The 72,089-nt window shown below is 36.7% G+C and overlaps 1 protein-coding gene, 1 long non-coding RNA gene and 1 pseudogene across 2 annotated transcripts; 2 read left to right on the forward strand and 1 right to left on the reverse strand.

The window, feature by feature from the left end:
• The first annotated feature begins 19,757 nt into the window (after nucleotides 1-19,757).
• LOC143304392 (carcinine transporter-like) lies at nucleotides 19,758-21,391 on the forward strand. Its single transcript, XM_076626851.1, has 2 exons — nucleotides 19,758-20,101; nucleotides 20,387-21,391. The coding sequence occupies exons 1-2, from the start codon at nucleotides 19,884-19,886 to the stop codon at nucleotides 20,565-20,567; spliced, it is 399 nt and encodes a 132-aa protein (XP_076482966.1). The 5' UTR covers nucleotides 19,758-19,883; the 3' UTR covers nucleotides 20,568-21,391.
• Nucleotides 21,392-26,725: 5,334 nt separating this feature from the next.
• Nucleotides 26,726-38,079, forward strand: LOC117162905 (carcinine transporter-like; annotated as a pseudogene).
• On the reverse strand, nucleotides 32,733-36,355 carry LOC143304389 (uncharacterized). The gene is made up of 4 exons (XR_013061076.1): nucleotides 36,108-36,355; nucleotides 33,985-35,374; nucleotides 33,663-33,767; nucleotides 32,733-32,857 (listed from the first exon to the last, which is right to left on the reverse strand). It is a non-coding gene; the product is annotated as an uncharacterized LOC143304389 (long non-coding RNA).
• Nucleotides 38,080-72,089: the final 34,010 nt, after the last annotated feature.

A 72,089-nucleotide genomic window follows, 5' to 3' on the forward strand; every position in this document is an offset into this window, starting at 1 on the left:
CAACACCCTAACCTTGCAACCTAGAGCCTAATATAGCCATAACGAAACAATCGCAAGTATCCAAACCGATAGCAATCGTACGTCGATCGGAGGATCGTGTGTACTGAGACACTCGACCGGAGTCTTGTTTCGGTGGCGTCGTTGTGATGACGAGCAGTCTTGCTAGAGAGCTGATCGGTGAAGGAAGTCGAGTGCCTTACGAGCAGGGAGTGGTGCACGTGTGAGTTAGAGCAAGGGAAGCTGTCCTCCCGTTGGTCACGGATTCGTTATCAAGCCTGAGGCCCTCGTCACTAGTGTAACTATCGACAATAAAGGTACTCCGCGCGCGACCGGACGATGGAGAACTTCAACGCAGAACCGCTACCTCCCGCGAGCCCTCCCCGGGAGGGCGCCTCGAGCTCGGACTCGGAGATTCAGACTCGACATATATATTATTATATATATTATATATACTATTATATCTATATAATATATGTATTTATATCTAAAAATATACGTACAAATATATCTATTTAAAAAAATAAAGTTGACCGTCATATATCGCCAATAATATCGCGTGCGTATAAAGAAACTAATTACATTTAATTCCTTTTTTACATTTATTTACTTTTTATTATTATTTTTTTCACAACTAATTACATTTAATTATTACATTTACATACATTTAACTATTATTACATACATTTACATACATTTAATTATTATTTTTTTCATAATTATATCTCGTTTGAAATATTTTTCGACATAATTAATTGTTTCAAAAACACATATTCCAGCTTTCTAAATGTTCAATGTCCACAGTCTGTTCATTACACGAGTTAATTGCATCATTTTTCTCGATAAGTTGACAGAGCAAGGAAAATGAGCGACGAACATACCTACAAACTAATCTACTTCAATGCCCGTGGTCGTGCCGAACATATACGGTACATATTTGCATATACTGGCATCGAGTATACCGACGAGAGGATCCCCGAAGAACTCTGGCCTGAATACAAGGATTGTAAGCGTGAAGAATCGATTTTTACTTTCATCGTTCAACTCTCAGGTATCTACCATTTACTCAAACTTTTCTGTATATAAAACTTTCGTTTCACGTGCAGGCTAAACTTACTTAAAGTAAAATTTCATACGGAATAAAGTCGAACTTTTCATTAAGTTTTGCTTCCGTAATATCGTGTTTATCGAATACCAACTTAATTCACTTACGATTCTCGAATTTTTGTGATGCAATCTTTATTGTTTTCAATGAATCGAAGCATTTCGAATATTTTGAGAAAACCGTAAATAGGTGACTTAAAATAGGAATACAAAAATACTTCTACGTTTCTCGTTAATTTAAAAACTTTTTAGGACTTGTCGGAAAAAAAGGATAAAAAATTGAAATCAGTTCGGAAATGAACAAGAACATAGCTAAAAAGTCGAAAGAACAAAGCAGAAATAAAATTCGATCTTCCGTTGCGACATTTCTGTCGTAAATAGTATAATAAAAGTTTTACGCAGCATAGTCTTCGATATAATCTTATATGTCGCTTGCAGATAGAGAAACCAAAAATCAACGTAAGTCTGTAAATCAGTCCTGTCGGTGTAAAACACAAAATTACGTTCGCAAGAGACATTCGATTTATATTCCTTGCATTTCTATTTTCATTACAAGAACCGTGTACATTTTCTAATATTTTTTCCGTGTCTGGTATTATGCGACGTGAATTTTTTATTCGCAGTTGTAAGTCCACTATCATTGCATAAGGTCTTCCCGCAAAACGATACTGATCGTTCCTCGTACATTCAGTACACCGCATGAGACAGATTCGTTCCTTTCCGTGAGAATTACAAATTTTATACTCGATCTTTTATCCTTGATTTTAAAAACTTTAGGTTCTTCCCAACAGTCAAAAACACGCGATACCCTGTCCATCGTAATCGTAAGAAAAGAAAAGAAGGAGAAAGAAGACATTTCTGTATTTCTTTACTAGGCCATGTTGATTAAAACCGAAATGATTTCGATTCATCTATTCACAAGAACGCAACGGCCTCGGAAGCTGTGTTGTGATTTCCTATCGATCGTTTCCCTCTACACAGTGTTCATATGAGCCATGTTTGTTCTTAGCAATGCCTTATAAAAAGCTGCCTGTGCTGGAGATAGGCGGGAAACCGGTAGCGCAGAGTAACGCTGTGGCGCGATACTTGGCGAGGAAGTACGATCTAATGGGAAAGAACGAATGGGATGCGATGATATGCGACGTGCTCGTCGATACTCTTGGAGATTTGAAGCAAGGTGAGTAACTGATGAGATGACTTTGCATTTGTCTCACCACAGAGACAGACGTTCAAGAATTCATTGTGAAAAGACGAGTACAAACAAGATACGTATGTCTTTCCGTTAAGCGAATGTTACAGTTTGTTTGCAAAAGTCAGTTTTTAGATTATAGAATCGTAGATAGAATTTAGAGGATAGAAACTTTTAGTAGTCACTTTTAGTTTAGTAAATTCTTATCGACAATAAGCAGACTACGTTATGATACAACGATTCCAACTGAAGATTTCTATCGACATCACGAATTCGATGGCTTCCAAATTTTCTTCTCTGCAATCTCAGACGCTCAACTCGAAAGAATCTTTTAGATCCCCCGACAAACACTCGACTCAGGTTATCTATTATCGTAATCTTCCTACGGGATTTTTTTTAACTGCGTTGCGTTAACGAATAACGGGATAACATCACGTTTCTCTCAACGCCTTTCAACGTTCTACAACTTTTATTCTTTGCAAATCCCTGTCTCTATATGATAAACGCTGGTTATCCGCGGAATTTACGATTTCAATTTCTTTAACGAGATATTTATCATATTACACAATTCCTGTAAATGTATTCGTAATTATATCGCCGAAGAATTGTATTTAATTAAGCTATGAATTTGTGGAATCGTGAGAAGGATTATTTTTATAGAACTGTCTAATTTCCATTCGACATTGATTCAGGATACACATTACTCTTTTTTACATAATACCAGTTTTGTCATTTTTAATTAACAAATACCTCCAAAGGTTGAAGTTTCTAAAATTATCCATTAAATTCTGACAATAAAATAAAAATCCAAGTTCTTCCTAAAAAGCTAGTGATCTTTATTTAAGAGTTCGATTTTTCACATTTTTCAAGGTAAATTAAAAAAATTGTTTAATAGAGGAGGTACAAAATAAATGTATACAAACCTTTTTTCAGACGACATGGGCGGACTTCGTGTTTGCAGCGGCCCTTGAAAATTTCGAGTATATGTTTGGGGCATCAGCTTTGGATAAATATCCAGCTCTTCGAGCATTGAAGAAAAGGATTCATAGAATACCGGCTATTTCTGATTGGCTGATAAGGCGCCCATACACAAACAGCTAAAAAGATAAAAACGTGTGGAAAAAAGATGACCAGTACACCAGTATATATATATATGTAGTATCATGGAACAAAGGCCTAAGAGATATCGGGCGAACTATAAACAATGTCGCGATAAAGTCGAAGCACCGACAGGCCCAACGATGTATCGTCGGTCTTTCGGTCGAATAGGTTACGCAAAAAAAGGCCTACGTGACTTTGACTACGAGCGGCTGCGGAGCACGTGCGTGGTGGGGCTAAGAAAAAGACAAAGGAACGATGAGTCATTCGAAAAACAGAGTGTGATTAAAAAAGCGGAGTGCGAGTTGAGCGAGGACAGAGTTTTGCGAGTGGCGTTGCCGAGAGAGTGTTCATCGCGTTTTGGTAAAAGTCGAGTCGCTATCTAGTTATTTAGTTGCGCTGTTTTCTGTACGTTTGGCGTGAATAGTTCAGGTTGAACAACAATCGTCTTTTTCTGTCTGATTAACATCTCTATTGTCCACTCCTTGTAAATACATTATATCACGATATTATATATTTTTGGGGGCTCGTCCGGGATTGGACAAGACAGAAAATGAAACGGTTTAACAGAGCTATTCGAGCTAGTTGTGAATTTACCCGTACGCGGTGCGGTAAAAGACGATATCGTTGACTGTTTAAGTTTGTGTAGTGTGAAAAATGGCAAACCTTGGGGACGAACGATTGTCGGGTGAAGAGGGTTCGACGCTGGAGGAGCTGAGGAGTAAGCTCGCGCGAATGAACCTCCCTATATCGGGTGCGAGGTCAGTGCTGATTGCAAGGCTGAATCGGGCGTGTAGGGCTGGACAATCGTATCCTAAGGGATCGACGGGCGGTGAAGAGCTAACCGGTCAACGAGATTTAGGAAACGTACAGAGAGCTGAGCGTGATTGTAACGAAGATGAAGATGTTGAGAAAATGAATACGAAGGAGTTGAAGGAGCGCCTCGCTAGTTTGGGTTTAAAAACGACGGGAAGAAAAGTAGAATTACGCGCACGGCTACAAGCGGCCATGGATGGTAACGACATATCGTCGGAAGAAGAAAGCGACGACGAAAGTGAGGATGAAGATGACAAGAAAAACGCAAGAGGATACAAGAGAGATACGCGAAGGGTGTATCAGGACCGTGATGAATATTGTCGAAGGGCATGTGTTGGTTCGACACTGAGTTTTAGAGACGTCGAAGATGCATTAGAGTCGTTTAGTGGCGACAAAGGTGAAAATGTCGAACGATGGTTCGAGTCGTTCGAGGAAGTCGCTGATACGTGCATGTGGTCGAATGGGTAGAAGGCAGTCTACGCCAGGAAGCTGCTGAAGGGATCAGCGAAAATATTTGCGAGCTTCGAGTGTCATGCCAGGACTTGGCATGAGTTGAAGAGGGGGCTAGTGAAAGAATTTTCGAGGAAAGTCAACAGTAGGCAAGTACGTCAGAAACTTGAAGAAACAAAAAAGGAGAGTGATGAAGCATGTTTGGCTTACATGTACCGCATGCTCGAAATCGCCAGCCATGTGGACATAGAGGAGGAAGCAAAGGTGGAATACATTGTGGATGGAATAATAGACGACGAGAACAATAAGGCTATATTGTACGGTGCTACGTCAATCAAAGAGTTGAGGAAGAGGTTAGTGATGTACGAAGAGCAGAAGAGTCGCAGAGCAAAGTCGATTGTGAAGCCGGCTAAAACCCAGAAGAACGGGAAGCCCAGTCAATCTGTAGATGCAATGAAGAAAAGAAGATGCTTCATTTGCGGTAGTGACGTCATCTAAGTGTTAAGTGTCCGGAGAGGGGAGAAGGTGTTAGGTGTTCCGAGTGCAGCGGATTTGGACATATTGCAGCGAGGTGTACGGCACGACCGAAAGAGACTTGCGTAGTGTCAAGATCCGAAAAGGGGAAGTATGTGAAGGAAGTAATCGCAGGAATTAAGCTTCTATTCTCTGAAATTACTCTCAAATCTCAGAGTCAACCCTTCAAATTCTCCACACTGGATCTTCGATTCTTAATATTTGTAATATCGTAGAATAGCTTTGATTGGAGATCGGCTGAAATTAGAAAACACCGTGTACGTCGTCTTTCGTGGTTTGTTTACATCCAAGAGCGCCTAGTAACAGTGACGCGAGAAAAGATAAGCAGCGTCAAAACAGAAGTACGGTTCCACATTTCAAGGAGTGGCAATCGAGAGGCCAGAGTATGTGAGCCGAAAAGTGTGCGTGTGTGTGTGTGAGAGAGGACGAGAGCAAGAGCGAGCACGACCGAGCAGGAGTGTATTGGCGAAGATCAGAGCTAATCGAGTCGTCGAAGAGTAGAGTCGTTAGAGGTTTCGAGTCGTCGAAGAGTAGAGTCGTGAGAATTGATAGAGTTGTTAGAGAGAGAGAGAGTGTGTGTGTTAGATTCGTTGTGACGAGAGTGATCAAATAACTGTAAAGTTATTTGATATAGATACGAGTATTGCATTTAGTTTCCGTTAAATAAATATCGTTCTCTGTCCAATTTATATTTGTATATTCAATTTAATATTAATAAATTGTAAGTAATCGGAAAAAAATTTCTATCCTTATCTTCCGATATTACATATTTGAAGCATAAATTAAAAATCGACACATTGACTACTTCAAAGAAATTAGCCCGAACGAGACATAACTCGTTCATCGTGGTTTTCGCGCGAAGTAAATATGCGGTTTCTCAATCGTTGTGAGATTCCAACGACGTTAATTCTGTCGAAACGGCGACGCGCGACGACGATCGCACATTCTGTTGCTAGCGAGTGCTTGCAAATCGCGAAAGGTATTTCAAGGTGTAATTACATCCACATCCAATTGGATCGCACCTTCGTTCGGTTGCTAGGTCAACAACCTTCGATGTTATTCAAATAATGCAACGGCTGGGGCAGCCGGTAGCGAGTCGTAAAAGTTTCAATAAAACACGTTCCTGCTAGTGAACGTATGTTAAGACTTACACCGAGTTTTATTTCGCTACGCCGTTTACTAGTTCGAAACGATCGATTGCATAATAGTAGCTGTTTCTTTCATCTCGGAAACACGATCGTAAACGGTGACAACGATCCAGCTTATTCCTGATCGTGTTAATTTCCACGCAAACTTTGTAAACATTATACGTCGCGACGCTCTCGTTAACGCGTCATTCCCTCCAACTCGAAAGTCTTGCAACTTTGGTGATCCGTTTTCTGTGTAAAATTGGTTACGAGCATCAGGAGACTTATCGTCGTAATCGGTAAATTGTTTATTAAGGATCTACAGCTTTTAAGGATTTCTCTCTAGAGATTTAGAGATTAGAAGTTTCATTAACGCGTTATCGTGTCCCTAACTCGATCTTTTTTCGTGTAAATTGGTCACGAGACTTACGAGCTTCGTTGTAAATAGAAGATTAGTAATATTTCGTAGTTTCGTGATAGTATATAGACATTTTACTGCTTAAACACGCAATTTTTAGTTCGCTTTTCGCTCGCATCGGCGCTATGAAACGGATCAATATCTCAACACTTTCCTTTAGTTCTACGAATCATCTTTCGACCGGCTTTTCTTGGCCTACCGTTTCCTAACGCTGTCCTAATACTATCGTCTTGCTGAGATCCTTTTTCCGATTGTATCTTCTGCTTATTTTATTATAAATCCGAACTTTCATTCACGTCGTATGTTTTACAGCGTAAAATCCGCTAGAGCGTTCCAATAAATGTAACCAGTAGGTGCTCTAATACTCAAACGCACCTGTGCGTATCTCTGCATATTTGCTGAAAAAAAAGATGAATCTTACGTTACATTTTCAATATGCGTAATAAGCCGAAAATTTCTCTGATGCTAATCCTTCGTAACAAAAGGATGGCATCACTATATGCATGAAAATAGCATTTGGCAATCGTTAGAAACACAATACATGGATATATATGTAGTTGCCAAATTAACCTTCGCGGTGTTCAAAGTGAACGGCTAGAAACGATTGATTTTCGCTATACGCGCATGGTTCGATTGCACCATAATTCGTTATTAAGACGTTTCGAGAGAGGCAAAGGATGTGGTGTCGCAACGTGTTGCGCTCGCACAATGCTCCTTGGATAAAATTCCCGGAGCGCGTATTATCGCGTACGCCGTGCGAACGCGTTGAACCTTCGCGCAAACAATGAGAGCGTGAACGCGAAAAAATAGCGTTGAGCACGTAACATTCGGCCTGATATCGTTGATTGACCGCGAATCGTCAACATGCACGGGACAGTTTTACGTAAAGACATTCGATCCGTACAATTATGTTAAGACGTCGACCATAGAACGTACTACGTTGATGCAATTAAAATTTCAATGAAACAGGAGAACGCGCTAATAACTAGTCACCCCGTTGTTGACCATAACGTACAAATACTTTTGTTTAAGAGCTGCTCGTTAGTGTTTACCGCGTGCAGCGATTAAGTGACGAACAAATTACGTTCAAAGGGTATAGAGCTCGTTCTCGATTAAAATTCTCCTAACTTTCTAATGGTATTAGAAATTATAACTTGAACGTATGTACGCGACTGGCAATAAATATCAGGACAGCCGCGGATATTTAGTATAAATCGAATATGTGTTCCATTGTCCTTAATTTCTTTTATTATCGATTATTATTATTATAATTTTTATATTAATATTAATATTATTTAATATTTTAATATTAATATTATTTAATATTTTAATATTAATATTATTTAATATTTTAATATTAATATTATTTAATTTATTCTATTATTGATTCGTTCCATTCCGTTTACGTCATAATACGTAGCCTGCGGATTTTTACGCATATTTTTCAGAATATAAAGGAAGCGAAAGAAAAAACTAGAAGCTGGATAAAAAATTGTTTTACCTCGATTAAACGTTACAAAGCGTGCTACTTTCCGATGTTTTATATATTTCCACGTGTCACACGTGTACTTTGCAATTTTGCCCTTTCAGATTTCACAGAAATGCATAAAACTCCCGTGACCTAATTTTTTGGCACGTGCACGTGCTTCAAAATAAATTCGATGATATTAAATACCAGATTATAGGAACCAGAAATGAAGAGTTCTACAACGATGGAATGGGTAAATGATTGTCGATCAGACGAAAGACAATAGCAAACAACGATATAGCGATGATTAATTAATGGAAGATTTTTTCCTTTCAGCAAACAAAAATAGAACTTAACGAACTCAGTAATTGATAAATGATTACGTATAAGATAAGTGCATTTTCCAACTGTGAGTCATAGTTAACGTTTAGTTTAGCCTAGGTAGGATCTTAGCTTTGGAGTAAATAAGTATAATAGTAGCAAAAAATCGATAGAATTGTTAAAAGGCTGTGACTAATCCTGGTCGACTGGTCAGTTATCTGAATCTATTGTTATTTTGCTAGTATACTTTTCGAATCATTTTCAGCTATTCTATGGGCAAGCATTCGTTTCTTTCGCGCATGCCACGTATCATTCGCTCATTAACTCGTTTTTGAAAGCTTTTACCGGCGAATGAAAAACGTAACGTACACTTGCATAATGCGTTCGAAGTGTTCGTTCGTTCAATATTCATGTAAAGGTTAGGCGATACGCGTGATAAGTCGCGATGCTACGAGATGTGATTAGATGCGGATGTTAATATCTTGTAAATACCTTTCCTCGACTATGATAATCATCGAACACTAAGAATTTCGCAAATCGATGCAATTAATCGGTGATCTTGTGGGAAGAAATTTCGATATCACGATAATGTTAACGATAGTATGTTAATTACGATTAGTACCGTTACTGTTACATTGTTTCATAATTAGTATTAGTTTAATATAGTCAACGACTCCTCCGCAAGCATCCGTGCAAGTGTTATTTATTATTATGCTCACCTTCTATTGGAAAGTTCTTGCCTTGCTCAGCAAGTCTTTTTGATGTTTTTCCTGTAGAACTTCAGCGTGTTACCAATTTTTATGCTATGTACGTGTTTGTAGGAGAACTTTCTCTGAGCCGCGAAGTTTTCTTTCGACGATTCAACGATCGAAAATCAAAGAGAACCAATGTTCTCTCTTTCGATAAAGTATGTGATGATAGCCATTGCCAAAATTATTGATATATTTATCTGGTTGAAGACAATCTAGCAAATTATACAGCAAGCCTAATGAAATAATAATAATCTTTATCATTAAATTGCGCCATTATTTCATAATTTCATTGAAGGATAATAGAAATTCACGAAGCCTTCAAATTGGATTTCATATTATAATAATGTAAACATCGTTTGACGGTATTATCTGGTTGTGAATAGGGTTGATTTGATTCAGACAGCGCCAGTCATCATGACATCGACTTCCTATCTCGTTATGTAACATTCATCAGAATAACAGACGCAATTACCGTCACTGAATTATCTTAGTGACATTCGTTATTAATGAGTAAGTGTTTTCGACATACGTCGGAGGTCGCAAATCTTGGATCATCTTTCTTTATTATCTGTTTAGATCCAACCCGGTTCCTTCACAGAACTTCTTTCCCTTCAATTTACCTAATTTAATAATTCTTCAAAATTTTCTCATTTTCATTTCTCATTGCATTGTTTATTATATATTCTACAAACCCGTATGAACACAACGCAATAAATTGACACGATAAAAGCGTTGAGATAATAACCACGAGACAATACTCGACAATAATAATACGAGACAATAATAATCGAAAAGGCTGATGAAACAAAGGAATGAGTAATTTGTAAAGACAGGAAAACAGCAATTAACGTACATCCAGCTACAATTGAAAATAACTTTCTTCGCTTTAAATGAAATTCCAATCAAATACGTTTTATCAGACTCGACTAACAATCAATATTATTAGGTCAACAAATACTCCAGATTCCCAATGTTTTTTGTCGAGTTTCAAACAGAACGTTAATTACTCGCTTGTCGGAACGTCCATCGGCATCGAAGACCGTGAACCAATCTACGTTATCTTCTCCTTCGTTTCAGGCTGTCGCTGGCGATACCAGTCAACCGCGAAGGTTACTCGAGATGCAGCATGTACGATGTAAATTACACGGAAATTTTGCTAAATGGAAGCCACGTACCGGACCCATCGTGGCCAACGAAAGATTGCCAACAAGGATGGGAATTTAATTATACCACCGTCCCTTATGCGTCTGTGGCATCCGAGGTGACAGAAAATGTTCGACTTGTAATTTCCTGCTTTTTGAATATTTTATCTGTTCCTATCAATCAATCCCTTTATACTGTGTATGTCGTATTCGATTATTTGCATGATCTATTTCGATAAAAAATAAGCGTAGTGTACAATTTTTGGAAAGAAAGAAGAACGATGAAAAGGGTCGAATAAACGTTTGTGGAAAGATCGATAGTTCAGGAGTGGGAAAATTAACAATGTCGATTTCCACAGAGGAAAATTATAGTACGTAACAGAATTACTAGTACATATTGCAGTAATAATTAGTGCATGTAGTGAAATTACAGAGTACATTCTAAATTCAAGCGTTACATTGCCAAATAAAATACAATCTGAAAATGAAACTGAAAATGAAAATACCGGATTGAAAAGAAACTTTAATAAAACGTTATAACGAGCAACAGCGCGAACACACAGATTTGTTCGACATAAATTGCAAGACTTTTTGCTCCAGTGGATTTCCATGAACTTTGCGTCGCTCGTCAGGAGGAGAATTATTCATCGAGGGGTAGGAAGCATCCAGAAGAAGGACGCGAGAACGCGCAGGGTCTTAAGCTTCTCCTTCTTTTTTCCTCAAAGGGAAAGGAAAAAGGACAGAGGCGCGCTTCATTAGGAATTTCGAAACTTTGATCGAAAATTCGTTTAATCGAGGCGTTGAAATTGCTATAAGATTCCCGTGATGCTGATCGTGATCAGAAGTAAATCATTCGACTGTAGTTTTCTGTTGCAGCTGGGATGGGTTTGTCAGTATGATGCACTGCCAACCATAGCTCAAAGTATCTTCTTCATCGGCGCTATCTTCGGAGGATTAATTTTTGGATGGGTTGCTGATCAATATGGAAGAATACCAGCTTTGCTCGGAGCTAATTTAATGGGATTTCTCGCTAGGGTGGCTACTGCGTTCACGGGTAGCTTCTGGCAGTTCACTTTGTGTCGTTTTTTCGTTGGATTCGCCTTTGATAATTGCTTCACTATGATGTACATATTAGGTAACCGTTTTTCAATAATTTCTTTTTTGCCCTGGAATTGAGTTTGAAAGCCACACAGTGGCTACAAAAAGTACTTGTACGTATGTATCCTTATTTCCCAATGAAGCGTCTCTCTTCCTTTTTTTTTAAATCAGTTTTTACGTTTCATTTTGATAGCATTAATTATTTATAAGCATGTATGAAAGTATTACAAATGATACGAAAGCTAATATTTTAATCAGTCTTATCTTAAGACTTAGTCTTAATTAATTGGTATATATATAAATGCTGTTCTAAATACGATGGTGTACAGTTACTTTTTGTAATTACTGTAAGCAGAAAGATCTCTAAGTTTAAATAACAAAGTAATCTCTACAACATACTGTAAAACTGTTGTTATGCTTGATTTACGACTGACGTTTCTACAAGTATATGAATTTTGCAACAGAACTCACGTTGCCATGCAACAATTTAAATGAAATTGAAAACCATTCAAAGTTACGAAGGAAGATGCTTAAATACATATGAATATACATGAGGTCATACATATTTATTTTTTAACTGCGGCGTTTATATCAAAGAGAGGGAGAGAGACAGAGAAAAATTAATTTTCCTGTTTTATAAGAATTTCATGCAAGATAAAAATATGAAACTTTAAGATATTTGGATTTATATATACCATTGAATATTTATAATATTTAAAGGTAGTTAGTTCGCAATCATTTTCTATACTAATATTTTCCCTCTATACTCGCGATCAATTATGTTTTCGCGATCAGTTATGTATTAATTTTGTTTTCTCTTTTAACGAGACAATATTCTGATTACAAAGGATTAGTTGTTCAAAATTGCTTTTCATTTCTGGACAACTATAGCATACCAGGGTTTTCATAAATTTTCACTTCCCAACGGAAAGCGAAGGTAACGAATGAATGGTTCTACAACGAACGCTTCCACAACTACAAATCTATGTATATATATGTAATATCGTGATGTAATATGTTTACAAAGAGTGGACAATAGAGATGTTAATCAGACAGAAAAGACGATTGTGGCTTAACTTGAACTATTCATACCAAACGTACAGAACACAGCGCAATCCACACTCTCTCGGCAACGCCACTCGCAACCTCCGTCTCCGCTCGACTCGCACTCGGCTCCTCCGCTCGCACTCTGTTTCTCGACTCGCACACTGTTTCTCGACTAACCCTCTCTGGCCGTTGTCGCATTCTGTTGCCCTTTTCCTAGGCCCACCGCACACGTGTTCTGCAGACGCTCGTGGCCAGGGTCACGTAGGTCTTTTCCACGAAACTATGCACTTGAAAAGACCGATGACACATTGATGGGCCCGACGGCGCCTCGGCTCTCGCGACACTGTTCATAGTTCGTCCGATATTTCCCAGGCCTTTCGTCCACGATACTACATATATACATACATACATGTATATGGTTTTAATTAAAATGAACATCTTCTTCTAGCAAACTTATTTAAAATTCGTAAAAATATCACATAATAATATAAAACAATCAAGTAACATTTTAAATATTCCATTGAAAATTCTAATAAATTGTTTAATATAAGATCGATATAATTCATGCTGAATTCATTGTCTGATATCCATAATACAGGCAATTTATAATACAAAATTTTATTATAACTCTACATGAAAAAATTTCAATTATAATACTGTAGAAATATATTTTCCAGTTATTGTTCTAATATCAATATACTGAAGAGAAAATCTAGACTAGTCTCTGTCTTGAAAGATATTTTATACCCTGAAAGTACAGCGTTAAGACCCTGATTGAAACTTTTGAAGAGACTCTGTTGAAACGTAAGAACGCTGATTGAAAGTTCATCAGACGAGTCATTGAAACGAGTTTTCTTGATCGAATAGCAAGTTTGTCCTGCAGACAGCATTCCAATTGTGAAAATCGAGAACAAAGAAACTCAGGTGACGTGCATTAACCCTGAATCGATGACTCAAGCCGAGGTTGGAAAAATTTACAATTTGTTCGACAAAACAAGGCCAAGTTGACGAGATTCGTGGCTGGTTCGTTAATGATTTGGCGTTCGAATTTTCTTATTTCTATTCTAATTATCAAGGTCGATTAAACGATTGATCACGAATATTCGACGGAAATATTGAGAGAGAAGGCTCGATCTGTACGAGTGTAAATCGTATTTTAATCAATGACTTGAGAAAGTGAGATATTGATTGAAACTAAGATAAGTGATACTAATTCGTTTCGAGCGCGTAACAAATTACATCATCGGATTCATTGATTTGCAAATAATTCTATATTCAGTTCCGTATTTATAATCGAGCGTAGCGAAGATAAAATGAAAGGGACGTGATTATCCGAGGGTCTCACAACTAGAGGAAAATCGATGGAAACGAGGAAATCCTTAATTGTAGAAACTGCGTAGAAAATACCGTGGAAAATATCATATATATTTTAATAGAAATATTTTTGTACTTTTTTTTAAACATTAAAACTTTAGAGCTTTAGAAGCTTTATGTATTAGTATACGTATTTATACAGACTTTGAAATTCATAACAAATTTCTCTAGATAGATGCGGATTTTTTGTATTGTTTCGTATGTATACTTGTGTCACTTTTCTTTCTAACGATATTTAGTTAAAAAGTTCGTCTATATCATTTATAATAGATTTTGTTTTTATTTATATTAATGTTAATTTTATATTAATAAAAATCACTGAAATTTTTAGTATCATCATTATTTAGTATCATCGAATTTCTTTCTTCTTTATGTTCCATATTATTATTAAAATTCTCTAATAAACATTCAAATATCCTATAGAATATTTCCATTATTTTTCACGTATTATTTGCAGTCATATTTTCCATATTTTATTATCGATAAAGTTTGAGTTGGTTCTTTAAATTCCTATTCAACATTCCAGCTAACCAGTCGATATCAATAACACGTGCCTTTCTTCCTGCCAGGATTTATAACTTATTCAAGCAGAACCTCACTCGACCAGCTCGTTGAAAGCGTAGAATTCGATCAACTTCATACAACTCACATACAAACTGCAGATAATGCTAACAGTGGGAGGAAAATATGAGACTGCAAAGCGTATAAACCTAGAAATATATAATTACGCTAAATAATTTTGTATCTTGTATATAGATTTTTAAATTTACTTAATTGAAACTCTGCATTATAATAACCGTATTTATAATTCTGACGTCATATTCGATATAATTATTATATGACTTTATTACGATCCTAATGAAATTCCAATATATTCATGAATATATAACGGAAACGTAATAATACTTTGTTGTACTAATTATGATACCATCATATATAATAAATATAAATAAATAAAAAATGTCTATAAATGCTAAGATACTTTTACGAGCCAACAGGCGAGAAGGAAGAAACGAAAGAAAAGAAAGAAGAGAACGAACGTTAATCAGTTTCGAAACGTTAACAACGTCCTTGCGTTGGACGGTGCTCGCGTTTATCGATTGGTCGCATTGCGAGATATCGGTCAGATTATTATTATTAATACGATCGTCTGTAATTTATCTTTGCTAACTGTGCCGCACGGAATCTTCGTTTACAATAAATGAGTTGTCGCTTTTGATCGAACGGTAACACGATATGAAATTACAGGGTGACGGAAACAGCTGGGAGAAAAGCGAATACTTTTTCTGCGCGAATAATGTAATGTTAAAGGCAGTAAACCTTGAGAGGCGAAGTGATGAAACGAGTGGTCTCAGAGAAGCTTCTTTACGTCTTCTTCTCCTTTCTGTATCCTTTCTATGAGAATAATATCTCGTCTTCAGAAGAGATCTCCTCGCCCTATCTACGCGTTGTAAAGGCAATACAAACTGAATGATACATATATTTAAAAAACGATATTTTGTTGGTTTTATGAATATTGATTTTTATAACGTGAGGTTCTTCTACTCTTATTTTCTATTAAATTAATGATACATATATTTTAGAATGGCTGTCGCAATGGTGATGATGATGATGGTGATGATGATTTGCGAAAGAAGATGTTGAAAATTACAGACAGCATAAATAATATTTAGATTTCATGGAAGTTGATTTTTGTAATGCGAGGTTCTTCTATTCTTATTTTTCATTAAATTTCTATGTAGAAAATTATTAAACATTTGGATATAACTGGGAGATTATTTCCGTTCATGCGTACCGGAGTTACTCGATGGTCTCGTACCGAAGCTGATAACCAACCCAGATTTTCAGGAAAGCGATTAATAGCTTAAAATTTATTCGTGCGAGATAATAATCCAAAATGTAGTTAAAGTTTTTAAGCATTGTTTGTTAGGATTACGAGAAAATGATGAATTAACAGTTATGTATAGACACGTTATATATATGTAGGAGGTCCAGAGCGTATTGGGAAAATTTACGGCGAATTAAACAGGAAATTCCGAGATATCTGCTCAAAATATCTGATTTGTGGAATTATCCTATAGCTATTTTATTTAATAAAAATTAATTCAGGTAATTTTAGAGAATAGAAATATCTGAAACTCGTGATTTAAACGAACGTTCGTCATTTTGGTTTATTATGAATTATAAATTGGTTCATTATGAAGCATGAAAAGTAAAAATCAATGGTACAAAGTGATCTTAAATAAGGAAGCGAGTTCCATGGCAAACATGGTTCGAGCATCGCAATTATAATAAAGCAAAAAAAAAAAAAAAAAGAAACAACCACTGAGCGGTAATTATCAGGAAGCCACTAGTTACAACTAATTGAAGGTGATTCCGGATTAGAAGCAAGCCACTATTAAGTGGCTAACACGGTTGCTTCATTAAGAGCAATTACTCCCTATTTTACGGCAACTACAAATAGATGTTGTTCACTATGATATATTTCCACGTGTTTATCGCATCTTGTCCTGTTATGCGATTAAAGAGTTACAACCTTGCGTTTCTAATTTATTGGACGTATACGCACCAGACATTAATTTCGTCTACGTATTCGTGAAATTGCGAGATTCATTCATCGCGAAGGTCACTTCAATTGTTCAAGATAACTTCTCATCGTTTTAATCTGTTTTCTTGTACGAAAATAGAGTAATATTTACTTGTCATTGCACTGTGGATATATATCGATATGTTCGTTCAGGAAGTCAATTGTTTTCATCGAATTAGACTCGACTTTCCGTAGAGAATGTTCGTTTCGACATAAATATGTATCTCAGGCTTATCGATCTTTCAATATCTACCATAAATAGCTTAACAAGGTAACACACGCTCGTGTTTGAATTATGTAAATGATCCTTTGACTCTAACGATCCGTTTATTCACAGTTAATTTATGATATTGCTAGTTACGCGTGATTCTACCTTTTGTATCTTTAAGAAATACAGGGTGATTGGTAATTGGTGGTACAAGCGGAAAGGGGGTGATTCTACGCGAAAAAAGAAGTCGAAAATATAGAATAAAAATTTAAAAATTTAAAAATTTAAAAATTTAAAAATTTTAAAAATTTTAAAAATAACGTCAATTGAGACAACGATCTACAGTGAGATCCGTTATAACGAGACGTGATAAAGTGCACGCGTACCGAGCGAAAATTCAAAGTCGATTTTCTCGAAAACAAAGCCTCAAACGAAAAATTTTTATTCTATATTTTCGACTTCTTTTTTCACGTAGAATCATCCCCTTTCCGCGTGTACCACCAGTTACTAACCACCCTGTATAATTCGTAAATAGAAACGTATTCTTGTCGATAAGTATCGAAACACTTACGGAAATTTAAATGGGCTTGAACAATCATTGGAAAATTATTAAAGTCCTTGTTATTAGATCTAAACACGATTTAATCGTAGAACTAAACACGTTTGTTAAATTAATCTATATATTGTATATCTACTTTTTATATATTTGTAACTCAAATTTTTCTTCTTCATATTGCGTTAAGTTGCCCCAAAAGTTTCTTTCGTTTTATATTATTTTATTGAATTACGTATGATCTATTTTGTCCCAATGAATATAATTCAATAAAATAATATAAAACAAAAAATAGTATGCGTCTATTATCTCCTTACGAGACGAAAGAAATTTCTGCGACAACCTAATATATTGTTCCATTCTTTATTCACAGAATATTTCTTTCACAGATGATTCTTCTAAATATTATGTTTTTTATTCCAGTATTAGAATACGTTGGACCAAAGTGGATGACATTCGTGGCGAATATGTCGATCGCAATATTCTTCACATTTGCAACTTGCATTCTACCCTGGATGGCCTATTATTTGGCCGACTGGAGGATGACCTGTATTGTCACCTCAGTTCCTCTTGTTCTAGCCGTAGGTACGCCATGGTTGATACCGGAAAGCGCTCGATGGCTGGTCAGTCAAGGTCAGATAGAGAGGGCCATTAAAATCCTTGGTAAATTCGAGCGAATCAACGGCACCAAGGTGCCCGATGACATCTATAGACGATTCCGGGTAAATAAACCGATTACCGCAATCTTTTCCGTATTTTCTACTTTTATGATCTTTCCTGCTTTATGTGCGTTCTATAAATACCAATTTATATGCCTTTAAGCATATCATATAATCATTTTCTTTGAATAGAAGTCTAATTGGGTCTTTTACGTAATGAAAATTTGTTTACAACCTAGTAATTTTATATCTTATTCATCACCTAAATTGCCAGCGATAAATTGCTGTCAATTTCTGTTATTGTCTGTTATTGTCTATTTCTGTATGTTATTTATTGAATTTGTATATTGTTTTTATCTTTGAAAATTTTTATACAAATAGATTAAACATTTGGAAACTGCTCAGTCTATGAATAGATCATGGCAATATTAACATTAATGTACGATATAAGGAGATAATCGACTTTCAGAGGTTTGATGTTTTATAAAGTAAAATGAAAAAATTTGCGAACGTCCAAGTAAACTATTTCGAAAGGATCGTCTCATACAAATATAACATAAACTTTCTTCCGGATTTTATCGTAATCTTTGTACACATAACAGGTTCACATAAATTTGTAAGAAAAACAGACAAACGACATTAACTAGTTAAAAATTTGCTAATAACAGGAAACCTGTGCCAGAATCTGCAAAGAGGAGGAAGCAGACAAAACGTACTCCGTGTTGGATCTATTTAGAACGCCACGACTACGGAATATCACGATTCTATTTATTGTTATTTGGTTCGTATCGCTATTAAACAGATATCAAATAGATTGACGTAAAATCGGAATTGTATCTTGTAAAAATCTCACGAACAGTTTTATATCTTTTGTCTAAAAATACTTCATTTCTGAAGCAAGGAATTTGCTTCTCACATGAAATATGATAGCGTGCTTTTCTTTATCATATGAAATTGTTTTACGAAATATAGGATGGCGATTTCTTTGGTGTTCGATGGTCACGTACGAAACGTCGATAATTTAGGCCTGGACGTGTTTGTTACGTTCACGATTGCTGCAGCAACCGAGCTGCCTGCTGACATGTTCCTCACGCTCGTTCTTGATCGATGGGGCAGAAGATGGCTGGCGTGTGGTTCCCTCGTTATTTCTGGTATCTTCAGCATCTGGGCTTCTGCCGTTTCCAATAGTTCGTACATTTCGTTTTTATATATTCACCCTTCTATATTACTGATCAATCTTCTAAATAACCTAAGTCGATAATTTTGACTTAATCAGACGAATATTTTTCATTCGTATAACATTGTGCTTTTTGAAAGGAAGAAAATGTATATTTTGGAATATTTATAACATGCAAATGCTTGTAGATTATTTGCTACATTGCTAGAATAGTTTCCAAGCCCTATCATGTATCCGTTGTAAAGATATTTTATTTCCCCTTCTACTGCTTTGATCATAAGATCGCTTCGTATTTCCGCATATATCAAAGGGCGTTGGCAATAGTCCTCAAAATGATGGGCTTCAGCGCTCCAGCAGTGCTATATGGCTTTCAGTAGCCGTAATCCATAATACAATCCCTTAGATTCAAATTGGCTAGATTAACGTTTTATAGATAAGAAGCTTATTGCTTGTGCTTAGCTTAGAGCTAAGCACGCTTATATTAAGCTTAGCAAATGCTTGTATCAACTATTGCAGACAACCAGACAAATTACAGACAGATAAAATAATTTCTTCCCTTTTTATTCCTTAAAATTTTCTAAAATTATTTCATAAAAAATTAGAATTAAAAACTAATGCTAAAATTTTTTTCAGGTATATATACAGCTTCTCTGGCAATTCTCGGTAGATTTTGGATAAACATTTCATACAATATCGGTCTCCAATATGCGGCTGAAGTATAACCAACTGTGGTTAGAGCTCAGGGTGTAGCTTTGATACATATAATGGGATACGTTGCTAGTATCCTCGCACCCTTCGTAGTCTATCTCAATGTTGTGTCCTCGTTCCTACCTCTTCTTGTGCTGGGCACACTCGGAATTATGGGCGGTCTTCTGACTCTCTTTTTGCCGGAAACATTGAATAAGGATCTTCCGCAGACGCTGCAGGACGGCGAGGATTTTGGAAAAGATCAGAAGATGTGGGATGTACCTTGTATCGGAAGGTAAAATCACATAAAGGAACTTTCAGTCTCCTTTTTTCAAAGATATTCACAGATCTTCAAGCTCCAAGTTCAAGATTCTCAAGCATTCTATTAGATCTACATCTTCGTATGCTTTCGTATTACTTTCTTCTTAAAATCTGTTAAATCTCTCAAAAGAAAACTGGACTATCTTCTTTCTTCAAATGCTTTTTAAATCTTTTGAACAGAAGAGAAGGATCGAGTTGGGAAGTTATTCAAATCTTTAAGCGATTGGATTCAATATTTTTAAACGCAATGTTTTGACAGGAAACGCGAGGACGAGGAGACACCACCGGTCGCCATGTTCCGATCATTTTCTAGATGCAGTGCGAGGAATTCGATGAGAGCGTCGCTTCGCGGTGAACCTTCAAGGAGTAGCATGCTACGGAGATCGAGTATAAAATCGAGGAAAAGCGAAAACTCGATCACAGAGGTCGAAAGGCTGTAGCGAAACGTTCACCACGAAGTACAATATTTGTCGCGTTGATCTCGAGCAAAGAATCTTTAATCTTCCAAAAACGTGCAATACATGTATTAGAGTAAGACAAGTTACTGAATCCAGTAATCTTAAATTCCACCGTCATTAATATTCATTATCACAAAACGGCGGATTTTTATGCAATTATGGGTGATTCGAAGATACGAAAATTTATAGAATGCGTATGACGCAAAATTTTGTAAAATATCCAAATGTACAGCACTATCGATGATATTTAATGGATAGAAACATACTTTTGCCCAAGTCCTTTCGATTGTATCAAATCTTTCAATTGTATTATTGTATCCACGAAAATATGCATTTGCATAAAGATCTGCAATGCAATTATCATCGCAATTTTTCATCAACAATGATTGATTAAAAATTCAATCATTAGGCGAGCGAATAAAAATTAGAGTAAGAACGTAGGTTAAAATAATTGTCGTAAATTGTCGTGGGTAGTTAATGTTAAAAATTAGTACTTTCCTTTGTTATAAAAGTTCCTGAAATTGTTCGTACAAAAGCTCCATCTTATAGAATATAGTGCAATAATCGTTATACTAGTAAAATAATAACATCATAAATATACAAAATATATTAACGAGATGAAAATAATATGGACAACGTGGTGTATGGCCACGAGTTTTGTACATATGTACGTGTAAGTATTTGTAGATCGATTAGCAATCGCAGAGACCTCGTGCGCATGTCACGCGACGAGATAGCGCGATTATTTTTATTATGATGTAAATCGTTCTTAGATGTTTTGTAATAAAACTTGCCAGTAAAACCTTCCCTGGATTCTGCTAATAGTTCTTCACCACTTGTTCCTTAGTCGATTGAATTAACGATACAAATAAGTATGAGATTATCTTAGGAAATCTCATTAATATTTTTGTCGACATCTGCGACGTAAAAGCGGGGTAATAATATTTTGAAGTTTTGACGACGCGTTGCTTACTATAGATATTGTTTGTACAGGATTCATCAATTTTTAGAGAGCCTAGTCTCGCCGAGATGGACATAATCCTCTTTAAAGCTAAACGTTTTAACACGTAATCCCACTAGCAAGCCATTGCAAAAATGATATTTCGATTAATGATGGAAAATCGCTTTTGAAGACAGAAAAATCTTCTTCGAAGGAAAAATTTGACCTAAATCTTTCGAATAAAATTAACGTAAAATCTGTGTTACGCCACGAGGCTTACCACAGGCTGTATTTTCTAACCGTCGCTCGCGGCCCTACAGTGTCGCAGGCAGACCGCCCTATCTGCCCGTCGGATCATATACAATGTATCGACGAGAGCATAGTTGTTGCCAAGCAGCGAGCTCTAGAAACGTCGATTTTTGACCGTTACGTTTTTCACGCAAGAAGAGGCATACGTGATCATAGGCGCGAGCGGTGGCGTGACCCGAGCATAGTGGGGGTCATCTTCCAAATGAGACAAAGGAATAATCGAAGGGGATCAGTTCCTTCTGACGAGTCAAACGTGACACTTCGACAAATCTGACGAGCAAACGAATTTATCTAGAGATATCGTAAAGTCGAGTCAAATTTCTGTAACATATTCATCATATTATTGTAAAATATATCATTCTATGTTAACCTGTTAATACAGTGTTACATTCATTAAACCACCTCTGTTGTCTTAACCGAAACAGGGGAACGACTATTTCGCGGCGTCGATTAACATAGTCGTCGCGAGAATTTACGCCTCTTGCTGACGCGTCCTCGCGACCGCATCTCTCCGCGAACGGTCGTACCAACTGTAACAAAGCATTTATTGACAAATTTAATATCTTTCTCCATAATCTCCATAAATCTGCAATACCCTTCCTTTGTATTTGTGTGCGTTATTGAATTGAATAAGACACCGATATAACAAGTTATAAATCACAGTTTATTCCAACAACGTCTCTCCGCGAACGGTCGTAACAATCTGTATATAAAATCGATAATTTCAGCATTCAACATGCTGTATATTATAATGCCAAGTTCACGTTATGTTCATAAAGAGTACAGAGATAATCTTCCAAGAAATTTCTCCCTAGAAGTGCTTGAAATCTCTTCTTGGAGAATCTTAGAAATGCGCGAAGAATATTCCAATTTCAGAGTGTTTCGAGAAATATCGTCGAGCTACAAATACCTGGAATTCGAATCGCAGTGAGTATTCGACGTATGCGTGGGAGTCGTTCGTGCTGTTACAGTGGAGAAATATGTTTTTGTTTTTACGGAGGTACAATTCAAGACTAATTGTAGATGTAACGCAATTTAAAGCTATAATAAGCGTGGAAAAACCATTCGCGATCGGCCAATTACTTTTTCCACTGTCAATTTATTAATTACGATTGCTTCTGAAAGTTTTCTTACGCGTAACTGCTAAACGAGAATTTTCCCATAGATCCCAGAAATTTCGTACACTTACTTTGCCATACCAGCTACCACAAGCAACCAAGAAAATATCGATGTCTTAATTTTCGCAACTTTCAGACATTCTTGAAATTTAGATAAATACAAATACAAATGCAAAACAATGCCGTTATAGATAAATACAAAAATTTCGAAGTTTTCCGCTTCTCAGAGAAATTTTGCTTGCATGTGTACGCAGTGCTCAGAAACTCGGCAGATTTAAGCCTAAAAGGATTAAAATTCGATGAAAAGATTACGAGATAATAAACTTCAAAGTCGATTACCACGGAAGTTTACATCGTGTGAAAGATTAAAAGGAATATTCTGACGAGCAGCTCTTAATAGTTTCAGCGTCTAATCCTCCAAAAACGTGACATTAATTGTTCGTGCCAAAGAGGCAGCTACGAATTGCAAAATATCGCGAGAATTCGATCTCGACGGGCGTAGAAAAGGCAGGGGCGGGAGAACAAAAGAGGATAACGTCTCAGATTTAAAAATGCGCTTGTCACATGATTTTTAAAACTTGTTTTTTTCGGTATCTAAAGCACACTTACAAACACGATTTTTTTTTTTAATTCAGTGAGCCGCGGAGAGCTGAATACGACTTTCGTATGGAAAGTCACGAAGGTACGATACGTTATATTTTTGCGAACTACTTACTTCATCTAGTCGGTTTTTTTCTTCTTTTTTCTTGAAGGAACGCATGGTTCTATATCGCTCTCTTTCTCTTCTTCTTCTTCAATGTAATTTTCACGTAGGAGACTTATCCGCCTCAAGTACGTATTATAATCTTTTATTGTAGACCATCGACGAAATGATTCTTCTCGATACCGTTTAGTAGCATCGTTATGGAAAATTCTTCTCTCTTCTCATTTTAATTCCCTTAACAGTCAATGGAATCCGATGCTATGCGCACAGCTACGTACGTGCAGTGCTATATCATCTCTACTCCATAAATATCGTTCACTGCCCCAATGTTAAGGTTCAACATACGAGAGTTCGCGACCTTTATCGTAGTTTCTGTCGCTAATTAATATTAACGTGATGCAATCTGAAGCGACGAGTAATGAATATGCCCCTCTAGCGTGACGAGTTATCAATCATACATGTTACGAGACGATTGTACCATTATTCGGTGCCAACTAGTAAGGTTGCGGAGAAGCATGTTATCGACGACAGACGAGATTAATCTTACTGATTGCAGTCTTGACACAGACACGCACATATGTAAATGGGACACTTGTAAAGTTTCTATCACGATCGTTGTATTCTTTTTTTGCTTACGTAAAATGTGAAAGGCATTGTGACTCGTTTGCGATCATTGATAGTTTGTTTGGTGAGTGTGCTGTTATGAGTGGGATTAGTAGATGAAAAGATGATTTAACGTGGCGATTTTTATGATTGTAAATATTGACATCTTTTGACGCCGATTTGTATGTTTTTTTTAATATTAATATAGAGTGGAATAGATACACCATTGGGGATTAAATGTTTTTAATCTTTCGTTTCTAAGCTTTAATTAATTACGTTTCAGAGTTACTCGAATGAACTATATCTTAAAGAATAAAATTCGAGTTTGATTATGCGTTCGTAAAAATTGGATTAAATTTGAGTTATTGCCACTTGAAGACACTTCGTTACAATAATCATTGTAAATAAAATTAGGAAGTTAAGTAAAACTAGGAACATTATATTTGTCTACGATTTTTTACATTTCTGCGAGACGCACATGTTTCATTGCTAACGAAATAATTAAGTTTATTATAAAATATGAAGGTAAATACGCTTCGTATTAGCAAGTTAATTTTCGAAAGCTAAATGTAGATATTATTATTTGAATGTCATAAATACCCGATACAACAAGTACATACATGAAGTGACACACACTTGTGTATTCATGAGTTTTTAATTGCCTTCTACGAGTTTACGAATTATAAAATTTTATAATTACAAATTACACACTCGAATGATAGATTATTTAAATATTTAAATACGTGTAATAAAATTTCGATTTATTCGATAAATATTATGTTCAGATAAACTCTCCGTTTTGTCTACTTTTCATATCTTTTGGAATCTTGTTAAAAAATAATGAAAAATGGGGTTCGTTATAAATTCATGATTTAGTTAACGATGTTCAAGGACGTTTAATCTGAAGGATCAGAAGGAAAATCACGATCGTTACGAGACAACGTGAGAAAATTTAATGCCGCAGATTGTCTGAAATCAGCCATAATCGCATTGTTACTTACTGAGCGATTCTTAGATCCTTTAGTTCTGTTTGTTTTGCCGACGAAACACGTATAACATAATCTGTTACCGATACTAGGTGATAAATGAACAATAGGGAAGTGAAACTGGTAAATTCCATGAAGAAATACATTATCAGTTTGGAAAAGATAGATGATCAAGATAGATCACGATCACTATGTATTAGTATGGCAAAATGAAGACTGAAATATTTGTACAATATTACAGTAAATAATTAATAACAGATTTCGTGTTAATAAAATGATAAAAAATATTAAATTTAGGTTTAATATTTTAAGCATTTAAAAAAGATGGAACAGAAAACTGTGATAGGCTTTGATCTTTGAGTATTAGATGGTACGATAAGTATCGTTTTCGAAAAAAGAGTATTAATAAATGTAAAGCATTTTAAAAATGAAAATTTTCCATTAGCGAATTTCTCGTCTCTTCTAGTCAGAAATTAAAATTGAATGAACTGTTTTTGGGTAATATTATGGAATTCTCTTTAGTTACGTGTTTATAATACATAACAGAAATGTATCTATTATTCAAGATCCATCGTTCTACTGTTATGGAAACCAGAAGCGAACACAGATTTCCCTCAATCCGACCTCTACACAGTCAGTGAAAGCATTTTCATACAACAAAGTAAAGATAAAAAATTTTCCTTCGACGACGCAATGCAATTCCAGTCACGTTGCTTAATGATCTATCAAGGTAGACAGGATTCTTGAGGAATCAATGTAATTACGTGACTACGATCATAATTTTTCTAAGGTCTCTGTACCCATAAACAATATTGTGATCCCGTTTGTTATTTAATATAATTACTTATATCTAGTTATATTTAGTTATTAAATATTAGCATGATTTACTATATGTAATTCAGTAAATCGGTACAAGATCTAAAGAAAATATTTCTTACGTATGATTTTGACGAACTTTGTGTAAAAATCTATAAAACTAGAAGTTGCTTAGTTTATATACAGATAAAGAAAAGCATCGTTTATATCGTCGAGATATCACATTTATATCATTTTAAAAATAAAAATTCTTCATCAAAGCGAAGAACATTTTCATAAAAAATTACGAACAGAATATCTCGATTCTACAATCTACTGTAAACAAGATAAGTATCGATAATGAATAAATCTTGACATTGAATTTTATTCAAAAAGTTTTATTCAAAAGTGATATCAAATAATCCGTAATGACATTTATTACTCCAATCATATCAGTCAACTACTACCTACCGCGTAATACGCGATCGATTTTCAAACGCACCCTCCCCGCCCCCCCACCCAAATAGAGTTTCCAGTGTAATTCTGTTATTCTTGAATCTTCGGCTTGTTTTTCATTTTTTAGCTCACTTTAAAATTTCTTCTGGCTTCAATTGTGCCACGATTTAAAGTTTTCCGTGTATACGTTTAGGACGTTACTGCGTGCGGAAATAGTACAGAAGGCCTCTAATTATACCGTCTACAATATTATTTATAGACTTTGAACCATATAGTACGTAAGTATGTAATTGTATATCTGTCGTGGTTCATTTTATCCTTCTCTGTTGCGTGAACCAGCGGTTAGGAGCGACACTAAATCAAGTGGGAATGAAACTCGTTGAAACAACGCTAGACATGGTAACGGATCCATGACTGTGCTTCTGTTATTATCAACGCCAGTAACGGTTAAACCTATTGCATGTGTGTAAGTTGGAAGTTACGTACATAACTTATGCACACCCTTTGTGTGTTTCGGGATCCCATATTTCTTTTAACTTGAATTTTATGAAACTTTTTGTTCGATAATTGATGTGCCATATTACATCCGTCACATTCAATGTTATATGGTGTAATTTCTTCAGTTGTGGTGTTATGTAAGTTACGAGGTCATTCCTGTTTTTGGACATGTGTTTGGAATGTAGTGTGTATCTTTCTCTTCGTATGTACATAGTGAGTAGAGACTGTCTGTCTTTCGCTAGAAGAATATTCTGCATATAGTTATTTACTGTTCTTGATATTTGATTTTGGAAATTTAATTTTCGCTTTGCTTGTATCTTCGAGCGTAAGGTGAGATTTGTACAGACATATCTAGTAATTTGTTAATCGTACTGTTCGAAATTATTGTGTGTGTGAATATTTCGGTGAATATAAACTACGAAAACCTGTCCTTGATTTTTTATGGTAACAAAGCAGTCTTTTCAGAAGAAACAATATTCATAAATCAGTCCCTTCGCAAAAAGCTAATTCTACGAATCTTGTTAGAAGAAACCGGTTGACGAAACTACGTGTCCCTTCAGGAGAGGTCTAATTTATAGAGGTAGCTTGCAAGAAAAAACCAATCTCACAAAAAGCTTGAGCATTCTTAATTAATCCTCTTTAGAATTCAATTACATTTATGCCTTTTGTAAATATTAATTCTAAAATAACGATGCTAACATTTCTAACCTACAGAGTATCAACAAATAACATAACGCAATTCCCCATTTCAATTAAATATGAAAAATATACTAGAGTCGATCCAAGATCAAACCCGGTAAAACAAACGACAAATTTACCTGAAAAATCCACTGAATTCGTTTCAATACATTCGTTATTTAAATTGCAAAAATCAGTTGTGTTTCAACGTCAATTTTTAACACCGTCCATATATCGCAATTTTAGTACGCGACAAGACGACAATACAGTTCATTTCAACACCATTGAAAAGTATGGCTGGCTTCGGACAACCGGTTTCCGGCGTGGCGCCACTATGCTTTGGAGAAACAAGGAAATACATATGTATGCACCTTGCTTTTTGTGAGACAGAAGAACTCTGTGTCTCTGTTCTACCAACGTCGCTGTTGCGACGATTTGCCGCAAACCTAAATGGAGTTCGATCAATGGCAACGCGAGCACGTGGTCCTCGATGTTCGCGATCGGAAAATCGAGTTTTCCAAACTATTTCTAGTTTCGCCGGTTCCACTGTCAATCAACGTTTCTTCCTTTGGTTCCGTTTCTCTTCGATTCTCTCCTTTTTTATTGGCAAACACGTGTCACCGAGTATCGTGTTCGTCTTCGCTAAGCAAGCTTCTATATCAGCGATACGCGAGCCGGTTTCCCCTTCATATTTGTACAAGACTTCGTGAACATCGGACGTTTTTCTCCTCTCTTTTCGAATAAGAAAATCCTATCGTTGTTTAACTAACAATTGCATTTCTTTAAATGGAAATGTGGTCGTGTCTCCTTTATATTTTCAATTAGCCAGGGAATTTAGGTTTATTGCCGTGGAAACTTGATCGGTCGTTTACGTAAGGATCTGCGACTCTGCTTCATTTTCGAGGAAAATTTCATCGAATACAATCGTTTCACTCAATGATTGGATCAGTCGAAAGGGAGATTCCGTGACTGCCTGTATAAATATTGATCATAGTGTCTCTTGAAGGGAAGCTGTACCAATCTTGTTGATTTAACTACTGATCCTACTTTATCCTCGAGAAAAATTACTTACTTTGATTGTTTGACCATTAATTTTAGCGTTTCTTCGAGGGAAACAGTGTTGATTGCTCGAGTTTGCTTCTTTCTCAAGGTAAATTGTATTTACTATTTACTCGATCAGCTATTTTATTTTCTTTTCCCGGAGAAACCTTGTTTCTCGCCTGTTTGACCATCCGCGCTATTTCTTCTTTGAGATAAACTGCAGCGATTATTCGTGTAATCAACAAATCTACTTTTTCTTTCTTTACGAAGGAAATCGTATGTTTAACGAAATCTCGCTTGTTTAGTCATTGATTCCGCTAACTTTTTCAAATAAATCGTCAATCATTCGCTCGATTGCCAATTCTAATTTTGCTTCGAAGCAAACTGCGTTGATTATTCGTATAACCTTTTTAATAGAAACTGTTTTTCGCCTATTTTATCGCCAATTTCCTTTTCAAAATAACATGTATTAATTATGCGTTTAATCGCAGATTTTATTTTATTTTATTTCTATTTCTATTTCGTTTTATCATCGATTTTCCGCCGTCTTCAAAGAAACCCACGTGAATTACTTTAATTGCTTTTTCAAACTAATTTTATTTCTTTACTTTTAAATTAATAAGCAGCAACGAAAATGCTACAATAACGGAAAAATTATTCGGTTATCTCCACAAAGAACACGAAGGTATCGAACTTAGTGTATCGAGACATTTTGTTCGTTGGAAGTTAGTCGACGACATTTGGAACGGAAAGATACATTTGACATGATTTAGTGTGACGTTGAGAGAGAAAAATGGTTTGATCGAGGGTGCCCTTAATTACTAATTTCATAACTTGCTGTTAATCGATCTGACAGTGATATTAGTGGATGTGGTTGGTAGTGCCTGATTAATCGTGATCGATATTTTGAACAAAGAGCAACGAGAAACGATCAGTTTGGAGTTTCACTTTGACGTCGTGAGACTATCGTTAATTAGACATAGAAGGATCGTTTGGTGACAGATAAGGGTTTCAACTTCTGTATTCATTTTCTTCTATAGACTGAATTTAATTTTTCGCTTTGATAATCGTTTATAAAAGAGAAGCGATAATTATTAGTTCTACCTAAGAATGTTACTAATAAATTAGGAAAAAGAAATTTTGATTGGATTCTTGATAATGAGTGAAAATTAATTTAAAAGATTGTATTTGGAATTTTGAGAATCGATCGAGTCCTCAGTTTCAGTGCAATGTAACGTTATCAGTCGCGTGAGTTTGGCTCATATGTGATTTATGTGCAAGCTAAATGTTTCCAACAAATTGTAGCATATTGATTTCTCAAAGTCCTGTATCAAATGTCTTGTAATTATAAGCAATTGTTTCGTTTGGACGATCAAGGGTAATATACTCTATTTTTGATTTTAAAAATGCCGCCATTTGTGTAGACGTACACACGCAAGTATTTATTATGTAGACACGATGGCTCGTAGACACGAACGTTTCTCGTTGTCGTATTTTCCAAACAGGTCAGTTATTTAGAGCACTCGACCACTTTCTCGCTCCTGACAATGACATTAGTCATTCTAATCGATGTCTCGAAATCGATGGTTTTTCTGTCAGCTGTTTCGTTTCCGTGTTTATTCTATATGATAATATTGTTTCACGTATTCGCTTAAATTTAATTGGCAAATGATTAATTTCCCTGAATCCCATTTCCCAAAAATGAACAATTTGATATAAAAATTTTGCGAAAGATCGATATATTATTTTACTTTTAACTTGGAAATCGTTCTTTTAATTTTTCAATATCTAATTAACCACCTCAGTCCCTAAGACCGTCTGTTTTAACGAATGGTAAATAATCAAATAATTGCGTTGATACATCAGAAGTACCATCTTCTTATATCCCTGATATTAGTGTTAAAACAGGTTTGAAAAACCTTCAATTATTTCATTTATTCTTAGCCTTCGATGGCTTAAAATTTTCTCGGTTATTTTCCAATAGAGTTCAATATATTGATCGAAAACTTAGTTTAGTTAAGCACTGTAACCGGAAGTCATCCTTAAGTCGCCGGGTAAGAGGATTACGAGTAATAAACAAACAATATTAATCAGAAAATTATTCCATTCAATTTTTCTCCTGCATTTAATTAAATATGACAGAGTCAACAAACTTTCCTTCGGTTCTTCTATCTCATTTGCAAATCTATAATATCGATATCCAAACGATAACTCGAACACCATTAACCAGCACTCGAGGCTATTTCTTTCGTCGAAACTTTCCTCAGACATGTAGATATCACGTTGACATCGCCGCGTATACCGAATCAGCCCTTTTTAAAGATGATCTCGCGAGCGTGGTTCGTATGCAATTCAATTTGAACGAGTCGCGTGTCACGATTCACTTGACTCCCGGCACAGTAATTGGCCGGCACTCGAGCAAACACTTACACTTAATTTAACGTTTAACCGAATCGAAAACAAAGCGAACAGTTGCCGGACTTCGCTCGTTCTTTCAGTTCATTTCCGAACGTCTTTCGATCAGCATATCGGGTCTCCTCTTTCATCTCCGTTGCCTTTCAAAATCTAAAATCATAATTGAGACTTTGCTGCTCGAACTATGGAAGGGGAAAACGTGAATGACGGGTAAGATTGTTCCTGCGTTCTGTCAGAAAATAATTTCCTGTTTGTGGGAGAGGAAAGGAGCATTGTAATTGGAATCACAGAATGTGAAACATCAAAGGAACTGCCGAATGACATTTATTTCAAAGACTAGAAGACTGAAAACTTTGTTATACGACTTTTATACTGCTACGCCTGGAAATCAAGGATGGATTCTGTTTCAGCGAAATGAAGGACGAGAAGAGTAACTCTATATTGCCCACTGAAGAGACTCGATTGAGACCAAGATTGGAAAGTTTCGATGATGTTCTGCCGTATGTCGGTGACTACGGGAGATATCAATGGCTGTTGTTATTGTCGTTACTACCTTATGGCGCGACGTACGCGTTTCTGTATTTCTCGCAATTTTTCATTACGATTATTCCCACGGAACACTGGTGCAGGATAGACGAATTAGTAAACTCGAATTTCACCGAAGAAGAGAGGTAAGTATGTATAATGAAGGAAAGAAAGAAAAGGAGATATACGTAGCAACGAAAGCTCCTTTAAACTTTGAACGATATTTTTGATTGTTCGTAGAAAGTGACTTTAAAATATTGTGAAAAATATGCGAGATATCGCGATTTCTGGAATTTCTCGAATTTTCGAACATTTCGAAAATTATTAGAAAATATTGTAGAAAAATTTCACGATAAGATACAAGATATTTTTGGATTACTCTGTCTGGACTTTGGTTCTTATTTTAATAATTAAAATGATCAGTCATCTATCGTATGGGGTGTTTAGGATTAAGATAGCGATTCCAGTGACGAACGTTTATCCTTATTACGAACAATGTCAACGGAAGGACGTAAACTTCACAGAGCTGTTGAAGAGCGATAAGAGCCTGAGCTCATCGGGCTTCCAAACAAACAAAACGATAAAATGTACTCAATGAGAGTATAATTTTACGCAGATTCCATATCCTAGTATAGGAACTGAGGTGAAGTATTCACATCGTTGTCTGAATCGCATGCTTCGAAATTCTTACACTTCTGCTGCGTTCTTTGGGTCATTTCCGATCTACTCTAACCTTGTTATAGTAAATTTCTTAAGTTTAAAGAAAGTATAAGACGATAATTGTTAGTACGGATAATTCCTCGTTCCGATTTTACGCGAACGTTTTTTTCAGAGCATAAAGAACTCTTTCATTCATCGAACTGCGAGCAGAATCGAGATATAAAAATTCGAAGACCGCAGCAGGATTAAAATTATATTCTGAAAAATATGAATCTGGTTTTTCGCTGACTAACTCTTAACCTTGGTGATTAGCTAGATTGGGTATGCGACCGAGAATACCTCGTATCAACGGCGCAGGCCATCTTCTTCTGCGGATCCATCATCGGTGGTTTCCTAGTCGGTTGGATCGCCGATCACAAGGGTCGTATCCCAGCTTTAATGTTCTGCAATGGTATCGCCCTTTTTGCCTCCATTTTCACTGCCAGCGCAAATAGTTTTTGGTCATTCGCCGTCTGTAGGTTTCTCACTGGACTGGCGTTCGATAACTGTATCAACATTCCTCTGATTATCGGTAAGCCTTCTACGAAGTAGAAAGTGCGAGAGGTTCGACCGATAAGCCAATGTTTCAGTCACGCGAGAGATAACGTTAGTATGAAGTCAATGTTTCTATTACGTGAAAGATGATGTTGCGTGAGAAATTTTTGATGAATTGTTCCTCGAAGATAATTTTGACGTTGCTGTACTCGATTGAACTATACGGTTCGAGAGTTCTTTATTCAAGAGCTTTTGCCACCACCAGAGATGAATATATTGATTTTGTTATTGTTAAAGATCGTTTCATCGATTTTCATGTCGTCGAGGATAGTTATATCTTGATATTCTTAAATCGAGTTATACAAGGTGGTTGGTAACTGGTGGTACAAGCGGAAAGAAGTCGAAAATATAGAATACAAATTTTTTTTTTAATTCTTCCATCGAGACAACGATCTACAGTGAGATCCGTTATAACGAGACGCGATAAAGTGCACGCGTATCGAGCGAAAATTCAAAGTCGATTTTCTCGAAAACAAAGCCTCGAACGAAAAATTTTTATTCTATATTTTCGACTTCTTTTTTCGCGTAGAATCACCCCCTTTCCGCTTGTACCACCAGTTACCAACCACTCTGTATATTCGTTCGAAATGAAAATTATCACAAAATTTTCAACACGTAATTCGTTTAAATACGTTAGAAGCAAAACACGTGCATTATGTAGCGCTTTTTGTTATACGGACCAGCTCAAACTCGGAACATTCACGTTTGCAGAGTAAACGGATTAATTTAAAATCGGAATTATATTTATAATCTTACAATTATCCTACAATTATGTTGATGGTATCGTTCATTCGGCTCGTCATCAATTGCTCCATATTAATAATAACCGGTTTCACTCGATAAATCTTCCATGTTCTATTACTGCAACATAAAGAATAATCGTCGTTAAGTATCTTGATATAATAATCAGTTATTCCGAGAGTCATCGACGATCAATTATCCCGCAGTGCTCGAATATATGGCTGTTTCGAAACGAACGTTGGTCGTGAATATCGCCTTTGGCGTATACTTCGCAGTGGCCAGTACAATTTTACCATGGATAGCCTATTATATCGCGAACTGGAGATATTTTACTTACGTTACTGCCATACCGCTGTTATCTGTCGCTATCACACCGTGGATTCTTCCCGAGAGCGCCCGGTAAGTAAACTCCTAATTGTTCGATTATTCGAATTCTCAACTTGCGCTTTGAGATTTATGCAAATTTACTTATCGATCCATATCACTCGTATTTTCTCTGTTCAAGCTGGTACGTTTCCAACGGGATGATGGACAAGGTTGTTGAGAAACTACGGAGAATAGCTAGGATCAATCGTAGAAATCCAGACTCGCGTATTTACGATATATTAGTCGTAAGTTCGATCAAATAGAATTCTAGAAAGCTTACGCGAAATCATACGGTACAGTACTTGAATCTGTGCTGACAGATATATTTGATTCACATCGAAAACACACAGACTCGCGAATGTATTTTAACATGCATAGACAGGTTTTAAAAATGAAACGCGATGAAAAATGAAATATGAAATGAAACTTGACTGTCGCGATTCCATTGTGGTATTATATCGATCTCGTACAAAATTTGAAGTCAATCTGGGAAATTATATAGAAATTATAAAATATTTACAATTTACAAGTACAATCGGGGATAAAAATAAGCTGCTATAGTTAATGGAAATAGATGTGAAGAAAGTATAATCAAATTAGTATCAGCCTCATATACTTGAGTTTTATTTATTATATTTCCTTCTAATAATATGCAGATAGTTCAGCAAATGATTGAAATGAATTTTTACATTTTCTCCACTAATCCACTTAGTTTTGTTCCCGACTGTATTTCGGATCAGAAAAGTATTTAATCAACCAACCACCCATTATATTAATAAATCTCGATATCAAAAGCCATGCCGACTAATAACAGAGTGCCACTGTTCGTGCTATCTATTAATGACGAATAAAATGAAAATAAAATTTCTTTTCAGTGTGTTATGAATTTTGAACTGTGTAAGGGCTAAAGGCACGACTCGTATTATATCTTTCGTTAATTATTCTCGAAATAAATTCTTGCAGAGTAACATGGAGGCACCGGACAAAATTCAAGAATCAGCGACGCTGCTCGATCTGTTCAGAACGCCACGGTTGGCGAGAAACACTATTCTTCTAGTTGCATTCTGGCAAGTATAAGATACGAGTTCATGTTGCGAGAAAACCTTCATAAATAACCGATACAATCTTGTAGGTGTTTCACCCTGATCCCGTTCGACGGTCACGTGTATTCATTAAAACTTATCCAGAGCTCGGTGTTCGTGTCGTTCTCGATCGCCTGTGCCACAGAACTTCCAGCTGGGTTATTACTCGCCCTGTTGCTCGACCGATGGGGTCGTAGACTCTGCGGATTTCTCACGATGGCAATTACCTGTGTACTCAGTATCGCTGAACTTATGCTGCATTCCAGTAAATATATCGATCTGTTTATTAAAGTAAAATTAAAACGATTATAATGCCGTATTATTGAGAAAAATCTGAAATTAAGTTTATGATGAATGTAAAAGAATTTTGGCAACTTCGAAGGTATTAATCTTGGAAAATAATTATTTTGATGGAACTAGAATTTAGGAATTATTAGGAATTAATTTAGTGGCGAAATTGAAAGAGGTGTGCACATTTTAGAAGCAATAATTTTCTATATGTTGGTTTTCTAGAATTTGGAGATTTATAGAAGTTTAAAGTTTGTGTGAAATTTTAATTTGATTTTGATTAAGCTTCGATCGGACTATATTTTTAATTAAACTTACAATCAAGTGTTGTGTATCCAGGATTAATTTTGTATTTTTTAATTTATTCCCCAGTGCTCGCGAAATTAGTAATGTCAATATTGTCGCGATTCTGTCTGAACATGGCAGCCAATGTTGGTCTTCAGTATGCAGCAGAACTTCTGCCCACGCCAGTCAGATCGCAGGGCGTATCTTTCATTCATATTTTCGGAATAGTTGCACACTCTTTGGCGCCATATATCACTGACTCGGTAAATAAATATTTATACTACTATTGTTGTTACAACATTTTTGAAACACCGCTAAGCACATCCACGTTCAACTTCTCTTTAATTTATTCCAAAAGATACAATAAGCGCTATTAGAAATTATGAAAAAGCTCTCATGTAAATTTTCTCATGAAAATGTAAAATAGTTTTTTTCTTACCTTAAAACAAGTTGTTTCCTGAAGAAGTTAAATATTATAAAAATCTGATCAAAATATTTCTCACTTTCTAGAAAGCCCGTTTTGGAAGTTGCAACCAACGCTTTTCTTTAACTGATCTTTAATCAAAAAATTGAAATTTAAAATAAAAAATGATGGAATAACTTAAGATATGAAACTATATTGGTTGAAACTTTCTAATGAAACTTTTTAAATGAGAAATACTTTGACCAGATTTTCATGGTATTTAACCTTTGTTCATATAAATTAATATTTGTTCATTAGGCTGCAATTTGGGAGGGATTTCCAATGCTCATTATCAGCACGGTGTCCTTTTTTGGCGCTGCACTGGTTTTGTTCCTGCCGGAAACTGTCGGCCAGAATCTTCCTCAGACTATCAAGCAAGGCGAAGAATTCGGAAGGGACCAACATTTCTGGTCGTTGCCTTGCTACCATAAGACACACTTCAATGGACATCAACACTATCACTCCTGTGAACGATAATTATCTGATTTTTAATAATAATTCAATTAAAAAACACGAAGGAGGATTCGTGTTTTTTTAGAAGTAACAATATTACAAGCGGATCAGTCTGACGATTTTTGTACGAGAAAAAATCGGAACATATTATTTTTCTATTCTCCTACATTAATTTTTATTTTTATCGTTTACGTTTAAGAATTTGTAAGCCTTAATTCTAAAAAGAGCGAGCAAGTTAATGGAAAAATTTCACTTAACTATTCGCGTTAATTTCTTCGGTTTAACTTTTGGGAAATGCTTCGTTAGCTTCGGGAATATTCCAACGATTCGTTTTACGTACAAAATAAGCATGATAAATATTACATCACGGTAATGAAAACTATTGGCGTAATACCTAAGATAAAGATGCAGAGACATTCTTAGAATTTCTAATGACACCTTTATAGATTTCTCGTTTAATATCGCTATTACATTTGAATCACTTTTACCTAACGGTGTCACATAGTCTCGTTGGAAATTTGTCAAATTCCTTAAAGTGATCACTGAAAATTTTCCTAAATTTCCAAGAATTTATTTATCACGAGGTAAAGAAAATGTGTATTAGAAAGATGAGATCGAAGGTTTACCATTTTTTCAGTTATGGCGAACGCAATATGTAATCAATGAAAATTTTATATTTTCACGTTGAAAGTTTCTTCAGATAATTATTATCCAGATGATGACTAACTCTTACGAATTAATGCGTGTCTGTAGGATAATCCGGTAGACTTGATCCGCTTTTTATATCGAAAGTTGAGCAATCGGTGACGCGTTCTTATACACCGAACCGCGAAAAGCAAAATTTCATATGATCTCACCAATTTCGGATGCCAGTCAAATCAGTCAAATAATAAGTTCGCGTTAATATACACGTTCGATTTTTGAAAAGCTTGTTCAATTTAATAAGAGTTTTGGTAACAGGCTTATGTTTTTAGACCTAATTGGTTGTTTTCATTTACAAGTACCTCGTGTTAAAGTACTCATAAAATGACATTAAAATCAGAAAACTAATAACTGAAAGATTATCATTTTTCCTCTGTGGTAGTTTACATATAACATAATGCAACTAACATGTCACGATTAATGCAAAATAAATAAATTACTAATATAGACATTTTTTTAGTAATTTGTATAATCGTGAAACGAATTGGACTTTCTAAAGGCAAATATTAAAGGAAACATGGAATTGATGCCAAATCTATCACAAATATTATTTATACTACTTATTTGCGCAGTTTGAAGCGAATCAAATTGATGAAGGTTTCTTTGTTACATGTTAATTTACATTTTAAAAGACATAACAGGCACGCTAATTAGTTTGCTTAAGATACTTTCGAGATACCAAGTTAGACGCGTTTCCATGAAATCATATCAATTTTACGATGATATTTTTCTATCAAGCATGCAATTATAACCGTATCGTTGATTAGTGCATACAATTATCCATGTACATTCTTCTTTCCGAGTACCGCGCTTCAATATTGCTAATTTCAAATTCGTACATTAATGTTCGTAAATGCTTGAAAATGCTATATCTGTATCAGCTTCTGTTAAAAGCATTTTATAGTAAAATCTCTATAAATTTGTAATATTTTTTAGACAATTTGAATTCATTATATTATACATCATACATTCTAGTCATTTCTAATTAAGTTACTTTTGCGATGTTTAATTATATTTTATGTATATTCTTATAACTCTCTATGTTACGGCGCGTACGATGGTCCGTGCGCCGTCTGAAACTTATATCTATATACTATATACTGATCTACTACATACTATATACTATAAACTGAATCCTTTGACGTAATCTTAATAGCTTGAAGGAATCTCTAACCCTGTAAGTGTTTTCGGTTTATGGATGGTCCTTAGAACAATGCTTAGGTTTATTGCGCACTCTTACAAATAACGGAGAAAGCGGGTAGTTATTTTTCCAATAAACAATGTCACCCACGAGCCACGTTGGTAGGAGGCTTCCTCGTCCTATCTTCATTCATTAACGTTGGCTATAATCAATGGGCACCCTCACTTTCCTAACGAAAAGTGTGAACAACGAATCCGCGTTCTTCGTTCAGAAAGCACACCCACACTGAGATTTCCTCTCGTGGCGGCACACGAGAACGCAAATCTCACCACTCGAAACCAACTAGTGTCGGACGACGGCAGCGCAGTGGTTAGCGCCATAGAGTACAAACGTTCGGATCCCGGGTTCAAATCCCGGCGCCTCGTACTTTTTCCAAAGTCCGATTTTTCTTCCACGACATCTAAATAAGAAGGAAATACAGCAGTACTACACCCCGGCAAGCGACATCTACAGCCAGCAGCCTACAATTATCACGGATATATGAAGGAAGACGGAGAAAAAGAAGAAAAAAAGTGTGTTTCGTCCAGAGCCTGCTAGTGGACACATCGGTAAGGCTTACCTAGCAGGCTCATGCCTTAGACACAATGGAAGGAGGGGGAAACAAAGCTATGTACATGGCAGAGACATTGAAGACGGATTCCTCCCTCCCACGGCCGGACACTGTATCCAAGGCCGGTCGGATCTCCTACCCTCTCTTGCGACGTATCCCAGTGGAGCGGCCCCACTCTTAATCTAGTTTGGTGGGAAAGGTTCGCGTACACACCGTGTGTAAGAACTATTAAAAACCACACAGTGTATCGCGACTACCTTTCTACTACTTAACCCAAGTCCTATATTATCAGTCTTAGGTCCGAGGCGGCTCCTGTCACGTAAAGTTGGTACTTGGGTGGTAGTAAGAAGGCTGAGTCGTAACCCAACTACTTATTTTCCTTTATAAAACTTTATTATAAACACTTACAAAATAACACCGAACCGGAGAATAGGGGTTGTATGAGTACAGCAACTAGAAGAGGAACAAGAACTACCCGAGCTGGGTGAAGTCTCGGTTTATATACGTTTTGGTTTTAGGATGTTGAGGGGATAGGTGTAGGTTATGATGTAGAAAAGTGTCCGAAGGTCGGGGGTCCATATCCTATCTCTGATGTGGACGGAGGTGCGTCACAGCCTTGGTGTATGCTATGATGGTAAGGTGGTGATGTGTCCAAAAGTGTCCGAAGGTCGGGTGTCGATGTATTATCACTGATGTAGGTGAGATTTGATTAATGTCACATACCCCCCTCTTTAGATTGATTTTGGTCCTCCAAAATCTTAGTGTTTCCTCAGTATGGAGCGATGAAGTTGGACTCTGACTGGTTCGACTTGTACTTGTTCTTCTTCGTCGTGGTATATGCTTTTGCTATTTCAACCTGTGAAGGTTGTTGGCTGGTTAAATTTCGACTACGATTAATAGGGATAATTTGCTAAGTTTGACGAAATGCCGCAGTATCACGTGTTGAATCTTTTGTAGACTTTCTAACAGCCTGTGATATAGAATGAGTTAGTGGTCTTTGAGTAATGGTTTTATACTATCTTGTTGTTTCTTTATAGTTTGATTGTTCTCCAGTTGTTCCTTTGATACTTGCATTTCTTTGTTTTGTTTAGCAACTTCTAAAGCCTTTTCAGCATCTACAACTGGTTCTTTTTCCATGCATGTAATTTCTTCTTCAACCAGTACAACTGTGCTTTCCTCTATTGTTCGTGTTTTTGTGTCATTTAGTAAACTTTTCAATTCAATTTCCACAGTATCTGGAGCTTTAGATACCGACTGACTGTCATCTTCTGCATTTTCAATGCCCCAATCATCAAAGATATCCTGAATGACACTTCTTTTGTTAGTTATGCGCACTTTATCTGCTTCACTTATAGATTTATTCCTTCCTTCTGTATTAGCAACATGTATAAGTACGACAATTTTATTATGAATAATTTTCTTTTCTAAATTAATTTTATGTGAACTATCAAAAGATCAATCTTGCCATTTCCATTTGTTGTTTCTTGTTATTCTTTTCTTTAATATCAATGTCATCTGCAGTTTCTAGATCACTAATTACTCCTGAGGTAATAGGAGTTATAGAATCGTTTCTTGTCTTTGTATGATTTAATATGTCATAATTGTATTTCTGGCTACAATTTTCAGAAACTTCTTGGGCCACAATTTCTGTTGAAATTACTTCTATAACTGTTCCATCACTTTCTCGTGCTTAACCTATCGAATTAAATTCTTCATTTACAATTTCAGCGTTCTTCATTCCTTTTTGTTCTGCAGAAACATTTTTTTTTCTTCATTGGAATTTACAACAGCATCCTTTTCATGTACAGTTAAAACAATATTTTCTTCTGTACTTTCATTCATATCATTAATATATAGTAGTTTCTACAGTCAGTACCATTACTTCTGAACTACTATCAACTAGTTCAGACAAATCTGTGTCTGTATCCGTGACATGCAATGTTTGGGCTTTATCATCAAAAGTTTCACCAAGTGTTTTAATTAATACTTGACACTGAGCATTAGTAACACTAACTGTATCTATATTTAACACTGTACAAACGTTGTGTTTCTCAATGTTTTGTTCACCCTCATTTGTATTAAATATTTCAACATCGTTCGTACTTTCTTTATCTAAAGATGTGTCACCTGCATATCTTGAATGATCTCCAATCTCAGTTGTATTCTCTGCTTGCTCTTCTTGAAATTTCTCATCTTTTTTTTTTTTTTATATTGATCATCAATTTGTGGGTCCTTATTTATTATTTCTTGTTCTACTTCATTAATCGCAGCGTTCTTTATGCTCTCTGTCTCACTACTTTCCTTACTTTAAAAATTTTTTTTTGTTTTTATTTAAATCTGTTACATCACATTTATTTACTACTAAACCATCTTGAATTGTATTATCTGTACATTCCTGTGACTTATTTTTTTTTTTGATTTTCTGGAATATCATGCACATTCTTTATAATATCAGTCGTTGATTCTGATATTAATGAAGAAGATACATCTACTTTTATCGATGATTCTACTTTATTAATGTCACTGTGCACTTCATCTAGTTGTTCCATAGTAAAACATCAAGATTGTTACAATTACTTAAGAAGTCATGGATTGTTATTTAAATATTTACTGCACTTTTCCATCAATGTAACCCTTTATGGCAGTTTGACATTCTACAGAACACCAATGCTGTATCAGTTTATATTTTTCTTCATCATGAAGTTTTATTATATCACCTAATTCTTCCTGATGTTTTTTTTTCTTTTTTTTCAATTTTCAAATAAGAGTGTGTTTTCTATGTGAATCTTTTAATTCTTGGTTCGCCTCGAGTAAACGATTATTAACATCTTTGGAAAGTTTTTGGACGTTTTCCAGTTCTTTTCTAAGAAAATTATTTTGTTCGTTCATATCTTTTACTTTACCTTCAATTTCTACCCTACGCAATATTTCAAATTTATTTTCATTGACAAGGATCATTTTTCTTATTTTTCAAAATCCAGTTTCAATTTATTAGTTTCTTCTTCATATTTATATCCAAAATCACCCACTTTTTCATATTCACCCTTTAGTTCGTCTAGTTCACATTGAAGGGCAGATTATTTGTCCTTGTGGTTCAAAAACTACATTTTATCTCTTTTGCATCTTTAGCTCCAGCTTCACGTTCCTCCATTGAATTACTAACACATGAATTAAGTTTGGCCTTTTTTTTTTGTTCCAGCAAGTCAACTTCATATTTGTGACTTATGTTATTTCTTCTAATTTTATTGTTAGTTCTTCAATTTGTATTCCAAAAGATTGAACTCTTTTTACGTGCGTGTGTGTTTTTTTTTTTTTTTGTAACTCGTCGAGTTGCAATTCTAATTTTTGCACTTCCTCCTTCATGTCCTCCATGTGCTTCTCGAACTCTTGTGTCGTCCTGTCTTTGTCGGAACATTGTCGGAGCGAGTTGATGCTCGGGATCGTAATTCAATTTTTGGTCGTTAGCAGTAATAAGCTCACGTAACTTCACTTTTGAACTTGATCTTGTTTGGTCTTGATTGTGTTTTCGTGGTGCTTGTGGTGTTCTAAAAGTAATCGTCACGTTGCTTGCATTTTTAGTGCACATTGATACACTGCACTCTGCACAGGCAATGCTTTTGTTGTCATGAAATCTCTCTAACTTTTCAGTAACAAAACCTTTTATTTTATTATTTAATTTTGGATCATGCGCCCCTGGTGGAGATACATTATGTGTTCTCTTTACCTTTATTATGCACACGTTTTCCTTTTGCTCTCAATTTTTCGATCATCTTGTGCTGTTCTATATATTGTGTTCTTATGTTCTTCGCATATAAATCCTGTCGATTGATTTTATCTTTCAGTTGAGGTACATGTTTAATTCTTTACCTGTGATTATGATGAACAACCTCAGCGTTTCCTTTCTCTCTTTTTTTTTTTTATGGATTTCTTGATAATCTTTTAGAAGTTGCTTGTTATATTTGGAAAGCTTTCTCACTTCGTCTTCAGCTGTTTCCTAACGGGATTTTTCTTCTTCAAGTTTTTCTGTAATCATTTTTTCTAAACTTCTCCATTTATTCTGTTCTTCTTCGAGTAATTCATTACGTTTCGGTATCTGGCTATCTTTTCCTTTAAAACATTTAATTTTATCAGAGAGTTCTCCTATTTTCAAACTTGCTTCATTTAAGGTAACTTTATGAATTTCCGATTGATGCTTTAACATTTGATGTAAGTCTTCTATTGCTGTTTCACGTTCTTTCAACTGTTCATTAAATTCGTTGTTTAGCATATCCACTCGAGAAATTTCGAGTTCTTGAGTATCGTTTCTTCTTTTAGAAATTTGGCTTATTTTCTCTCGCCTGCTGCTACATGTTGCTGTCATTTTATCAACTTCTTTCTTCTTTTTTTTCTTTTTTTTTTTTTTTGAACTTAAAATCTTGATTTAAGGTTTGTGTTTCACTATATGATTTATTATTATTAACTAGTTCAACATTATTCTCAGTAGATTTTTTTTCGCGTGATTTTTATACTTATTTAAATAGTTTATCATGAGCAAATGCATCGTACGTCAGATATACCATTTTTAATAAATTGTCGCCTTTACAACTCGAGTTACCTCTGAACGAGTCGCATGATTGATCAATAAGCCATGAGTAATTATGCAAATTCAGTATTTTTTTCATCTATCTATCTGAATATTATAACAAAGACTTTATATTGAATATTTTATTAAAATTGTAAGTTTTTCATAAACGCTTCAAAATCCACAGTCTATTGATCAACTCCTCTATCCTTTCTCTTTCTCCTCACTAAAATAGATAAATTCCTAATGTAGTTTGTGGATAATATTTTTTTTTTTTTTCTAAAGCAAATCACATTTATCATCTGATATATTTTTTGAAATAATTTCTGTCTGTACATTTTCTTCTTTTCCCTTACTCCTCTTTCTCTTTCTAATGAATTCTTTTTATTCCGTAAAATAGTTTTTGTATATTCAATTTTGTTAAGTGCAATCCTTATTTCTGATAACTTACTTTTATTAGATAATTCTTGTGAATCTTCTACTACATCTTCCATATCATTTTGAGTGCGGCTTCTACCTTCAGTAAATTTAATATCTTGAACCGTATCATTAATTTCAAAAGCTCTTTCGGTATCAAGTAAATCGCACTTATTATTGAATATACCTTTTGAATTGACTTCTGTCTCTGTAGTTTCTTCTTTTGTATCTTCTTCGAGTTTTCTTTGTTCTTCTAATCCACCCTTCTCATTTTGTAGGATCTTCCTTGTATCTTCATCTTTTTTAACTTCGACTTTATCCGATCTCCTAGGTCTGCCTCTATGTTTCGCTTCATCAGTTGCTATTACACCCGTTACTGCATTATCATTTTCTACAGATTTATACCTATCGCTATCACTAGCTGTGTTCGTTAAAAGAACTTCCCTTCGTTGACGAGTATCAGTTGTTTCGTTTTCACTATTTGAAATTGATTTTTGTTTAACACCTCTTTTTTCTTTTTTGGCAAATTTATTTTCTACATTTTCCGATGCCTTTTGTTTATTAATTATTTCAGACTTGTCTTCGATTAATTTCGTCTTTAAAGCGCTTCGCAAAATTTTATTTGTGTTTGATTGTCTGGTTTGATTATAAACAATTTCTTCAAATTTTGGCGAAGTAGCAGGCTTTGCAGCAACATTATAACGACTGCTCCGTTTACTACTATCTAACATAGATGGAGATGGATTCTTGTCATCTTTATTCTCTAAAGACTTCTCTTGTGTATTAGCATCTAAATTTCTCGACATAAAATCTGCTGAAGTTTTTGATTCTGTAGTGTCACACGCATTTTTCGCCGTCATCATTTGGTCTTCTTCTATAAGCAAATGTTCATTATTGTAAGCATTATCTCTTGCTTTTTGTATGGATTCTAAGGATATATTTTGTTCAACGTTGTCTATTGATTTTGTATCATTTTCAGCAGTTGATTTACTAACTGCTTCTAATTCCTTCGTTTCAATTTGGTTTTCTTTATTTGTATCGCCGTCCAAAATATTTCTCATTGAAATATTATCCTTCTTGTTATGATCGTTTTCTGCTTCTCCTAAACTTTTACTTTTTTTGTGAAACCATTCTTGTAAATTTTGAGTATCTTGTGACGAAGATGGTGACAAATCATTATACAATACTGCAATATCTTCTGTCCTTCGTTTCACAGACTCTTTCTGGTATTCTGTTGAGCTATTGACATCAAACATTAAGTCTGTTTTAATGAAAATATAATCCTGTGAAGCGGTGTCAATTGATACTTTCTTTTCATAAGAATTTTCTACATTAGACTGCAATTCTTTTGAAAATTCTTTCAAAACCATTTCTTCATTTCCTACAGTAACGTCTGTTTTCTCCAAGCTTTTGTTCAAATTATTAGAAACTAAACTACCCTGATAACTCCGACTAGTCGCTGCTTTAATAGTCTCCTTTAACAGTTTTCTTAACTTGATTTCGTTCTGCTTCTGCATAGCGTCTAGTAAGGCCCGAATACTTGGATCCACACCAGTAGCCATAGGGCTAACAGAAGATGTGTCTTCTGATTTTTTGCTCATAGTGGTTATTGTACTGTTGTTGGAGTCTGTACTAGCGAAGCTATTGCGACGAGTACGATAATATTTAAAAGAATCCAGTTCTTTACCTGAATATTCTTCTTTTCGTGACCAGTTTCAATTTTGGTGATGACCGTAGTCCGCTTTCCGTAGAAGTCGTTTTCACGCAAAGTGAGCTGATCTGCAGAGGTCCGCTGATGCCTCAATCTTCAATGATGCACGTATGCCGAAATGCGTAATTTCGTTTTCTTGAAGTTGATGGATCCTGGCACGGATCGCCAAAATGTCACGTAAAGTTGGTACTTGGGTTGCGAGAGAAAAGAAAGCTGAGTCGTAGCCCAACTATTAATTCTCTTTTATCGAACTTTATTATGACTTTGGCACTTACAGTAGAATAACGTTGAACAGAGAAAGGGGTGTTGTACAAGAACAGCAACTAGAACGAGAACTCCCCGGGCTGGGTGAAGTCTCGGCTTATATACACCCTGGCTTGGGGATGTTGGGGGGTTTGGTGTGGATTCCAAGGAGTCCGAAAGTCGGGGTTGGGGCCTTATCTCTGATGGGGACTAAGATGCGTCGCAGCGTTGGCATCCGACAGTCGGGAGTCGATGTCTTTTCTCTGAGAAGTAATTGGTGTCACACGGTCAACGGGACGAACTCTCCATCTAACAAAGGCATTAAGTAATCCTATAGCTATCCTTAAAAGAAAGATTTGTAGCGGCACATGGCAGTAAACATTCCAACGGTTTCTGTCCCGTAGCTCGCCACACGCAGATCCTATTCTCCGGGCAGGATGTTTACCAGATGTCGACGCGTCTCCACAGTACGTGATCGGCTAGCCCGAGGACCGTCATAAACACTAATATCTAGTTACCTAAAATCCTTCAACAGATACACAGTCTTTGTCCCAGTTACGGGAAGACAGGAGAGACCTATTTTTCCACGAACGACGTCTCCCACTAGCAACCCTCCCTCAAGGGCGGCTAGCATCCTTTTCTAACTACCGATATGGAGATTGGCCAATTAGCAGCAACGTCAATTTCCCTTACTTTCCGAACGTAGGATGTCCCCGACGAATCCGATGATCTCGTGTCCTTAGACACACCCCGTCATATTTTTCCTCTGGGGTATCACCGGGTCGGAAAGTCTCTCTCTCTTGCGGTCTCATCGACAAAAAAGGATTAACTCCTTACGGTCAGCGAATATTAACACAGAATCCGACTTAGATTTTTTGCGAGTGCGTACGACTACCGTCCCGTTGTCCGCGGATTCGTTATTGAACCTAGGATCATTGTCATTAGTCTCTCGAATATCTAATAACCACGGTTACTTGTCCGGTTCTATGGTAATCGTATTTGCACTAGTCAATGTCTTCTCTATTGCATAACGACAACGTGTAACCCAAACGAAGATTCGTTTCACGCCCCTAACCCTAATTCTAATGTAAACCCGACGTATATATATATATATAAATAAATAAATAATTATAAATTAATATTACCTATTATTAATAACAATTTAATTATATATCTCAAGATAATAAAACATTTATAATTTATATTAATTTTTATATATAAATATTTAATTATATATAATGCATTTTTTTCAATTTAAAGTTAAAATATTTATATTTATATTTTAATTTTTTTATAAAATTAAATATATGTATAAAGATTTTAAAATTAATATATTTAAAATTAATAATTATATATTAATATATACTTATATACAAGATAATTCAATTTTTATCAATTTTATTAAAAAATTTTATTTTATTACGTTAAATATTTATAAATTATTTTAATTTAATTATCTAATTAAATTATTATTAATTAATTATAATAGCAATATTTATAATAGTATTGTTAATTTTTTATTTTTATATTTTAAAATATATATATAATGTACGTATCCATTATGTATTTCCAATGTACGTACAGCAGATACTCACAGGAAAAACCAACGAGACTAATAATAAAATCAACGAATTAGAAAAAAAGAGCTATAGACAAATATCTTATAATATACCGTGGCATAATCTGCAATTTATTATAAAATAATTGATCCGAGCAGTATCAATTATAAAAGAAGATGGCTGAATATGATAGACACTGTCGAACACTAATCAAATATAATCATTTAGTTAATCTTTAAGATTTAAGTTAAGATACATCTTGGAGGAATCAATAAGTCTTTCGCTAATAGCCTAATAGATCTCTTGATAGATCAAACGAAGAAATACCTAACCGCGATTACAGCCAATTGGTACATATTATTCGATACATAATTAATATTTGTATCACGTACAGCGATGCAAGTGGTATTGAAGAAAATAGCCATTTTATGTTACAACTATAACGAGTAAATTTACTCGTTTAACTTGAGAGAAATTAAAAAGGTACCTGACTTTTAAATAAGCATTAAATAAGAAATTTAAATATCGCAGACGGTGATGTAGGTGTTATTCAAGAAAAGAGAACATTTTATTTTGTAATTAGCACGAGTAAATGAACGAATATCGATAATATAATATAATGATTAATATGAATTTTATCTGGCTGATTATTTAAATACCATAACATATTTCACAGTAACGTCATCGACTGCCGTTAGGCTCTTTTCCCTTTTTGTTCAAACTAATTGATAGTCGAAAACTAGTATCAAGGAGGTGTGAATTTAATCTTAGTTTGTAGAAACTATTAAAATGATAAAAATGGATAGCGTATTAAATCGTCGAAGGCGCCAATTTACGATAAAAATTAAGAAATTGTTCAATTTGATTTTGTTATAATGGAAAACCCGTCCTTTGCTATGCCAAGAGATCGTTAACGTTTGATTGACATCTCGACACCTTGTCAAGATATATAAGGAACGCGGAAGTCGCGCGCGAGCTCTTTCGTGCCTGAAATTCCGGACAGTGAACATCCAAGAAGAATTTAAATATAAGGTAAATAAAAAAAATATCAAATAACAACATTGTAACTAGTAATTTATAACGTCTAAGCCATTAATTTACAATACTTGAGAAATTAATTTATAATATTTAAGCTATTAATTTATAACATTTAAGCCATTAATATATAACATATAAGCAATTAATTTATAACGTCTAAACTATTAATTTATAACATTTGTTGAAATATGTATAATTTTCTGTGTTGGACTGGGTTAAATGTGTAGTAGAGATACTTGTATGTGAATATCAGCGTGTGGATGTATGTGTGTGCGCGGCGTCTCGAAAACAGATGAATGTAAACTGTTCAGTCGGTTAACAGTCGGGTATAGAAGAAAGTGCTGAGACGCGTGCAAGTGTGTATCGATGAATATATAAGAAATCGTCCATGAAATAAATATATTACTATTTTAAAATTAATCCTCAGTATAAATTTAGTGTTCTTATAACATTATTTCGACTTCAAAGATCCACAATTCTCAACAACATTTGTGCTATTAATTTATAACATTTAAGTTATTAATTTACAACATCTAAGCCATTAATTTACAACATTTGAACTGTTATTTTATACATTTAAGTTATTAATTTATAACATTTAGGCTATTACTTTACAACATCTTAGCCATTAATTTACAATACTTGAACTATTATTTTATACATTTAAGCCATTAATTTATAACATTTAAACTATTAATTTATAACATTTAAGCCATTAATTTATAACATTTAAGCTATTAATTTTCAACATCTAAGCCAATAATGTACAACATTTAAACTGTTATTTTACACATTTAAACTATTAATTTATAACATTTAAGCTATTCATTTATACCTTCTAAGCCATTAATTTATAACATTTAAGCCATTAATCTAAAACAATTACATCATTAATTCTTAACAGTTATACCAATAATTTATAACAACATTTTCCCATTAATTCAATGTAATTATGCTCTTAATTTATAACAGTTGTACCCTTAATCGGAAGTAACTCTACATTCATTGATTTTAATCAATACCATAAATTCGTAGTGAGTGAATTAAAGATTTATTTTGCTTTATTTTATTAACGAAATCTATCAAGTCTTTGAAGTGCTATTTCATTTCCATATAGCATTATATTTTAACTCTGAATACAGTATTCAATTTCCAATTTCACTATTTCGTATAAAATCTGTGGTAACACAGAGTGTCGATGTATGTGTCACGTAAAATAACAAAATAAAAAAGGAATTTGAGGTAAAAAATAAAAAAAGAAAATTTTATTTTTTTCTAACATCAATACACTTTACAATCTACTTCCGAACTCTAGGCGTGACTTTCTAAGACTGACTCTTATGATTTTACTTTCGATCGGATCCGATTACTTTCTTTTGTCATCCCTCAACATCCCCACCGTCCATGCATTTGCTAGGCGTCCGCGATCGTTGCCACGTGCTCTTTCTTCTAGAACCTTCGGTGGAAGGACCGTTGGGATGTTGATGGTTCATTAGGCACTTCAGCGATATACATTGTCGCCGAGTGCTTTATCTCTATCGTCAGTCCGTCGGATTTGAAGTACGCCGGTCGTGACATATGTAACGATATATGGTATAACGTTATAACGTATTACTTTACATGATATAACTTTATAACGTATTACGTTATATGGTATGACGTTATAACGTATTACGTTATATGAGATGACGTTATAACGTATTACGTTATATGTTATAACGTTATAACGCATTACGTTATATGTTATAACGTTATAACGTAATACGTTATATGGTATGACGTTATAAAGTATTACGTTATATGGGATGATGTTATATCGTAATACATCATATGGTATGCCGTTATAACGTATTAGGTTAAATGGTATGACGTTATAACGTATTACGTTATATGGTATAACGTTATAACGTTATAACGTATTACTTTACATGATATAACTTTATAACGTATTACGTTATATAGTATGACGTTATAACGTATTACGTTATATGGGATGACGTTATAACGTATTACGTTATATGGGATGACGGTATAACGTATTACGTTATATGGGATGACGTTATAACGTATTAGGTTATATGTTATAACGTTATAACGTAATACGTTATATGGTATGACGTTATAACGTATTACGTTATATGGTATGACGCTATAACGTATTACGTTACATGGTATGACGTTAGAACGTATTACGTTATATTTTATAACGTTATAACGTAATATGTTGTATGCTATGACGTTATAACGTATAACGTTATATGCTATAACTTTATAACGTAATACGTTATATGGTATGACGTTATAACGTATTACGTTATATGGGATGACGCTATAACGCATTACGTTATATGTTATAACGTTATAACGTAATACGTTATATGGTATGACGTTATAAAGTATTACGTTATATGGGATGACGTTATATCGTAATACATCATATGGTATGCCGTTATAACGTATTAGGTTAAATGGTATGACGTTATAACGTATTACGTTATATGGGATGACGTTATAACGTATTACTTTATATGTTTGTAGTATCGTGGACGAAAGGCCTGGGCAATATCGGACGAACTATGAACAGTGTCGCGAGAGCCGAGGCGCCGTCGGGCCCATCAATGTGTCATCGGTCTTTTCAAGTGCATAGTTTCGTGGAAAAGACCTACGTGACCCTGGCCACGAGCGTCTGCGGAACACGTGTGCGGTGGGCCTAGGAAAAGGACAACAGAATGCGACAACGGCCAGAGTGTTAGTCGAGAAACAGAGTGCGAGCGGAGGAGCCGAGTGCGAGTCGAGCGGAGAGAGTTTGCGAGTGGCGTTGCCGAGAGAGTGTGGATTGCACTGTGTTCTGTACGTTTGGTATGAATAGTTCAAGTTAAGCCACAATCGTCTTTTCTGTCTGATTAACATCTCTATTGTCCACTCTTTGTAAACATATTACATCACGATATTACATATTTTTGGGGGCTCAGCCGGGATTGGACAAGACAGAAAACGAAACGGTTTAACAGAGCTATTCGAGCTAGTTGTGAATTTACCGGTACGCGGTGCGGTAAAAGACGATATCGTTGACTGTTTGAGTTTGTGTAGTGTGAAAAATGGCAAACGTCGGGGACGAACGATTGTCGGGTGAAGAGGGTTCGACGCTGGAGGAGCTGAGGAATAAGCTCGCGCGAATGAACCTCCCTATATCGGGTGCGAGGTCAGTGCTGATTGCAAGGCTGAATCGGGCGTGTAGGGCTGGACAATCGTATCGTAAGGGATCGACGGGCGGTGAAGAGCTAACCGGTCAACGAGATTTAGAAAATGTACAGAGAACTGAGCGTGATTGTAACGAAGATGAAGATGTTGAGAAAATGAATACGAAGGAGTTGAAGGAGCGCCTCGCTAGTTTGGGTTTAAAAACGACGGGAAGAAAAGTAGAATTACGCGCACGGCTACAAGCGGCCATGGATGGTAACGACATATCGTCGGAAGAAGAAAGCGACGACGAAAGTGAGGATGAAGATGACAAGAAAAACGCAAGAGGATACAAGAGAGATACGCGAAGGGTGTATCAGGACCGTGATGAATATTGTCGAAGGGCATGTGTTGGTTCGACACTGAGTTTTAGAGACGTCGAAGATGCATTAGAGTCGTTTAGTGGCGACAAAGGTGAAAATGTCGAACGACGGTTCGAGTCGTTCGAGGAAGTCGCTGATACGTGCATGTGGTCGGATGGGCAGAAGGCAGTCTACGCCAGGAAGCTGCTGAAGGGATCGGCGAAAATATTTGCGAGCTTCGAGTGTCATGCCAGGACTTGGCATGAGTTGAAGAGGGGGCTAGTGAAAGAATTTTCGAGGAAAGTCAACAGTAGGCAGGTTCATCAGAAACTTGAAGAAACAAAAAAGGAGAGTGATGAAGCATGTTTGGCTTACATGTACCGCATGCTCGAAATAGCCAGCCATGTGGACATAGAGGAGGAAGCAAAGGTGGAATACATAGTGGATGGAATAATAGACGACGAGAACAATAAGGCTATATTGTACGGTGCTACGTCAATCAAAGAGTTGAGGAAGAGGTTAGTGATGTACGAAGAGCAGAAGAGTCGCAGAGCAAAGTCGATCGTGAAGCCGGCTAAAACCCAGAAGAACGAGAAGCCCAGTCAATCTGTAGATGCAATGAAGAAAAGAAGATGCTTCATTTGCGGTAGTGAGGATCATCTAAGTGTTAAGTGTCCGGAGAGGGGAGAAGGTGTTAGGTGTTTCAAGTGCAGCGGATTTGGACATATTGCAGCGAGGTGTACGACACGACCGAAAGAGACTTGCGTAGTGTCAAGATCCGAAAAGGGGAAGTATGTGAAAGAAGTGGCGATAGATGAATATAGGTTTGTGGCACTAGTGGATACGGGTAGTGATCTCACGTTCATTCGATCAGACGAGTATGCGAGGTTAGGGTCACCACCGCTAGGTAAATGCAAGCTCAAGTTCGACGGTTTTGGTTCCGCTGGCAATGAGACCTGGGGTGAATTCACTAAGGTAATGACGGTTGATGGGTGTAAACTGCCAATCACTTTGCACGTTGTCTCAAACAAAATATAGACGAAGCACGGCCTGTTGTTAGGCACTGATTTTCTGGATCAGGTAGAGTTACGGGTTAAACGGGGCGAAGTGACTTTCTTGCGGCTTGACGAACAGACTAACAAAGACGTGTCGGATGTGTTTAGAATTAACGTAGTAGAACAGACCGACGAAACAGACCTAACACACGTGCAGGAACCGCATTATCGTGAAGCGATTCGCGATATCGTTAGGGGGTATAGGCCGGAGAAGAAGCGAGACGTGGGAATAACCGCAAAAGTAGTTTTGGAAAGCGACAAGCCGGTAGCGCGAAGACCGCGAAGACTGGCGCCGTCGGAAAGATAGGAAGAAGATGATTTGATGGAAGCGTGGACAAACGAGGGTGTCATCAAATCGTCAGACTCGGAGTATGCGAGTCCGATAGGTGTAGTTAGAAAGAAAGATTTGTGTGTGCGTGTTGCTAGATGGGCCTTGTTACTAGGCGAGTTTAAGTATCAGGTGTGTCATCGGCCGGGGAAAAGTATGCAGTATGTAGATGCTCCGAGTAGGAACCCCCTGCCGAGCACTATGTATGTAACGGAGAGTGAAGACGGGCTGATTGCACGGTTGAGAAGGGCACATAACAAGGACATTGAAGTCCGTAGGATTTTGGACGCCGCAACGTGCAGTCAGGCCGACGGGTATGTGCTAAGAAACGATATTCTGTATAAGGAGTGTGAGGACGATGTGCTAATAGTAGTACCGAAGGCGATGCAGACGCAAGTGGTCAGGTAAGCGCACGAGCGTGGGCATTTCGGGGTTACCAAAACCGAAGCTATGGTCAAGAAGGACTTCTGGTTCAAGGGGTTGCGCGAGAAGGTCGAACGCGTGGTATCCAACTGTCTCGACTGTATCCTAGCAGAACGGAAGTTAGGCAGGCAAGAGGGATATCTTAATCCGCTGGACAAAGGCGACACGCCGTTAGATACTTACCATATTGACCATGTGGGCCCCATGACAGCTACAAAGAAGAGATACGCGCACATCTTTGTAGTGGTGGATGCGTTCACGAAGTTCACGTGGCTTTATCCCACTAGGTCTACTAATACCGCGGATGTTGTCGACCGACTGAAGAAGCAAGCGGCTATTTTTGGGAATCCGCGGCGAATCATCTCCGATCGGGGAACAGCGTTCACGTCCAACACTTTCCGAGAGTATTGCGAAGGAGAAAACATAAAGCATTCATTAATCACGACAGGGGCACCGAGGGGGAACGGGCAGGTAGAGAGGATAAACAGGACTCTCATACCATTACTAACTAAACTGACTGCCCCTAAACCCGATGACTGGTATAAGCATGTTGACCAGGTTCAGAAACACCTAAATTCCACCGTAAACAGAAGCACAGGGAAGACTCCTTTCCAGCTACTGGTTGGGGTCGAAATGCAAGTCAGGGAAGAGGCGAAGATTAGAAAGCTGATCGACGAAGAGTGGGCCGCGAGGTTTGAAGAACAACGTCGCGAGCTACGTGAGGACGCGAAGAGGAAGATCGCCGCAACTTAAGAGGAGAATCGTCGAAGTTACAATAAAAGAAGAAAGAGCGCGAAGCAGTATCAAAGGGGGGACCTTGTCGCCATAAAGAGAACGCAGTTCGGCGCAGGGTTAAAACTCGGGGGCAGATTTTTAGGTCCGTACCGGGTCGCGCGAGCCATGCGAAATGACCGCTACACTGTGGAGAAAGTGGGGGAGCATGAGGGGCCCGCGCACACCTCGACGACTGCAGATTTCATGAAGCCTTGGGTCCTGAACGCCGAAGATGACGCATCAGACGATAGCGAGGGCGAGCGCAACATCTGAGGGCAGATGTTATTGCAGGATGGCCGAATGTAGTATCGTGGACGAAAGGCCTGGGCAATATCGGACGAACTATGAACAGTGTCGCGAGAGCCGAGGCGCCGTCGGGCCCATCAATGTGTCATCGGTCTTTTCAAGTGCATAGTTTCGTGGAAAAGACCTACGTGACCCTGGCCACGAGCGTCTGCGGAACACGTGTGCGGTGGGCCTAGGAAAAGGACAACAGAATGCGACAACGGCCAGAGTGTTAGTCGAGAAACAGAGTGCGAGCGGAGGAGCCGAGTGCGAGTCGAGCGGAGAGAGTTTGCGAGTGGCGTTGCCGAGAGAGTGTGGATTGCGCTGTGTTCTGTACGTTTGGTATGAATAGTTCAAGTTAAGCCACAATCGTCTTTTCTGTCTGATTAACATCTCTATTGTCCACTCTTTGTAAACATATTACATCACGATATTACATGTTATAACGTTATAACGTTATAACGTAATACGTTATATGGTATGACGGTATAACGTATTATGTTATATGGTATGACGTTATAACTTATTACGTTATATGGGATGACGTTATAACGTATTACGTTATATGGGACGACCTGTTTCTGTCTGGAGATTGATTCCTAATACAACGTGTGTCCCATTATATCAGCATCTCTAAAGTACAATTCTATGTGATTTCTAGGGAGAACAATACAACCGATCCACACCTTGGTCAGGCAAAACGTTTATCCCGTGACCGCGGCTACGCTCGGCGACCAGCTGCCACCTCGAACCCACCCTCGCCATCACATATATCGAACAATTACAAATGACAACAATTGCTTAATTACAGCTATGACAAAATCCAGGTTAAAGCACCAGAAGACTCTCGCAAAATTGCAAAGGGAAGGCTCCGGTTTTCCTTTCATCTCCGACACGTTCTTTTGTGATCCCGTTGGCCGCGGATTCGTTGTCGGGCCTGAGACCATCGTCACTAGTGTCGCGAGTGCCAATTGTCGTGATCAATTGTCAAGACTGTAATAACTCTATTATTGTAATAAACTACACCTGCGTGTACCGTACCAATGGTTAATTCCCGTGAAGATTCATTTGACGCCCACAACCCTACTCCCAGTGCTAATCCGACATACATATTAATATTTTTAAATATTTTTTTTTAATATTAAAAAATTTTTTAAATTTCCCTAATATTTTCAATATTATGCTCTAAATGTATAAGCTATTTAAATTAAACAAGTTCATCTTTCTCTTTATTTAATTTAAATATAAATTAGTAATAATATAGATATAAATTAGTAACCCCAACCTAACCCCAACGACCGACACCCTCGAACTATTACAGACGCGACAACGCACGTCCTTCGAACACTAACAACAATATCAGAAACAACCGCCAAGATCGAAGATCGGTACCTCCATCGCAGAATTTTTCGAATACTACAAGACAAAATATCACGTGTAATTATTGTAAAAAACACGGGCATTTAGTGAAAGACTGTTACAAATTTAAAGCCCGAGTAGATGTCGGATTAATCGTACCCTATGCTTCGAGACCATCGGGAAACCAAACACGTCCTTCGGGAGAATGGGGCGAGCCACGAAGGAACGATACGCCGAATCGCCCAAGAGTACAGGCGGCAATCAGGCGACCGGCGCCGACGGCAACAAACAGAACAAGGGCAGCCACCCCCGCGAGATCGACTCCACCACCCATAACGAGAGACAGAGCGAACGCAATGCCGACTATAAGATCGAACGAACAATCACTAAATACTGTCATCCCACAACCAAACAAGGTCACAGACAGAGAATCCAGAATCTCAAGACAAAAGGGAAAGAGTGAAGCACAAGCAACCGGCGAAGGAAAATCATCAGGAGTTGAATTCAGATTCGGAAGGCGACCTCTCCGAATTATTTCAGTAAAATTTAACGATTCCCCAACGACCCCAACTGCACGAATAGTTTCCCCAGATCTAAAAACTAAGACGAGTTTATTATTAGACTCTGGATCGGAAATCAATATTATCAAAAAACCTGCTTTACCCGATTCAGCCATCATCGACGAAAAGGAATCAATCGAAGTGCGAGGAATTACGGCAACGAGCCTGGTCTCCCTAGGGCAGACGGTAATACAGGTTGCGGGCCATCCGGTTAATTTTCATGTAGTCGATGATTCATTGCTAATCGATCAAGACGGAATCCTAGGATCCGAATTTTTTGCAGGTTGTAAAGCTCGTTTAGATTATGAGGAAAAACATATCAAGTGGGGAAATATTTATATTCCCTTCGATACTAAAGAAAAAATAATTATACCGAAGCGAAGTTGAATAACGTGTTCGATTAATATCGCTAATCCAGAGATAAAGGAGGGATTTATTCCAAGAATCGAGCCGAACAAGGGAATCTATTTTGGTAATGCAGTTGTGAGGAATCATAAAGGAAAAGGTTACATAAGAGTAATAAATACTACTTCAAGAGATTAAGAATTTACAACACCAACGATGGTAATTAAGGAATTTGAAAATCCCTCCCCGCTTCCTAGGACAGCGTGTAATACAGTTCTAAAATCGAAGGAAAGTAGACACGATAAAATAAATGAGTTACTACGACTCAAACACTTGAGCGAAGAAGAAAAGGAAAATGTTAAAAAGTTGATTCGTAATAATCAAGATAGGTTTCATATTCCAGGAGATACATTGGAAGCAACCGAAGTTCTGGAACATAGGATAATCACGACGGACAATATACCCATCAATACTAAACAGTATCGATATCCGCCAATACATCGAGAAGAAATAAATCGACAGGTCCAAGAGCTACTAGATACGGACGTAGTGGAACCATCAATATCTCCATATAACTCCCCGTTATGGATTGTGCCCAAAAAAACCGATTCGCAAGGAAATAAGCGCTGGAGACTAGTCATCGATTATAGAAAATTGAACGATAAAACGATTGGCGATGCCTTCCCACTACCCAACATTACAGAAATATTGGATCAATTAGGAAGTGCAAAGTATTTTCCCACGTTCGACCTAGCATCGGGCTTTCACCAGATCCGTATGTCACAGGAAGATGCCCACAAAACAGCATTTTCGACACCATACGGGCATTTTCAATTCAAAAAAATTCCCTTTGGATTAAAGAATGCCCCAGCAACATTTCAACGGTTGATGAATTCAATATTATCTGGTCTGCAAGGAATAGAACTATTCGTCTATCTGGATGACATAGTGATTTATTCCACGTCTCTCCAAGAACACGAAATTAAGTTCAATAAGTTAATGGAAAGACTGAGGAAAGCTAAATTACTATTACAACCTGATAAGTGCGAATTTTTACGACACGAGGTGAATTATTTGGGACATATAATTAGCGAGGATGGCGTGAAACACGACCCAAAGAAAGTCGAAGCCGTATCAAAATTTCCATGACCGAAGAGGGCGAAAAATATCAAACAATTTCTGGGACTAGCTGGATATTACAGAAGATTTATACCCGATTTCTCCAAGGTCGCGAAACCATTGACACAACTATTAAAGAAAGACACTCCCTTTAAATGGACAGAAGATCAGGAAAACGCATTCAATAATTTAAAGACAGCGTTAGTGACGAAACCCGTCCTGCAATATCTAGACTTTTCTAAACCCTTTAACCTTACTACAGACGCATCAGGATATGCAATAAGCGGTGTACTGAGTCAAGGGCCAATCGGAAAGGATTTGCCGATTGCGTATGCCTCAAGGCTATTAAATCCCGCCGAACAAAACTATTCTACCATAGAAAAGGAGTGTCTGGCAATTGTTTACAACGCAATGCACTTCCGACCGTATCTTTACGGAAGAAAGTTTACCATCGTAACCGATCATAAACCTTTAGTGTGGATGCATTCTATCAAGGATCCTACTTCAAGAATTTGGAAATGGAAATTAAAACTATCGGACTTCGAATTTGATATTGTATACAAAGAAGGCAGGGCGAACGCAAACGCAGACGCATTATCTAGGAACCCTCCGGAAGTTTGTTTACCAATCAGAAAAAGAGAGGAAGTCTCACCGATTCGCTATCCAGTCTCAAAAAGATTTGAAATAGGCACATCAACGGAAGACTCTCCCATATTCGAAGCTAAACCACACGTCTTGCCTCAATCCAGTGATTCTAAAAATCGAGGAAAGGGTTTTACCCGAAAACATTTTACAATAGAAGAAACTCCCATAAAGTATTTAGACCAAGCATTAGCAGAAATCGATGTAAGTACAGATAGAGAAATAACCAATCGAGAAAAAGAAGACACGAATACAACAAGCGAAAAAGAGACCTCCACTGTAATTCCAGAACTAATTCAACAACGAGAAAAGGACGCAAGACCTACGATAATTGAGGAACTAAGAATTTCAGAAACCCGAGACTCAATTGCGAGAGTAAATGACCATAAAGTAGTATTTATAGATATGCATGGTGTCTTTTCGTATACGTGAAGAGTAAAGACATTTACAGGAATACTTTACTTGTTTCTAGAAACTGTTATCCCGTTTCGCGTATTCGTGTATATTATTTTAAATATTATTTTCAAGGTATACCATAAACAATATCGCGTAAAAAGATCGATAAATTATGCTGGCATGCGTATCTTTTTACTTAATCTTATCGTAGTAGGTACGTTTAAACGCGGATTTTGATTCGACTATGAAATTTGAAGTTTGCTGTTAAATATACGCGCAAAGATTAATAGCGTGTTTTCCGAATTACAATGTAACTAATAAAACGAGATAAGATAACGCGTTAGATAGATGCTAAATTTTCCAAACTTTGTATTTCGCAGTATGCGTTATACGGCATAAAAGCGATACAAATGCGTAACTATTATTTTAATTATATTCGTTGGAATATATAGGATCTTTTGTCCGGCGAATAGTCAGATTACATTGTTGCGTAAAATGCTTAACTTGAAAGCGGCGCTCGCGAATACATTTTGTTCTATATAAAGAAGCTATTAATTATACTTGACAATGAAAGTTTTGTCTATCCATACGCAATACCGCGGGCAATATGGCAACCAGATGTCTTCGGATACTCGCAGCGTATCCTCCATAGTTTCAAGGACCTTCCATAAATCTCATAGATTTCCTAGAAAAGGTCCTTCAAACAAAACAAACATCTGGTTCGGAAGAATTTCTAAAGACTATTGTCTACCACGGCTTAACTAAGGGAAGGTAGTTTTTCTCACGCACGCTGCAACTTTCCTCCCACTAATCACTTTCTCTCGAGGGCGGTTAAGACCCTTCGTTTAACCAATTAAAAACGAAGCCTATTCCCTCACTCTCCTAAATAACATCGGCACCAACAAATCCCGTTCCATGACAAATCATCGTCTCCCAAGACAGTACTGATTTTACATCCTTCGAACGGTCAACATCCTTCGAGCGGGTATACACACCCGTAGATCAGTCACTCACTCATCTCGTACATACGCACCAGTGTAACTGCCTTCGTTATAAGTTGTGGAATAAACGGTGAAATATAACTTACTACTGTGTCATATTCATTCAACCACCTCTGTTATCTTAACCGAAACAGGGGAACGACTACTTCGCGGCGTCGATTCACCGAATCGTAGCGAGAATTTACGCCTCTCGCTGACGCGTTTTCCTCGCGACCGCGTCTCTCCGCGAACGGTCGTAACAGCAGGTTTGGAATATAGTTAACGATAATTGTATTGTTATATTCGATCGATGTTTTACTTGTGGTTCTTCGGGTAGGCAATGAAACTCTGGTACAGGCATTTCGAATCTTGAAAATCGTGTAACTTTACGCGCGACATAATTCACCTGCACAACGATTTCGACGGTTACAACGATGATCGTTCAATTTTGTTTCTCAATATTATCCTATAGAATTAACAAGCGTAGCTATGATATGATACGAAGGTATGAAATTTACGATGTTATACATATTTGACAGTTTCTATGAATCTTTTTTTGCTATATCATGCAAACGTTATAACGTATCTTATCGAACAAACGCATAGCTGATACTGGTCATTATGAAATTAATATCGAAGAATCACCCTACAAAATACGTTCTCCTATGTATCCGATAAAAAGTAAAAATATAGAAAAACCAATAATCTCAGTTTGAAAAGAGAGCAAATGCCATAAACGTTATTCTATGTTCCGTGTGTAAAAGAACGTTGTTATAAATTATGCAGAAGTATGGATATTTAATATTTTTGCTATAGAGAAATTCACTGGTTTGCCTTTGGTGATCGAGCCGATACTTCAAAGAACGGATACTTTGTGCAATTTTAATGGTTCATTTCACTGTATCGTATGTGAGAGGCATATGTAATATTTACATGGCACGATATGGTGTACTTGCAATAAAATCAGTTCGACAGTCTCGCTTTTGCACACTTTATATTCGTGGATAAAGATACTGACGAAACTACAATGGACTTGCAAAGCGTACAGCGGAAAGTTGCCAACTTCTTTACCAAATAGGTTACAGGGGGTAAGAAATTCCGCTAACTTAAGATCATTTGAACTCTCGTGTGTAAAATTCAACGAGACGTTTCACGCGAAAGAAATTTTAATGCGCAATTTGTTTCGAGAGAAAGTCAAGTGTCTCGGTGAAAATACATATGCATATGGAAACTAGGACGGTCCTTTAATCGTATACAAAATAAGTTTACCCTGTTCACCTTGTTTTATACGAAATTTCTTCGCCAACAATTTCGCGCAAAATATTTTCAAACGATCTTGCGACCAATTACAGCTTTCAAGAAATTCTTAATACGCGACATATGACGCGACTTTCTAGCGAAACGTTTCCCGTATATCTTATAAAACTATTTTTATCAATTTTACGTTGTCAGATCGCGCTATGAATTGTGCCAGAGCACTAGAAAATAAAATTATAATATCGCGAAATACGTATTTGTTATATCTGTGCTAACTGTTAAAGTAATTATTAATACGCGTTATAGTAATTATTTATACGATATTGCAATTCCACGCATCAAGTTATATATAAAAAACTACTTTTCGTGGACTGTACGATTATGAAAGATGTTTAGGTACAACGGAGGATCGTGCGTCGTTGTCAATTAAATTAAACGAATACTACGAAATACGAAGTGTCTCGAATCTGAACCCTTATTCCCGTTCGCACGAGAGTAAAATGAACGAAAATTCTTTTCTCCTCAGAAAGATCAAAGGCAGATCGAAACGCCGAATCGTTTGTATGTTCTAGAAAATTAGTGGTTCTCTTGGCAAGATTTTTTTATCTCTTTGCTCAAAGATATCTAAAGTATACAAATTAAAGTTACAACATTTAATAACTGAAACAAATCTGAAATATTTAGATCCCATTTCTTCGACTATAGTCATGCAAATATGAAATTGTATAAACATCCTTAGTCAAGAGATAACGATAATAGTTAACGATTGTGCAAAGTTGCGTGGCAAGTGGCAGAAGCGTAATTAACTATGTTACCGATGCGTCCGCCTGAAAGTGTTAATTTTCCAACAAATATTTTAATGAGTAAAGTTGGCGACTCGATGGTTTAGCGTATTATTTTGAAGGAATCCGCACGCGAATTGGAAACAAGTGCTTGAACACGAATCTACAAATTTTACTGATAAACCGGTGAGAGTCACAAGGTGAGTGGATGTGAGCGGAGAACAAGGCACCCGGTTCGAAACTCAAAGCCAAGTTTCTTTAACGATGAAACCAATGAAAGCACTACCTACTAGCATTGTAATCTGTTCGAGAGCGCAGTCGAGCAGCAATACATCGTTGAATCTTTGCGCGTCTACACGCGCGTCTATACACGCACAGTACAGCGAATTATCTAGATGGCGAAAAGCGCTGGAAGAAGTAGTTTGTTTCTCCATTGGCATAATACGTTATGGCAAATAACACGTTATTATCAGAAAAACACGAACGAGAAAATATTTTTCTCCATTTTCTTCATTTCAATGTCACCTTACGATTAAACAAGACAATTTCAATATGGCATATAGATTGGAAGAGAAAACAACCTATTAGGTTCAAAGATGTTTAAAACCAATTGATAAATTGACGAAGCATTAAAGTGATATGGAAGCCAAATGTATAATAATCGAGCGATATTTTAATATCTTGGATATTCTAACATTACGATGTAACATATTTTAAAAGTCTCGAAGGGAATAAAAGAAGCACGTGTTTATCTCGAAAATCATATATAAAGACAATTTTGTAATATCAATGTAGTATCGTGGACGAAAGGCCTGGGAAATATCGGACGAACTATGAACAATGTCGCGAGAGCCGAGGCACCGTCGGGCCCATCAATGTGTCATCGGTCTTTTCAAGTGCATAGTTTCGCGGAAAAGACCTACGTGACCCTGGCTACGTGCGTCTGCAGAACACATGTGCGGTGGGCCTAGGAAAAGGACAACAGAATGCGACAACGGGCAGAGTGTTAGTCGAGAAACAGTGTGCGAGTCGAGAAACAGTGTGCGAGTCGAGAAACAGAGCGCGAGTCGAGCGGAGACGGAGGTTGCGAGTGGCGTTGCCGAGAGAGTGTGGATTGCGCTGTTTTCTGTACGTTTGGTATGAATAGTTCAAGTTAAGCCACAATCGTCTTTTCTGTCTGATTAACATCTCTATTGTCCACTTTTTGTAAACATATTACATCACGATATTACATCAATGTTAAAGCTACTTCGCTGTAATAAATAGAAAATGCGACTTGCCATGTTTCTCCTCCGTAGAGCATAATCGTATATGGTAATATCGTAAATGAAAGCAAAAATAAAAATATGAGCCGCCCGAAGGGCAAAATGATTATCTCCGTTTGACGAACTTTTTTTAAATCTTGGCATCGATAAAGTCCAGCGGTAATTTTAGCATCGGTAAAATTCATCAATGTACAAACGTGTCATAAAATTTTAGCGTTCTTATAATAGTTTATCGACTCTCTACAACTTTGATTTCTATAACTTCTCGTTCAAATGATACGAGTTTAACTTTCATTGTCTACCATGCTATGTGTTGAAAGAGAATCAGTGGCAGACTATACTCTGCACATTTACCCTGACATTTGTCAGTCTGTGTTTTCGTTACTTAGTTATTTATCGTTAATTTTACGCGATTCTACTCGATTTTACGGTTACGTGTTTTTCCTTTTGTATCGTTAAAAGTATATCTTACCAAGCAATTTTCATATAAAACACAAGCAATAATTAAGTATTTGAACGATCGAAAATTGAAGTAAATCTTATTCGACTATCAGAAAAGTACAAATAGACACGATAATTTCCCTCGAAAACAGCTATAATATATATAAAATATAAAACTTTATGAATATCGATAATTGCGTGAAATTGATTACAACGTGTTCGCATCTAGCATAATATTTACATAACGACTTGATCGATTTACGGGTTACTATACTTATACCGTGAAAGTTGCGGTTGGAAAATTACCGCTTGGAAAGCAACCAACTCGCATATACCATACGCGATATACGTGTGTAGGTGTTAACAACGCATTAAATGAGTTAGGAACATTTCTCTGTACCTGTCAAATTATATCGCGACTAGTTACAATAATTATTGATTGCGCGAACATTATCCGAATAGAAGAATTTCAAGTATAATTTAAATGTCTTCGAGTCAGATTTGTTTAAGTTAGGCATTTCAGACTTTTACACGAAGTGTCCCTAGCTTTAATTAAAAATATCTCACGAATTGTCCATTTTTTATAACATTTTACCTCAACATCTTTCGACGTGGAACGTTCCAAAGAATCCACATATGTAAAAAAATATATATCGTTTCGTTAAAAAGAACAAAGTTCGTCTTCGTATGTCGTCTATTCCTCTGATAAAAAAGCTAATCACGTCAAATTATGTTCTCCCTCGGAACGATCCAAATTTTATTTGAAATATATCTCGTTAAGTCATTGTTTGCGCGATAACCAAAGTGGCTGCAATTACGTGACCCACCCTGTATACGATATATACGATGGGTTCGTTCGTAGTTGCATCTGATTATTGTCAACAGCACAATAGCAATGTCGTCTTTGGTCTCGTTTTGATCAGGAAAATCGCATCGATGCGTTATTGGAATCTTTGTTCACGGAAGATTTCAAATAAAGAAGTTTCATTAATGTCGTTGTCTCGCTGATACGAAAGCGAGAGCGAAAGCGAAAGCGGAAGCGGACCCCACTGTGGGGTTACTGGGTAACTGGAAATACTTTTGAAAGAAATTTCTTTGACGAGTATGCGATGATTATTACTACGATCATCGAACGATATTATACATACTTGTACGAAAGAATATGAAAACTTAGATTTCGAAAATTCAGAACGATGATTAAATTCTCGATAATTTACGGTTCGGTGCGCGTTTACGTGCACGCTACTGTTCTTTCTGACCTACTAAACAAGAAACTTGATAATTTATTAGAACGTTTCGATTATTAGCACTGTTATTTGAAAAATGAAAAGGAATAGAGCGAAGACGGTTGAATAAAACATTAGAAAAATAATTTCACGAAATTGTAGTTTGTCACGATGAGGTAAAATTAAATAAACTGCAATAGCGGAGATGTTAGAGAGCCGCGTTGACTCGGTCGACTGGGGTTCGGATTCGTGGCCAAAGGGCTCACGGCACGGTTCAAGTTCCGGTTGATCATCGGCCGGCATTTCTGCAACTCGATTTATTCGCAATTACGTTGTACTTATTTCAGCGTGGTTCTGGTGGTTCGGAACCCATCTAAAGCTGTAGCTCCCACATGTTTAACCATTTACAAGCTCGTCTTTACTCGCTCCACGTGTGAACGTTTACATTCATACTGGCATACTTAAAGAGACTAAAACCTCCGGCAAAAATGAAAGTATGGACGTACAAGTTGCAAAAAGTAGTTACAAATAATCCTGACAGTCGATGCGACTTTAGATAATATAAAAGAAACTAAGATATTCGCGATACCGACGATGACGTCTTTGTCAATTTATATTCTATACGGTTAATGAATTGAATATCAATAAATTCCACCACTGACGAATCGGTGGTACTTTACGATCGCTCGATCAACCAGAAGAGAAAGTAAAATTTTGTTCCGTGTTCTATGACACGTAGTTGACTCGAACCAAACGTTGTTGGAACAAACAAGTAATAATTATTTATCGCCATTCGAATTACAATTATATTACTTGCTTTTGATGCTACGCACAATTACCCATCGACGATGAGAAGGCGATGTTTAATTCTCCCTGTTCCTTACAAACCAAACTAAATCTACGCGAACCGTGCAAGATCGAGCTGCGAAACTAACATTGAATCAGGAAACAGCCAAAGGGAGTCTCGTCAAAAAGTTCGATCTCGCATTCGACGATTACGCCAGTTTATTTCTTATCATACAAGTCGTACAGTTTCACGAAAAGCAGTTTGAGCGATGTACACGACATGACGTGAACGATTTCACGAGGAAGATAAAGTTCTATAAGTAGTTGGTCCGTCGTAGCCAGCACGCAGACGATCTCGTAGCTCGAATATGGCTCGCATTTCCGAAGGGGGAACCGACTAAAAGGAGGAGAGAATGAAAGAGAGAGAGAGAGAGAAAGAGAGAGAAAGAGCAGAAGACTCGTAGAATTATATTGCCGTAGATAGGATGCAAGAGACCGCCGCATCTCGAGAATACCAATTTGATTTCGCTAGAAACGCCGGAAACGCAGCCGAAAGCTCGTAAAGTATACAAGCAACGTGGTCAACGAACCTTACGTCTTGCCGCTGCAGACTACCGGAAGTACTGTCCGTTACGAAAGGGTCGAGTCGGAGGCGAAGGTACTTAAGGAACGAACGATGACGCATCCCGAGTCCTTTTTCAGGCACTGATGTGGTCGTAAGAAGGATCATGCACGTTGCTCGACTTTTTGTCCCGACTCGAGCATTTTACTAGAATTCGCTAATGAATGCTGACCTTATTACCAACTTATACAAGGTTCCCTTTGTCTACCAAGTAATAGTTTGGTCGATTTTGGAATTCAGCAACTTTTGTGCTCGTTGGTTCGATTAGTTGTAATTTGAGAGTAATTAATACAGAGTTAGTTTAGTTCCGAACTTACAAGTTTGATTATTATTGGCAAATGTTACAACATCGAATTGCTTGCGCGAGAGCCTTTCAGAAGTCAGACTATAAATTAACTTTACTTTTTGTTAATTTCGTTACACGAAAAAAGCCAATCGACGCTTATTATAGTACGAGGTGTGGAGAAACAAACGACTCGATTCCGCAAGTCCATTTATTGCACAGAAATGACACAAACAATAACAAATTTTAAGGTATAAGTTTGAACGAATAGAATCGTTCAAAATGGTCCTTGAACGGCTCATATTATAGCGATATAATGGATTTTGTAATACATAGGCTTTCGAGAATAGAAACTTTGTTTCAGAATAAATATATCTTCGTAATTGCGTAACGCTTGCTTTAGTGAATTTTTCATCGGCATATGTTTGAAACGAAATTGATATAAGAACGAATAGCTCGTCGAGTTCTTTACGTTAAACGGAAAATAAGCGTGCATGTATATTTCTGTTCGGCAACCAACCTCGGCCCCTGTTCCTCGAGAAACACGTACAACCGCAATTTCTCTCGAGCTTCGTTAACAAACGTTGAGTCGTAGTATTTGTCGAGGAGCAAATCACTCGAAATTTTTCATTTCCGTAACATTCGTATTTTTGGCTCGTAAGATGCGTGGCAAATAAATATCCTGAATTGAGTTTACCTAATCGAATCGCATCCGCCCTGGTTATGCGATCGTTCGTAAGTCTAAAAACAAATATCAAGTAATTTGGTTAAATTTCTCTCGCGTCTCGTCGTTCGTTTGAAGATAAAAATAAGAACGTTGTCGGCAAATGTTTGACCAAAAATCGTGTTACGCGTGTACGGGTCGTTAACTTTATTCGCTTTAAATATCTTGCTCTCTAGCCATAACAAAATCATTAGCGTTGCATCGTAGCCCCCTTTATGGGATAGAATTCTGCAAAATGAAAACAACCATTTAGTCAAACAATGTTCAAACGTTGATACGTCCAAGATCCTCGTTACCTATCGAGTCGTCTATTAATCCGACGGTGTTATACCCTGAGCTTCGTAAACGATAAATGTCAAATGTTCTCTCTATGTTCAGCTATAACGTTATGACATCATTCGTTACATACGGTGTACCTTAAGAACGGAAATTTCTATCTGTATAAATAACGCCGAAACGGCGCGAGCGGAGAATTTAGACGAATGATCCGAAGGAGCCATGCAAACCGGAACTTTTCGTCGCCTCCATTTTCCACCGAGAGTTCGATTTAAATCCTTCCTTAGTATACTTAAAACCACATTCGTAACGTTTCGCTGAAACTCGTTACACGCGATAGACAGAAGTAAGTCATTTACATTAGTGAAACAGAAAATCGGTTTCCACTTTAACGGGATTGATTTGCAGTTTGATGTTGGTCGAGCATTTTTAAATCGTTTCGTTTAACGCTACGAATTTAGATGTTTGCACGTTTTAAATACAAGAATTTGGTATATTCAATTTTTCCAGTCATCTTAATTTATGTGCTTCGATGATCGATCTCCGTGTTTTTCTATTTATATGAACGTCTGTTTTCACATTCGGTTAGTAGTTACTTAGAAAGATTGAAATTCGAGAAACTATAGCGTTCTCTTTATAATAAATATATGTATACAATTGCAATTGTCATTCGCAAAGTACTTTATATTTTCATTGAACAACGAAGTATCTATGTTCTACTACCTCCGTTCGTTTTTTTTTCTTTTCTTTGGTATTTCGAACATCGCATAATGTATGCCAGGTATGTAAATATGAAACCGGAATTTGTGTATAGAAAATACACGTTTATTGTATGAAAAATAATTAAAAATATTTTACTCGAAGTATTGCCCATCGCTAGCGATACATTTTTCCCACCTGTCTGGCAATTGGTGGATGCCACGCCAAAAAAACTGTCGCCCTTTTGAGGCAAACCAGTCATCCAGCCATTTTCGTATATTTTCGTAAGAAGCGAAGTGCTGGTCAGAAAGTGCGTGTCCCATCGATGCAAATAAATAGTAATCGGACGGAGCCAAGGTTGGTGAGTAAGCCGCGTGCGAAAGTATTTCCCAACTGAACGCTTCGATCGTTTCCTTGACCGGTTTTGCTGTATGTGATGGTGCATTATCACGAATGCAAAATTACTTTGTGTTGCCTTTTTTGATATTCTGGTCGTTTTTCACGCAAAGCTTCATTCAAATCGATCATTTGTTGTCGGTAGCGCTCGGTATTAACGGTTTCGCCAGGTTTTAACAGCTCATAATAGATCACACCCTTTTGAGCCCACCAAACACAGAGCATTGTCTTACGCCCATAGCGATTTGGTCTTGTAGTCGATGTCGGTGGTTCGCCTGGAGCTACCCATGATCTTTTACGCTTAGGATTCTCAAAATATATCCTTCGATATAGATCGCGACGTTGCGTCGCCTCGCGTGGTTTGTGTTTTAGAAACGCAGTCGCGCACGAGCGTCATGGCACCATTTAGCGTTGCGTGAAATGGTCGACTAAAATTGTGTCTTACGTTTCTTTCTTATCTACGTTAACATAATAATACAAACGCGATTAAAAGTAATCGATTTCTATCGAAATTATTACATTTTTATGACCAATTTCAACGGAAGAATCAACGGAAACTTAAAAATGAAAAAACTCACGATTCAATTAGGAATGGGAGGAAGTTAGCCGGTCGAAGTGAACAAAATATCGATTATGATTCGATAATTCTTTACGATCTGCCAATAGTAAGAATGGTACGTGTTTATGCCAGCAGAATTAACTGAATCGCGTTTAATTAAGGTGCGTCTCCCAACAACGTCGATAACTCGATGACTCGACGGAAAATGTTTTCAAATTCCAATTATTGGATCTCGTTGAAGTTCTGTTTACGAGCACACGCTTAACATTATGTACTCGAATTCGTGTATAATCTGCGACTTCATAGACATATCCAACCCCCGTGATTGTAATTTCCCGTAAATGCTCTTAAACCACTTAATTTGTGGCTTTTCACTTTTCGAATAGCAGTTGTAACATAGAAACGTTATTGTATTATTTTAGACAGTTTGTTCTCTATTGCGATAACTAGCGTCTATGTTATTTAAGCTGCTTTCGAACGAATTAAACTTTGAACGAATTCTCGAAATAAATCTCTATTTAGGTTCCGTTTCTCTAGGTGTATTTAGAAAAAATATAAATTTAGATAAACATCGATACGATACATTAAAAGTTCCATTGTATTTTTTACCAACACCGTTATATCTATAAACTATAGATCCATAGATAACGTCACAGTTACTTCAAAATTATAGGTAAATATTTCTACACCTGCACTCTAATCTAATCTAATAATCGAATCTAATACGTCGAGAATCCTATGTTATATCTTTTCCGTCGCTAATATATCGATTTCATTAGCGGTAATTTGAGAAGAACGTGATTCTAGAACGTGTCCCTGGATACGTTTTCGGTCGAAGGAGCTTCCGGTAGACTCGCGGTCTAGTCAGGCGAAAAAATTTGCAGCACCAAAGAAAAGTAAATATTCTGCTTGTTGGCTGCACTTTGGCGCTGGTCGGCAAAGAAACGGCGAAAAAGAAGAGAGGGGCGGGGAATGGGAACGCTAAAAAGGCTACGCGCGAGCGCATGCAGCTGCAAAAGCGTAACCGTTGGCTCGCAGTAAATCAACCTGTTAAGAAAATGTGATCTGTTTGTAAAAAAGGGCAAGATACGGGAAGACCATTCACAACGGGGACCGACACCCCGTTGAAGTTATATTCCGGCTGTGAAGGGTTGAATCGTCCGTACGCGTACCTGTATTTTCGATTCACCCCTTTGTGCTACGATTACCAACATGCAATCACGCTTATTTCCACGCTTATGTGCACACGAGCTTTACTATTGGCTCGGGCAATATTTTCGTTTACGGCGCGTTCATTCGCCTTCAAAGGCGAAGGATAATGGAATTGCTGTTTCGTCGGGTAAACATTTATCCGGCGGGATATCTCTTGGTCCTGTAATTTTTACAGCGACGTGCCTCTGACTTTGCCTATGGCACGCAACTGCCACGCTTGCCAACTCTTTCTGTTTTCCTCCGGAAATATCGCGGCTTTCTTACCTCCGGAGTAATGTTTGTTCGAGAATGAGCCGTTTCTATGGTAATTTTGCGAATATCAAATAGTCACAATTTTTTAGAAGCGGCTTAGTAACGAGTACTGTATATTCCGTGTCACGCGAGTACTTACAATCATTTAAGTATAATTTTTACAAATCCTGTTAAGTAAATATAATTATCGTTGATCGACAGATAAACAAAGAATCGAAATAAACGATAACGTCGCACGTAAACTATTTTTTGGCTAAAACTTCGCACTACACGTTTATTGGGAATTTTACATATCGTTTCGATATATTTTGTAGCAAATGCCTATGAAAATACGTAGAATATAAAGAAAGACGTTAAACGGTAATCTGCAGCGTATATGTTCCTTGCCTTGCATTTGTAAGGTTTACAACGATCGAAATCAGAATACTTTTTAAATGAATTACCTTCAGACTCAAATACGTAATACGCACGAGCGGAAAGTTGGCTAACGAAACAGTCAACGAGAGACGTACCGTATTTGTTCCTGTTCCGTGATCTATAGATTCAGACGATCGGCGGACGATTCTGTTATACATACTATAAACCAAATAGATCCGAATTTAGCAAATTTTCGAACCTCGGTGATCAAGTACTCGCTTTAATAGTTTTTTTTAAGAAAAAAAAAAAGAAACGCATCGATCGATATTAGTATACAAACATTAGTATATAAACATAGATCGTTTTTAAATTAAGCTGCATGTATATCTCTTCGCGTACATCTCGTACACAGCTTAATTTAAACAAAGAAGAAAAATAGAGGTCACCTTTAAACGTTTCCACTGCCATAGCAACCGCATAATACCATAATACCGTACGATGCACTACTCGAAACCGCTCAATTTTGCCTCATAAAATTTTCCACCATCTATCATTTTGAAGCTATGGTTTGGCCCAGT

The sequence above is a fragment of the Bombus vancouverensis genome, unplaced genomic scaffold (genome assembly GCF_051014615.1).
Source record: "Bombus vancouverensis nearcticus unplaced genomic scaffold, iyBomVanc1_principal scaffold0033, whole genome shotgun sequence".
Classification (NCBI taxonomy): domain Eukaryota; kingdom Metazoa; phylum Arthropoda; class Insecta; order Hymenoptera; family Apidae; genus Bombus; species Bombus vancouverensis.

Excerpts from the sequence above, each read along its gene's own strand:
- LOC143304392 (XM_076626851.1), top strand. The coding sequence starts at position 19,884 with ATGGGATACGTTGCTAGTATCCTCGCACCCTTCGTAGTCTATCTCAAT. Across the intron at positions 20,102-20,386 it reads GATGTACCTTGTATCGGAAG|GAAACGCGAGGACGAGGAGA; the intron begins GTAAAATCACAT and ends ATGTTTTGACAG.